Source organism: Theobroma cacao, chromosome 6, assembly GCF_000208745.1.
Source record: "Theobroma cacao cultivar B97-61/B2 chromosome 6, Criollo_cocoa_genome_V2, whole genome shotgun sequence".
Taxonomy (NCBI): Eukaryota; Viridiplantae; Streptophyta; class Magnoliopsida; order Malvales; family Malvaceae; genus Theobroma; species Theobroma cacao.
In genome coordinates, this window is record NC_030855.1 from 12,875,205 (window position 1) to 12,930,568 (window position 55,364).

General features: G+C 32.7%; 2 protein-coding genes and 2 pseudogenes across 3 annotated transcripts; 2 read left to right on the forward strand and 2 right to left on the reverse strand.

Annotated features, from left to right (window-relative positions):
* LOC18595758 lies at window positions 30,311-32,076 on the reverse strand (annotated as a pseudogene).
* LOC18595759 (serine-threonine kinase receptor-associated protein) lies at window positions 34,073-35,061 on the forward strand. Its single transcript, XM_018123781.1, has 3 exons — window positions 34,073-34,255; window positions 34,337-34,476; window positions 34,621-35,061. The coding sequence occupies exons 1-3, from the start codon at window positions 34,116-34,118 to the stop codon at window positions 34,701-34,703; spliced, it is 363 nt and encodes a 120-aa protein (XP_017979270.1). The 5' UTR covers window positions 34,073-34,115; the 3' UTR covers window positions 34,704-35,061.
* LOC18595761 lies at window positions 36,281-40,728 on the forward strand (annotated as a pseudogene).
* LOC18595762 (lys-63-specific deubiquitinase BRCC36) lies at window positions 42,135-48,606 on the reverse strand. 2 transcript variants are annotated; one of them, XR_001928563.1, is made up of 11 exons: window positions 48,306-48,606; window positions 46,913-47,038; window positions 46,363-46,450; window positions 45,551-45,636; window positions 45,238-45,456; window positions 44,210-44,394; window positions 43,794-43,952; window positions 43,612-43,692; window positions 43,443-43,531; window positions 42,858-43,094; window positions 42,135-42,496 (listed from the first exon to the last, which is right to left on the reverse strand). XR_001928563.1 is itself a non-coding variant. In XM_007023851.2 (11 exons), exons 1-10 carry the CDS (start codon window positions 48,414-48,416, stop codon window positions 42,894-42,896), a joined length of 1,311 nt encoding a protein of 436 aa, XP_007023913.2. In that variant the 5' UTR covers window positions 48,417-48,606; the 3' UTR covers window positions 42,135-42,496; window positions 42,858-42,893. The 2 variants fall into 2 exon arrangements, 1 of the variants encoding a protein (XP_007023913.2); XM_007023851.2 differs by having other exon boundaries at window positions 43,477-43,531.

The window sequence follows — 55,364 nt, forward strand, 5'->3', positions numbered from 1 at the left end:
GCAAGAAAACAAAAGAATTTGAGAGAGAATTGAGATTGTAAAGCTTTTATAATTAGTTTCTTTCTCTATTTTTGTGTTTTTCTTATTTTCTTTGACTTGGATTCATGGCAAAATTTCTTTGGATATTGTTTTTATTAGATATTATGAGCTAAACTATTTTTCTAGGATTATGGTGGATTTCAACATGTACTTTGAATATTAGTTTCCTTTTTATTTACTATGAATGTGTATGATTTTGCTTATTAAAATTTGTTCCTAATGCTTTTGATTGTCTGGCCAATAGTTAACTGATTTGTGAATCTAATTGAGACTCGACAAAGAGATTTTAAATTTAGATTAAGGTTTGAATAATGTATGTTCACGTCATTTAGGTGATTTGATCTGTGATTCAGGTAGACATACACCAATTGCCATACATAGCGAAATTAGAACATTAGCTTAATAAACCTTTATTAATTGATTACTAAAGACATATAATGACCCAATTAAGTTAGGTATTTGTGCAAGCATCTCAATGGAGACTTGTACATAGCTTTGGATTCTAGGTTAGTAGACTCACCCATGAATGTAAATAATACGAGACGCTATTATCATATGAAGTGTTGAATGAACCCATAATCCTAGGCTTTAGTCTATTGCTTTTTTTTTTAAGTAATTTTGATTTCTGTTGATTAATTTAGTGTTTATTTTAATTTCATTTTAATTGTTTTTCCTCAATTTTCAAATTACTTAAAAAAGATTAATTTGTTATAAAATTTTAGTATTTAGCAAAAATTTAGAAACAAATTCCTGTGGGAACGATACTTTACTTTTACTATATTATTAGTTTGCAATAACATGCACTTGCGTGAAAATTCAACAACATCTATCGATACATGATGAACATATATCGATAAATACACTTTATAATACAGTTTTAAGTTCAAAAATCAATCTTTTTAACTCTAAAAGGATTCCAACTTCAAAGTAAATTTATATGCTCAATAATGTCAAACCCTGTTCTATAAAATAATTACGACATCATTTACATGCTCAATAGAATGTTTACATGTTTAGGAAGTTCGAGGAATCGTTAAAAGACGATATTGCCCCTAATGGTACCATTAAGTCGATTAAGCCTCGAACTAGTTCAAATAGGAATTTTGAGGTGAAATTAAGAGTCTCACAGTTCAGGGATGACTCAAAATGGTAATTCGGAGTTCGAGGATCAATTTGGAGTCAAACCGAAATTTTCACTATCTAGGGGTAAAATGGTCATTTGCCACCTGGGGACAAAATGAGAATTTTGAGAAAAGATTTTTTTGGCCCCATTTAACTTATTGGAGTATGATTTGAGTATTGGAGTATAATTTGAGGGTTTGGCAGTAAAAAAGTTTAATTCCGGTGATTTCGGAGTGTAAGGGCAAAATCGTAATTTTTCCACCCGCGGACAAAATTTGAGATTTTGAGAGAATTTAGATCACATTTGACAAATTGGAGAATGGTATGAGTATAAGGGATGAAAAATATGTCTATGGGCAATTTTTCAGTTTATGGGGCAAAAATGTACTTTTTCCAGCTCGGGGGCAAAACGATAATTTTGCACCTCCAGAGCATTTTTCCAGCACAAGGTCTTCACCCATCATCATTTTTGACCCTTGAATAATGTGTGGTGGAGAGAGAAAGCTTAATAGGTAAGAAATGACACATGGACCAATAATAAGGTGACATGTGTCAAGTTTATATTCATTAATTATTTAACTTTAAAATAAACATAAAATCAACCAATTCTCTTTCATATGGCCGGCCAAACAAACAAAAAGGAAGAACAAAAGGAGGAAAGGAAAAAACAAGAAACCTAGGTGGGAAAATTAAAGGAAAATTGGAGGATTTCAAGGAATCAAGCAATCAAAGGTAAAATTTCTTGATTTTGACTTGTGATCTACCTTTCCCATGCATTTCTCCTTATTTTTCATGGTTAGATTTCATGTTTTCATGGTGAATTCATGGCTGCCCAAATGGGCATGGAGAGAGAATGAAGTTAGATTAATTTGATCTTAAGTTATGTTAGTATTTTTAGTTAGTTTAGCATATTTAGAAACAAAACAACAAGAAAAAAATTAATTTTCCTTAATTACCATTATTGGCCAAATTTTCTAGGGGAATATTGGCTGCTGATCTTGATGTTTATTTGAGGAATTATGATGAATAATGATGAATTATGAGCCTAGAAAAATAATGGGAATTTTTGGAGCAAAAATACAAATTTTTACCCACTAGGGGTATTTTTGTAATTTGCTATCGAGACTGATAATATGCACTACACTGAGGAACATTAAGTCAATTTGGGTGCAATTGAGGTATAGAAACGAAAAAAAATTAATTTGGAGTTTAAACGGACGCGTATATCGATTTATCGGGTAAAAGACCGAAATAGGCTAACATCTCGTTTAGGCAAAATTTAGACATTTTGCACTTCATATCATGCATTAGTAGTATAAATTAGTTTATTTTGATTTAGTACCAAAGTAGTAAACCTCTTAATTGTGCAATTTGTCAAGGTGGCGAATCCTCTGACAAGGGCAAAGAAATCGCACCCAATGAGTAATAGTTGGAGTACTCGAATTTAGTTTTCAAAAACTGTGAGTAAACTTATTATCGTTGGTCCAAGTGTCCCCGAGTACAGGATTTGGCATGAGCCAAGTTTTGAGTAATTCACGAGCCATATTGATTATTTGGTTGAAATGAATATTCGTGATGTGAAAAATTTGCTGAAGTTAATTATTTTTAATTATCTCCATTTACTCGCCTTTAGATAGTTTAGATAGTGTCTGTTTACTCACTGAGATTTTATAATCTCACCACCCTCAATTCCCCACATTTCAAGTTCGAGATAGCAGGTAGATAGTCAATTGCATCAAGGACTTCAGTTAGCCTTGCATTGTCAAAATTATAGGTTCACAGACTCGCATCTTATTGGTTAGTTGGGGGCCCACGTGTCATTGTAAAAGTAATTTTATACTTTAGTTATCTGATTTAAAATATGTATGAACATATTTAGCTTTTACACCATGTTTTTGGCGAGTTTCGGTATTATCGAAAAAAATGACGAAAATGCCCATATGAGCCAAAAAATAATATTTTATTGTTTTGATTTGGAAACGACTTATGATTTCTTGAAATGCAAGATTTAATAACTGTCGCTCACCGGGGAGATGCGAAAGCTGATGCTAGGCCTTGTGGGGTTTCGATCGACATTCGGGGTAATGAGTGCCTATTGGGACGTCGCAGCGGTTGTCATGAGCCCGATGGGAGTTTCGGGTCGTGACAAATAAATTATGAATTTCCCAAGCTAAAATGCTTCTATAAAAACGTTTAGAAATGTTAAATCACTAGCTCACCAAGTTAAGTTACAGTTCAAATCTTTATCTAAGGATGGGGTTTCATACCCTAGCATTGGGTCACTTTGTTTTGATAATTTAGATTGAGTTGTTGACATCGAATGATTCATGTCTCAACATTCTGATTGTATAGGCAAATGATTTAACTTGATGAATTTTGTTATAATAGTTTGAAATGACTCTGATTTGAAAATGTTTTAGTGAAGCATATTAAGATAAAGACATGTAGTTAATGATAGTAGACACTAGCTATTGTGCACAATGATCTGTATTGTTTAAGGTCGGTGGCTTTACGCACTAAACCACATAGGTGTGACAATACCCGTTGTATGTTCCAGACAGTGGGGATGAAACCTCGTGTGGAAAGCAATTTGGGGTATGTCTCCATCTCTAATCCTCATCTGGTGGTAACCTGATCGTAGGTCAATCTTAAAGAAACAATTACCCCTTTGCAACTGATCAAATAAATCATCTATACGCGGGAGGGGGTACTTGTTCTTTATAGTTGTTTTGTTCAACTGCTTGTAGTCGATACAAAGTCTCATCAAACCATCATTCTTCTTCCTAATTCATTTATGGTGTCAGATTGTTATCAAGCAATTCATTTATGTTGTTAGCTTATTTAGATGCCAATTAGGCAAGTTGTCCGTTAACCAAAAGATCCATAATAGGATATTGCACATTCCTTGGTGATAGTTGCATCTCTTGAAGCCCAAAAACAATCTACTATAGCCAGATTAAGTGCAGAGGCAAAATACAAGGCATTAGCCTCCACAACTATTGAACTTACATGGATATCTTACATTCTCCAAGGCCTTGGCCTATATACATCACAACCAACTCTCTTTCTATGTGAAAACCCTTTTGCCTTTTAAATGACTATCTGATAATTCTATGAAATAGAATTATTTTAGTCTTATTTTATTCTTAAATGCTAGCTAAGTGCTTAATTTTAATTAAAAATTAGTTATTTTCAGTGTTTTTTCTAATTAGTTTATTTTTATTAAGTTATTTTAATTTTATGTTTATTTACTTTAATTTGGCTATTATTTATTAGTTTTATGCTTTTGTAGGATTTAAAAGAATAAGGCTTAATTTTTGAAAGAAAGGTGTTTGAAAAACCCAAAATCTTGCGTGTATATGCTTTAGTATTTCGACCATTACTCTTACTCCAGGTGTCCAAATGATACAATTCTTAAGTCATTGGAAAGGTAAGACATAGAGATACAATTTTCATGAAGACCCATTTTCCCAATTCTACTTTTAAGAGAGAGAAAACCATGTTGGAAGATGACTGAATGTAATATTGCAGAAATGGCAATTTGAAGGGTGATGTTTGATGTTTGAGCCTCATAACACTTCTCAGCCCACAAGTTGAGTCATTGGAATAAAATAAATTTAATTTAGGGAATTTTAGGTTATAATTATTAGTATTTAAAGAATGTTTTAGTAGAAGTAAAAAGAGGAGAAGAACCCTAAAAGAGATTCAAGAAGAAGCTTAGAGAACAAAGTTTCAAGCATATGTTTTGTCTTCTTCCTTAGCTTTTATTTTACTTGTTATTCTTAATGGTTGAACTTCACGTATTTTTATTTATCTTCGTAATTACTAGTCGCTAATTTTATTTTCTAGGATTACAATTGAATTCACATATAATTTGAATTTTTAATATCTTTCTTGCTTATTTAAATGGAATTGAATTGTTTATTCCAATTTATTCTTAATATTTTTAATTGCTTAACTACCAATTAAATTGATTAAAAAACCTAAACAAACTCGAGAAAGGAAATTTATGGGTAGACTAAAATTGGAATAGCATATGATCATATTAATTGATTTGTGTATCGGATAGGGATATACCTATATACCATGTGTAGCCAGAATTAGAGTCTGAACTTCATGAATCTATTTTAATTTCAATTCACATAAGGATATAGTGTTTTGGTTAAAATAGATAATTTTATAAGACGAGTTGGGAAACCCTTATAAATAATTGAGGACTTTAGGTTAGCAATTCAACCCATTAAAATAAATTAAGAAAGAGAGGTAAGATTTAAATGAAGTGTGAGGGCTATTGTAATCCTTAGTTTATTTCTATTGAGTTTTATCATATTTCATTTTTGCTTTGATTTTTATTCTTGTTAATTAGTTTTGTTAATTTTATTTTAAATAGTTATTTGCTTTTAGACCATTTGAATAAAATTAAATTGTATTCATTTTAATACTTGGTAAAATTTTTAGAACAATTCTCTATGGGATCATACTTTATTTGCCATTATACTATCCTTATGATACATATACTTGCGTGAGTAGAAAGTTAAACAATACTATCAATCCAGTTTTCATGCTAGAATCAAACATATCAAAATTAACTATCATTTTGTGAAAGAAAAAGTAGCCTTAGGATCCATTGTCTCAAAGTTTGTTCCATCCACTATCTAGATAGCTGACACTCTTACCAAACCTTTATCTAGATCTACATTTGAAAACTTATGAAGCAAACTTGATCTATGGAAGCTTCCCTTGGCCAATTTGAGGAGTGTAGGAGTAATATAGCCCTCACCTAGATTATAGAAGTAAGAACACTAGAACAACAATTGCAGCAGCGAGAACACCAACACAATAGCATTGAATCAAAGACAGCAGAACATTCCATTAGCAAATAAAATACATGGACAAAATCTCAGCAAGAAACTTAGCACAGGATTGTCGGCAATTCATAAGCAACAATTAATGAAATATCAAATCCTTGATCTCATTTCCTCATTTTGTTGTTGTTGCTGAAAGAACTTACAAAGCCTTCTCAACTTTGTTTATATTAATACTTTTCAATATTGATGTAAAAAACACTAAAAGCAACACAGTAAAAATTAGCCAATTCATTTTTTTTCCTTCTCTTACTCTTTAATTCCATCTTGAGAAAAAGTCTTAGGTAAAGAGATCTAATTGTAGTCTCTGTGGCATAATTGAGCTATTTCCCTCCTTTCATTGGTCTAGTTGGAGTAGGAGAAACTAGTCTTGAAAAATATATAACAGTAAGAGAAATAAAAATTGATTAACATTAGCTAAATTTACTATAGTTTTAAAAATCCAGAAGTGGATTTTATACAATAAGGACAGAACTTTAGGCTACTTGTTGTGTTCAAACCCACTTAATTTAGGTTATCAAGAGGATTACTTAGGCTTGTTGCACTTGACAATAATATTGGGCCATAACTAGGTTAACATACCTTCACTTAAACCCCATTTATTTCCTTGCATTTTCCACATATATAATAATGGTCAAAAGACTTATCTAGTTCCTATACTCTTCAATTTAGCCCTTGTACTTAAAATCGAAGCAATTTAGTCTCTTGATTTTGGAAATTGCTCCAATTTAGTCCTTTTCCCTAACGACATCCACTTTAATCGTTAAAAGAGATTACGTCAGTATTGAAGTGGCGCTGACATGGTAAACTTTGATGATGTGACAATGTATGTGTGAATGGCATGATGACATGGCAATGCCATGTCACTTTTGAATGATGATGTGGCATGGCAGTGCCATGTAGTAGACAAAGGAAAAAAAATTTCTTGCCTAAAAAAAATCAAAAAGACTAAATTGAAGAACAATTTAAAGTATTGGGACTAATTTGGGTAAAAATTCAATGTATGGGGACTAAATTGAACAAAAAAATATATTATGCTAATAAAAGAAATGCCACATGGCATTTCTGGTCAGATGCTGCTAGGGGGGTTATTTGGCTTTTAAGGTTCATTTCTCATTAACCTCGATAATTATCCTTAAACAGTGGCCAAACCCTAAACCCACTGTTATCGTCGCTGGAACCTTTAACCCTTGAAATTCTAACCACTTGAAATTGAGAGATAACGGTAAATCGAGAGTGAAACCCAACCTAAACATTAAACTAATAATGAAACGCCACCTAAATACTAAATCGAGATTGAAATCTAGCCTGAACACTAAATTGAGAGTAACGAATTGAGAAATTTTGAAACTGACAAACCCACCTAAAAGCTTGAAACTCAACCTGAAATTGACAAACGTTGAAAGCTTTTAAGCCCGAAAACAACAAACCTTGGAAGCTTTCAAGCTTGAATTCAGGGATGCTTGAAAACTGAAATCGAGACAATTGATAGGTGAGAGGTCGAAAGAAGGAAAAAAATCAAGAAAAGGAAGGGGAAAGAAAAAAAGAAAAGGTTACTAGTATAGAAGAACGAGGTACCAATTCATTTTGTTGCTAATGAACAGTATTAGTTTCTTTTTTAAAACGATGATCGATATTGGGTTTTGTTTTTTTCATTTTTTATTGTTGCTGATGTATATGTTTATAATATTAGGTTGTGTTTTTAATGAATGCCGATTTGGCTTTGTTTTTTAAATTTGTTATTGTTATTGATGTATTATATAAGGCAAACAAAATATAGAAAAATAGTAATGCACCAAGATTCTCCTTGATTCAATTTCCAACTTTGGCAGATTAGATGACTGTATGTGGGTACTTTAAGGTGGTTAGGGCACGTAAAGAGAAGTATGATGTTAATAATAAATTATCCATTTTGAACATATATCTAACAAAAACATCTCAAAGTGTGTAAAGAAAATTAAATATGACCCTCTAAACATACTGGTAAATGAAATTGACATGTGAGGATATGATTGGAACAAAATTAATTGAACTCATTAAATCAACTAGTTTATAACTCAATTTAACTAAGTTATGTTCAATCGAAAAGAGTACAAAAACAATATAATATGGAGCCTCAATCATTTAGCTAATATTTAGATATTTCTCAATAACATATTTAAATTCTCATGGACCTTTGTTGATATGTGACAATACTTTCTATGCCAAATATTAAACAAGATTTTTTAGTTTTAGAGTTGTGTTTTCTAGATTCATAGCTTGCATGCCAAGTTAGTTCTCATCTTTGCATTTTCTTGTAAGATGATGCTTTTAGTTAGTGTTACTGATATGATGAATTAAGAGGACTTTTAGTTAATGTGATGTTTGCAACACATAAGTTTTTTTTCTAGAATTCATGGCACTTAAATGTGTAGTATTTGTTTAGATCTATTTACCTGTAGCTTTTAATTGGCCATGCCTAAGTCTAGATATTGTTGAGTTGTAGTATATTCATGCTTCTATTATTTTGATTAATTTTTTTTCTGCATTCTTACTTAGCATTCTATTCTCCACACAGTTAACGACAAATTCAATTTTAATGTTCAATTCATGGTCAAATATTAGATTTGTATTTGTTTTAACGTATGCTAATTAAGTCTTTAAATTTTATCATGCAGATAACAATTGCTCTTAAATATGCTTTCATCATGGAGGGATCTTAATTCATGAACCCAAGTTTGCATATAAAAGTGGGAAGAGGAAGATGGTAGATATATCGGATATCGATACCATTTGTTATTGGACTTTATTACAGATGGTAAAGGCTTTAAAATATGATATAGGATTGATTAAAGGCTTATATTATCAAGATGGGAATGGTTTGAGAGTAATTTTAGATGATAAAAGTGTCATTGATTTGTGTAGATTACTTAAGGAGAAAGGTCTTCTTTCTATTTATGTTGACCATGGGGAAAATACTCAACAGGGTACTCCAATCCTAAAGCAATCAATGAAGATGTGGAGTTTTTATTATTAGCTAATGAACTTGGAAATGGTGATAGTCAAACAAATGATAATGAAGTAGAAGGTTTAAATGAAGATGAAAAGGGTTTAAATGAAGATGAAAAAGGTTTAAATGAAGATTATTTTGATAAAGCATGATTAAGTGATGAAGGGGAGAATGAGTTGGCAATGGCTAGGGAAAAGTAAAAGAATTTAAGGCAAGTAGAGATAAGTTGCTAGTTGTTGCATCAAAAGAATTAGATGAGGAAGGGCCATCTAAATCATTTGAATCAATAGCTGCAGGCCCATCTAAAGTTATTGTCAATCATTTGAAGTGACTGGAAATGATAGAGGCCCAACTATTGGACTATCAAGGGTAGAACAACATAGTGATTATATTGACTCTAGTGACTCAAGGAGTTATTGTCATGAATTGCATCAACATCTCTTCCATAGTAAGCTTTTTCTTAGGGATAGGAGATTTTACTTGTGGTGGAAAGTTAGGAAGATTGTTAGGCCTTGGATTTAAAGGTCTTAGATTATTATTCCATGAGAAGTTTGGATGATTCATCCAACTAAGATTAAATGCATTGGAATATGGGTTATTCTGCTATTTGTTGAAGTTCCCAACAAACTGATTAGATGGACATTAATCACTTGAATGGTTATCTCCACACAAATCACAAGTTATAAAGGATTTTTGAAAAGCATTAACTCCTATTGAGTCAAATCTCTTTGTCAAAGCAGCTACTTGTGCAATCAAAGCATTCAATGCATCACTCTGATAAACACCAGCATTTGTTCTATAACCAAATCTTTTTGAAGGCCATTGGTAATTATTGGATCCCATCTCTTCCAACAAATTATAAGCTTCATCAGGATTTTTACCCATTAATGCCCCATTAGCAGCGACATCAATTATAGATCTGATTAAACTGACCAACCCATTATAGAATGTCTCAACTTGAAGCCATTAAGGAAGCCCATGGTGTGGACATCTTCTAAGAAATCTCTAAATCATTCCCAAGCCTCATATAAGGATTCACCATCAAATTGTGTGAAAGAAGTTATATCATTCCTCAACTTCACAGTCTTTGCAAGTGGAAAGAATTTTGCCAAGAAGTTTTTAGCCAAGTCCTCCCATGCAGTAATAAATCCAGTGGGCAGTGAATTTAATCAACTTTTTGCCTTATCTCTTAGTGAAAAGGAAAGAGTCTTAATTTAATAGCATCATCAATCACCCCGTTATCCTTGAAAGTATCGCAAATTTTCAAGAAATTAATCAGATGGGAATTAGGATCATCACTGGGTAACCCACCAAACTGAACGGAAGATTGAATCATCTGAATGTAAGCAGGCTTGATCTCAAAATTGTTTGCATTGATAGGAGGTCTCCTAATGCTTTGGTGCAAGTCTTATAAAAAAAAGTAACTACATAATCTAGCAGAGCTTTGTTCTTTTCAAGAATATAAATGCCAACATTATTACTATGATTATTATTATTATTATTATCTTCAGCCATTGTGTGATTTAGAGTTTGAACTTGCAAATTTTCCTTCTGAAATCTTCTAGAAGTTCTTTCTATCTCTAGATCAAAAGGAACAAGATTCAAGTTTCTCTTTCGCATACAACAACCAAAGATGCCTGAAAGCAAGCAAAAAAAATAAAAATTAAAACATAAGGTTTGAATTAAAATTAAATTTGTTTGGTATTAGTATTAGTAAGAATTCTAGAAAAAGAATTCCTCAGCAACGGCACCAAAAACTTATCAATTACAATTCTACTTACGCAAGTATACGTATCGAAAGGATAGTATAATGAAAAATAGAGAATCAATCCCATAGAGAATTGATCTAGAATATTACTAAGTACTAAAATTAAAACAATTTAGTTTTATTCAAACAATCAAAAATTTAATAACTAATTAAACTAAAAACTACTCAACTAAAACTAAACTAATTAACATTAATAATCAAAGAAAAAATATAATGGATTAAAAATCAAATTGAAAAAGCTTAGGATTACAATATCCCTCACACTGCATTTTAATCTTACTTCTCTCTTAACTCAAACCAATGGGTTGAATTGCTAACCTAAAGTTCTCAATTATTTATAATGTTCTCTTAAGTTTCTTACAAAAATATCTACTTAAAGCAAAACATTATATTCTTAGTGAATTGAAATTAAAATAAACTTATTAAGTTCAGGCTCTAATCTAGCTACATACGATATATAGGTATGTTTCTATCCTATACACAAATCAATTAATATGATCATATGCTATTCCAATTCTAGTTTACACTAAAGTCCCATTCCCAAGTTTGTTTAGGTTCCTCCATTAATTAAATTGATGATTGGGCAATTAAATGCATTAAGAACAAATTGGAATAAACAATTCAATCCCATCAATAATAAGCTAGAAAGAGATTAAAAATTTAAACTACATGTGAATTCAATTGCAAACTTAGAAAAATAAATCTAACTACTCATAATTGCAAAAATGAATAAAAACTTATGAAGTTTAGCTATCAAGAGTAACAAGAATAATAAAAGCTAAGGAGGAAGAAAATAAATATTTTTACAGCCTTGATCTTCAATCTTTAGACTCAGCTTTTAGCTTCTTGAATCTTTCTCAAGATTTCTCTTCAATGTGTGTATACTATGTATATAGATGTGTGGCTATATGTGTATATCTAAGTGGCTAACTTCTCCGTAAGCCAACTATTTATAACCTTATGTAACTAATTCTACCTAAACTAAACTATTTTGGTCTAAAAACTCATAATTTGGGCTTAGAATAAGTGTAGAGCCCAATAAGAACTTAACCAGCCCGTAGCCTAATTACTGCACTTTATTAACTTTGACTTTAATTTTCCTCATCTTCGATGCAGAACTAGGTGACGTTATCTCATAAAACTTGTATCTCTGTCTCTTATCTTTCCAATGGTCTAAGAATCGCATCATTTGGAGTTTTAAAATGAGAGTTATGCTCAAAATGCCGCGACATATACAAATAAGATCTAAACTCCTTAAACACCTTTCTTCACCCAATTAAGCTTTAGTCTTCTAGAATCCTATAGAAACATAAAAAGTAATAAATAAAAACTAAAATACAATAAATAAACATAAAATAAAATTAACTTAATAAAAATAAAGTAAATAGAAAAATAACTAAAAAATAACTAAATTTTAACCTCAACTTAAGAACTTAACTAGCTTTTAAGAACAATTAATATAAAAATAATTCTATTTCATACAATTATGAGTTATATTTCTACAAGCTCTAGGTCTGAAGTTGATGTGGCACAAAGGGTCAGGTCGAGTAGGAGGTTTCGCACTTCGGATCAACTGATATCGAACTTCTTTGTGGGTCAATCTTTCAAAGATCCAAGACACTTCAAAGCTATTTTGTGTGAGTATAGTATGGCTAAGTAGTTTTCTTTCATCTTCAAGAAAAATGACAAGGTTAAAGTTGAGCTAAATATATTGTAACTGGTTGTGAGTGAGAGATATTAGCTTTGAAGCATGGGAATGATAACTCGTTCAGAGTGAAAACCTATCTCGGAATCCATAATTGTTTACCCATAATTAAGAATAAGTGAGTGAAAGCAAGGGTTTTGGCTAGGAAGTTGAAAGACGATATCATCAAGATGCCATTCCTAAGGGAAAGACAAATTAGAGTGTTTGTGAAAAATAGCTAGGTGAGGCAACTAGTCTAACAAAGGCTAGAAGAGCCAAGTTGAGAGTGATGGAGGAAGTGAGAGATAATTATGTAAAGAAGTTCAGAAGATTAAGACAATATGTTGATGAGCTTTTATAGATAAACGAAGTCTCAACCATTAAAATAGAGGTGGATAAGTCTACACCAGATGAGATAGCAGTTTTCCATTGAATGTATATCTGCTTTAGGACATTGAAGAATAATTTTTTAAAAGGTTGCAAATTTATATTTGGATTGGATGGTTGTTTCTTGAAGGGTTTAATGAAAGGATAGCTTTTGGTTGCTGTTACCTTCTTGCATGGGTAGTGGTTAGTGATGTTGAGAACAAAGACCATTTGAAATGGTTTTTGGAGCTATTATGTGCTGATCTGGGTATTGAAAATGGAATGGACCATCATGAGCGACATGCAAAAGGTATTTTTAAATATAAAACAGTAAATAAGACTATTAGAATTTTTTAAATATAATTTGATGTTATGTACTGTATGTATGTTTTGTATCTTTTTATGAATCTTTTAATAATCACATGCTGGAAATTATGATATGAATTTAGTGTTTAGCTTTTACATTGAAATAAATAAACACATGCTGTAAATTATCTAAGCATTCTTTTTGTGAAACCTCGACCTTCATAGACGTGTAACGGAGGTAGACATGATGACACAAATTAGGGGTAATTTTATCATTTTTCTTAGTGAGCCCCTAGAAGTGAGTTTTTCTAATATTATTAAGGTCTAAGTAGACCTAAGGAATAAATGAATGATGCATATAATAATAAAATAAATGTAAAAAATAAAAATAATGATAATTTTCATGGTAGGGGTAAAATGGTCATTTTGGGTCTTGAGTCTAAATTTTTAACTTTTCTTAAATCTGAGTACCTCTAATCTCTTGTGGACCTTTTATCAGTGTTAAAGAGTAAAAAGTCTTAGCCAAAAGGAAAGAAGAAGGCAAAGTCAACTATACAATGGCATTTTTGTAAATAGGTGGAACTTAGTCAACTATAGGTTAAATATCTCATTTTTTCCAGCACTTTCTCCTCACTTCCAGCAGCTTTTTCTTCTTCTTCCCATTTCTTTTCTCCATTTCACGTTTCCATCTTCCATGGAAGTCATCCCTTGATACCTCAATAACTTTCTCAAAGCAATTTCAATTCTCATGCTTTGGCACACTTTTTCGTAGGATTTTTTGTGCTCTTTCACTTCTACACCTCAAGAACCCTCAAAAGTCTTTCCTCAATACTTTCTCTCACTAGCTAGACATTTTAGAAAGAGAGAGAGACTTTCCATAATAGCTTGACAAAATCTTGGAAAGGAATTCAACTACAAAACCACTAAGGTGAGTAATGAGTTAGGTTTGATTTTAAGTTGTTGATGATGACCAATAAATAGAGTTATGGGTTGTTTTATTGTTGAGGGTTGTTTATTTATTCTTAGTGTGACTAGAGTAGTGTAAACTAATGACTACTCAAATGGTAATTGGAAGCTAGTAAGGAATAACTAGCAAAACTTGATTTAGGAAAATAGCTTTTGGAATAGTATTCATGTAAATTGAGTTGGTGTAATGCTATATGTGTGATAGGTTCTAACAAGGCCCCACATCTTCACTTGGAGCATTAGTGAAAGTCGGAATCAATTAAAGAATCAACAAAGACAAGTGAGTGAACTTGTATTAAAATGTTTTGGGATAAATGCATATGTATTTGGTTGAATAACTTGAAATATTTTTATTGAACTTTTCTCTAAATATGCATGGGAACAAGACCTTGATGAAAAGTTTTTATGTTGTGAAATATGAATGTGATGAACTCATATGGTTCTACATTATGTTGATGTGTATGTTAAGCATTGAATGGCACTATTGGGTGATAATTGTAACCGTGCGTGTGCGGTGTAGGAGTGCACATGACGGTGATAATGGTGTGCTATGTGAGTGCACACACTGATGATATATGCCATGTGCGATGTGGGAGTGCACATGATGATATTGCCTTGTGCGGTGTGGGAGTGCACAGGATGATTCTAGCTATGTGCGGTGTGGAGGTGCACATAAGCTGGTGAGACGAGAGTTGTATACATGTATACACATACATAGAGAGGTTAAGGAAAGTATTATGTGTTTGCATTGAGTATTGAATGTTAATATTTGACAAATGCTTTCCAATGGATTTTCACTGCAGCAAAAATGAATTTCATTATGACCAAAATTCTTTTAATTTTATTGACCTGTTTCTCGCTATAGGGAGAAACTCTCAAGTGTTGGGGGCCTGACTAGCCCAGAATTTCACTGCAGCGAAAATGCATTCTCACTGTAGCAAGAAACTCTCGGGTTGTTGGTTCAAAAATTTGCCCTGAAGTTCGCTGCAACAAAAATTTGTAGCTGCAGCGAGAATGCCTTTCCGTTGTAGCGAGATTCACTCTACTATGCTTGCCTTGTTTGAACTCTACTGTACTTTCACTTTTTAACTTCTTTATTGATCATGGATCTTTCAACACTAAGGCACTCAATAATCAAGAGTTGAATTAAGAGGTTTTAACAAGAAATTGAGCTAAATTGCATTGTTTTCAACATAAATGCACCATGTTTTCTAAAATTTCTCGTATTAATGCTTGTTCCCTTCCTATGTTCACTCACTGGATTTATACTCACTCTTTTTAACTTCATGTTTTTCAAATTTAGAGGTAGTTGGGACCTAGACTAATGCGTCCACTAACAGTCACCTTTCGGTAGGTACCATGGCATTTGGTAGCTGTACCTTCACCCAAGGTCACTCCGTTGGAAGTCAATGAGTCTTTTTGCCAGTGTATCTGTACATGTGATGTAAATCACTAAGATACATGTCGTAAACAATAAATGTTTATTTTGATTAACGTTGCCACTATGAGTTGGCTATAGATGACATTATTTTAGATTATATAAATGTAAGTAGTTGACTGCCATTGTAAATTGTTGAAATAATCATACTTGAGAATCACGAAATATGACATTTAAAGTGATGGATAGAATGATGAACAGGATCATACGAAAAGGCTTGCTTGGGCTTAGTGGGCTATGCCCTTTGGGCCCATGCGCCAGTCATGGCCCGGGAATTGGGTTATGACACTTTTCCACCATCAAGATCATAAATTTCAACTCCTAAACTCATGCATAAGTTGCCATCTATACATGATCTTTCAAAACATTCCCAATTGTGCATAGATTTAAAGGAGGAAAAGTAGGATTACAAAGCAATATAGCAGTTCATGAATAACTCAAACTCTTTTTATTTTCTATTTAAAAGAGTCACTCCTTCCAATATTTTGTTTACTCAAAACTTTGTCTACTATAATATGATATATGATATATGTCTAAAATTTCCTAAATATTTAAGATTTACAAGAAAAACTTCTTTTCTGCTAGACTTGTATAGTTATTAATACTATTAATAGGGTGTTTGATATTGCCAAAAGTAAGTTTGAATCTTTTAATTGTCTTAACTTTTAAGGTCACCAAAAATATCTTACTTAGTGTTTGAGCAAAACAAAACTAAATTGCTTCAATTAGTTATAAAGACTAGGATTTAGAATGTGGGCTCGAAATTACATAGCATGGGTCATGCCATTTAATCCCACCCTCGCTTGACAAAAAACCACATCAACTGTTTTCATTGAGATGCATCAACCCCTAGAATATTTTTATATTCCAACAATAGCTTGCTTTTTCCTTTCATTTTTGAACTTATTTTAAATGAGCTCTTGTTATCATTTTGACTATTATTGTAACTTCATGTTGATATTGCCATATCTAATTGGTAAAGCTTCTACAGTATGATATATGCACTTTTCTTCTATAGTATGATATCTAAGATTGGAAACTTGTAAATAAGGCAAGTAATAAATTTATCTTTAATATATATCTTCTCATTATTTACTTATTTATTTTGTTGTTAGAAGGGCTTTTAAGTGCTATTAGTGAGCTTCTTCTTTTCGTTGAACAACAAAGGTGTGCACGACACATCTACGCAAGGTGGGGGAAGAAGTTCTAAAATGAAGACTTAAAGTTCCAATTTTGTCGTTGTGTTAGATCCCCAAAGTAGCCAGAGTTCAAGAAGCAAATGAAACTTTTATGCTCCATGAATGAGACTACATACAATCACTTGATTGAAAACTAGGATGCTATGTATTGTTGTCAAGCATTCTTTTCCAATTTCTCCAAGTGTGATGTCATTGACAACAACATGTGTGAGACATTTAATGGATTAATAATAGAAATAAGATGCAAAGCTATCATCAGCATGCTTGAGGATATTAGGCTTTATGTCTTGAGGCAATTGGTTCAAAATAGGGAATACGACATGAAGTGGAAAACTGAGTATAGCCCTTGTATACTCACCAAATTAAAGAAGTCTAGATTGCTGGCAGTTAAATGGGAGGTGGATTAGAATGGGGTCCATTTGTATGAAGTCTTTTGGGAAAATCCTAAAAATCTGGTAAAGGAGAGCTACATGGTATCTTTGGAGCATGCAACTTGTTGTTGTTGGGCTTGGGACATTAGTGGAGTGCCATGGCAACAGGCCATCAGCGCTATTTATTATAAGGGAGAGGACTTACAAAGTATTTAGCATATTATTTTAAAAAGACTGAATACCTTAAGGCCTATGAACAACATCTCCATCTTGTTAGAAGGCCAATGTTATAACCTCAATGAAATGTGGAGGTTGTCTTACCTCCATATGTGAAGAGATCTGCTGGACAACCAAAGAAAGAGAGGAGAAGAGAAAAAGGTGAAGGGCTAAAGAAAAGGATGTCAAAGGTCAAAAAGAAAATAAAATGCTTTATTTGCTATCAAGAAGGACATGATAGGTCAAATTGTCCTATGCGAAATGTAAGTGTTATCTATTATGTATCTTGTTGCTTGATTCAGTTATTATTTATATTGCTAGTTACTTACCTTTTCTAAGTCTTATGTCTAGGTTCAAACAAGCACATAAAAAATTCATAGTCGAAAGAGGAAATCTTATACTAGTAAAGCGAGTGAAGTTGCTACTGGTGCACTAAGTGAAGCTGCTACTATTGCACCAAGTGAACTTGCTACTAGTGCAAGTCAACTTGCTGTTGATGCAAGTGAAGGTGTTGTTAAGTCCACCGCATTTATTGCTGTTAAAAGGAAAAAAATGGGGGTTGCTAAAAGAAACCAATCTACCGCTACAACTACTAAGGGCTTTGATAACTTTATGATATAGAGTTATTTGGGTTTAATTTTGATAGTAATCTAACGTAGTTCTTATAGTAATACATAGAAATTAGTGAGTTTTATTTAATTATTTTAAATTTTAATTTAGGTGAGTCAATCTAATCTTAGTTAATTTTATACTTAATTTGGTGTTAATGTAGTTAAGAGAGATTGTTATTGATTTATTTATGCTTTTGTAAGTATGTGATGAAAAAAGAATTTTAATGAAAGAAGGAGAGCAATTTCAAGGTGTAGACTTGCACTGCACATGTTTCGGTATTTTGACCATAACTCTCTCTACAGAGCTTAAAATGAAGTGATTCTTAGACCATTGGAAAGATAAGAGAAAAAGATACAATTTTATGTTTACCACTTTGTCCATTTTGGCTTAAAAGGTGGTCAAAACTCTTATCGAAATTAATACATTGTAGCAGTCCTAAAACAATTATAATTTCTATTAATTAATTGGGCAAGGCTGCGACCCACATAGTTTGATGTGGACATCCCAACTGGAATAGACTTCCTTCTTCACCCAACTTGGCCTAACTTCAAAAACCTATAAAAATAACCTTTTGAAAGACTTTAAGGAGAGAAGAACGAAACATCATATTGACATCTAAGAGTCAAGCCACAAAGTCATTGAAGCTAAGAAGAATTTGAAAGATGCAAGGAGATTTGGAGATCAAGAATACAATTCTTGAATTTTTCTATCTTTTTTTTATTCTCTTATTCTCTTGGTTTTATTTTTAATGTTTAAACTTTATTCAATGATGATGTGTGACTTGATGGGGAACTAATTCATTAATCTAAGGTTATGATTGAACTCAATATGTAGTCTAAATTATTTATCTATCATTTACTTATGTTTGATAGATTTACGTTGTTTATTTTATTTTGATCTTAATGCTTCTGATTGACTGGCCACCAATTAGATTGAATTGGAAACCTACATTAGACTTTGATGAAGGAGATTTGGATAGACCTTGAATAAAATAGCGTATGATCGAATGCACTTAGTTGATTAGGTGGTTTGATTTGCATATAAGATAGACATATACTTATTAGCCATACGTAGCTAGAATTAGAGCACAAACCTAATGAATCTTTCTTCAATTTAATTTACATAGACATATAGTAAATTAATTGGGAGAGGTATTTTTATGAAAAACTCAATAGAGAGTTATAAATAATTTAGGACTCTAGGTTATCAACTTAATCCATTAAACTAAGTTAAGAGAGAAAACTAATAATCAAATGAAATATTAAAGGATATCATAATCTTGGTCTGATAGTTGATTGAAGTTTTAATTTAATAGTTTTAATTTTTTTAATAAATTTAATTATTTGGATAAGCTTAGGGTGTTATAATTTTAGTAGTTAATAATTAGGAATTAATTCAATTCTCTATGGGATTGATACTCTACTTATCATCATATTATCTTTGCAATATGTATACTTGCATGAGTAGAAAATTGAACAACAGGCTTCATTTTAGAAGATGTTGTTGTCCCAAGATTGAAATTGAAGTATACAAGCCCTAAGAGAAAGGGGACAGTAGTCTACAAACACCAAACCTAATCTACCTTGGCACCTACAACTCCTCCACAACATATTTTTGGTATAAATGTGAGTAACAATTTAGTCCTTGTTCATGTCATGTTGTTTGATGATTTTGCTGGTTGGATATTTGATGATTTAGGGTCCATGCATCTTTCAATAAGTTGGAAGGCCAAATCAATTGGTTGTTGCAATTGGCCATGGGGATTCAAGGTCATTGATATCTAGTAGGCAGTTATTGGTGAGAAAAATTATGACTTGCAACATGATCATATTGCTTTAGCATTATTTTTGTGATTCAAACATTGAATTTGTTCATATTGCCATAGGTAATCACACGCTAGAAGCAATCCAGTAAATCGGATTCGGTTACTGATTTGCCCACTCAAGAAAGCATTGAAAATGCTTAAGAATTTGTTGTGGTTTGTTGTGTGGTTTATATGCTGTCTTGGTATAATTTGTTGGTATATTTGTTTTTGTTGCTAGGTACTTAAATGTTGTGTAAATATTGTTGCCATGATTTTGTCTATAATAGCTAGTTTTTTTTTTTATGCTGGAAGTTCTCGCAAGGCCCAACTACTCTGTAATTATTTTATTAATAATCGAAAAGTTAAGTACAAAGGGGAGGGGGACCGAAACCTTAACTCTAGAATTACATGAGCATATGACAAAATCGAAAAAAACATTAAAAGTAGGAAAATCTTATTTACCTGCATAACTAGTGATGCTACAGTAAAATAGAGATCACCCACTATTACAAAGAAATAAGGAATTAAAATAAGAAAAATAAATAAGGAGTACTACTCCTTTACAACTATCTAAATCGAACATAAGGTAAATTTAGTCTATCTAACTTAAGCATACCATGTAGTTCACCTTGTGCTTCAGTAATTAGACAAAGATTCTGATGTGTGTATCCTTGGTTTGACAGGAAATATGCAGCTTGATTACCTTCTCGAAAAATGTGCAAGATTCTATAAGAAATACTACTCAGGCCCTTTCTAATGGACGTCAACAAATATCGTATATCGTGGGACCCTTTCTGATATTGATGGATCATCTGAATCACCACCAACGCATCCATTTCTATCCATAGCCTCTCAATATGTTGTTCTTTACATAGGAGTAATCTTCTGAGCAATGCACGTAGTTCTGCATGCAAAGAATTACAACGACCTATATTCTCTGAGAAACCAAATACAAGCTTACCTGTATGATCTCGGAGCAATCCCCCACTTGTTGCACTCTGACAATTGCGGGAACTACCATCTACATTCAATTTATATTCACCTGTAAATGGTTTAACCCAATGAATAATTTGAGGAGTTGTACCATGTTTAGGGGGAAATAGGAAACTCCACATAGCTGCTATATCTTTGTCTACTTTCCACTGCCACTGTTTCAAAGGGGAACCGTCATGTAACTGCCTTAACAATTTCATAGTCTCCCACACCACTCTGTCCGGATACATGCCCAAATGCCTGTGCTTAGCATCATTTCTTTCCAACCATAAAAACCAGCATATGAATAAGGGAATTAAGATGCGGATATGACCCTTTTTTACATAATCACCAGAATAATACCATGCCCATATAATCTGAGAAATATGTTGAGGAGTTGAAACATAGATTTGAAAAAATTTTGCAAAAAAATTCCAAACTTGTTTCGCTACCGAATTATCCCAAAGAACATGAATTAGTGATTCCTCAGAATTACAACATACGCATTTAGAAGCCAAATGAAAACCTTTTTTCCTTCATTCGAAGTTCAACCAAGATCCAATTGTTTAATGCTCTCCATAGGAAAAAGGAAATAGATAGTGGAATGCTTCTGTGCCAAATTAAGGATCCCACCACATTAGGGGATTTGCGCTACCTTACTTCCTCCCAAGCACTCCAAGTAGAGAGTTCTCCATTCGCAGTAAGAGCCCAGTAAGCAACATCCTCATGTGATCTATCGAATGGAATCTGTAAAATCTTATCAACTAAATTCATAGGCAGGTATAATTTCAATTTATCCATGTCCCAAGTATCACCCATATAAAATTTATTAACATAGGACATATCATTTTGGAATGAAGGGAAAGATGTTACCAAGGGATGGTGTCCCATCCAACAATCGTGCCAAAAAAAAAAAGCTCCTCTTTTCCTAACCTCCATCAAATCTTCTACAATGTCATAGCTCGACCCCCGACCATCCGTTTCCACACTTGAGAGTCACATAACTTCGATTGTACATAGTGAGGTATTCGGCCCTTATAGTATTTTGTTCTCAGAAACTGTGTCCATAGGTTATTACCAGTTTGGAATCTCCACCATAATTTTAATGTAAAAGCCTAACATACATCATTCAGATATCAGATATCAAGTCCTCTTTCAGAACATGGAAAAGTACTTTTAGACCAAGCCGCCTAATGCATTTTCTTACTCTTAGTAGAATCACCCCATAAGAAGCTATTGAAATGCCACTCTATTTTCTCTATCACTGTTGCCGATGGTTTGGGGACTTGCAATAAATACATCGAAAGCGAAGAAAGAACGCTTCTAAGCAATGTGATACAGCCTCCTGATGATAGAACCTTATTCTCCCAACTTGAAACACGATCTCGAATCTTAGTAATTAAAGAATAAAAAAGAATTACCTTTTTCAATCCTTTGTACAAAGGAGCTCCGAGATAAGTAACAGCGAGTATTTTATTCTGAAAACCGGTCGTATGAGATATGATTTGCCTCTTAGAGAGTGGACAACTATTAGCTGTTATAAAACAGCTTTTCTGATGATTAATCTGCTGCCCAGATACCTGTTCATATTCTTGTAAGAAACTCAAAACTTTCTGCAAGGCTGAACGATTATTCATATAATAGCTAGCTTTCTTTTGTAATTGGCATATATTGTACAGGGGCTCTATTTGATTTGTGTCAAACTATTGTTAGCTTACAAGCCTCTTATAAGGGTTTTGTAAATTGTTTTTCATATGTATGTGTGTGTGCCTTTCTTTCCTAAGTAGATAGATGTTCTTTTCATATTATAATTATAATTACATAATTTCCTTAAGAATGTGCTATTTATGAGAGTGATTTCTTTTATTCTAGGCTTGTTTGTAGATGTTATTCTTGTTATGGTTATTGGTCTTTGAAGCTCTTATGAGCTAGAGCAATTTGTTTTGATGAAAGCTTTTTGTGATTTGTAATGTAACCTAGGCTTGAGATTGTTGGAAATATTGGATCCTTGCTTTTGCATGATGGTTCCTTTTGGTTTACATTTTGTTGAAGTTCACTTTTTCTTGGGGTTGAGTTACAAATGTTTTGTTAGTCTCCACTAGTTTTGTATAGTTTATTGTGTGCAAGGGAGTTGGTTTTTGTGTAAATGCTAGGCTTATCGAGTATTCTAAAGAGCCCTATGGTTGATTTTGATTTTTAGGGTGTGGTTGTGATTGACAAGGTGTTTTTGTGCTAAAAGTCTAACCATCTTAGTGTAAACTTGAAGCAGCATCGTAATCTTTGCTTAATGGAATTTAGATTTTTAACTTTCAACAAAAAAATTAATTGTCAAAGTACCTTTGAAAGAAATGATCATAAAGCTAATATATGACTCCATTTACTTTTATTTTTAGTCCAATATATTTATTATTGAAATGATACCAACAAGAAAAGAAAATAATTTGAAAAGTGAGTTAACTATATTTTTTTGGGTTCAATTTAATCCCCATACATTGAATTAATATTCAAATTAGTCCCTATACCTTAAATTTTTCTTGAATTTAGTCTTTTTGATTTTTAAGGTGGGAAATTTTTTTTTCTTTGTCTGCCATGTGGCTGTGCCACATTACCATGTCAATGTTGCATGGCACTACCATGATCAGACTGATATGATGTTGTGGCAATGCTACGTCATCATGTTTGGGTGACGTGGCACTACCACGTCATCGTGTCATTCACTCATACGTAGCTATTGTAACGACCGCTTCTCGATCACTACCGACGTTCGAGTCTTGTGGGAGGACCCACCAAGTCTCGAGCAAGTCTTATTTGAAACCTTTGTATAACAATGAACCCATTCCATTGATTTATTTAATTACTTGAACCATACATCCTTTATGTAACATAACTTAACATACATTTACATTAATACTATTTACAATCAAATTATGCCACGAATGACTCGACCTTTAGTAGCGAAGTGACTCAAAATGAAATGCCATGAGACGCCTTTACCTATCCGTGGTGAACCATAAGTGCTAATGATTGCACGTTAGGCCAATCACTATCTGCAAAAGGGAAATAAGGGGGTGAGTCTCATAAACTCAGTGATCATCGACTCCGTGAGTAGGGCATAGATGGGAAACAAGCATAAAGCAGAAAAGATTTGAATATATAAAAACATAAGAACATGTAAACCATTTAAAAGCAAATGGGACATTGTGCCTTAGGCATGGAACCAAGGATTTTTATGCACAAAATATTTAACCATCATTGTGTCAAAACCAGTGTGAGTGAAAGATTTCTATCATCGAAATTATTTCACATCTTTACTCAAATCAAATCAGTATAATCTCGCACGCTCTGGTGAAATCAAATATTATCAAAGCTTATACACAAATTTGCAAATCACCTCATATGCGAGGAGCTAAATCCAACATCATAGTAGAAATAAGGGAGCTGTGGAAAAGCTTATAGTTTTCACCATGCAAAAGCATACAAGTTTGAAAACCCAAAGAGATATCACTCTCGAGTAGGTAATAGAAATAAAAACTCGTCGACCCGCTTCCACGTAATAACATCTAGGAGCCTCACACCACTGGATCCCACAGCCATGGCAGTCTCAACGATGTTGGTCGACATCGAAGAATCAAGGGGTCGCAACCACGTAAATCACTTGTGGCCTAGCCACATATATATCACAGACCATGGCCCTATCCATTTCTAACAGCCCGTCGACGACCCAAAGGTTCTCTAGCTAGAGCTCACTTGTGCACAAGGGTCACACTTTTTCGATGTGACATCCGACTTACTCTCGAATCTCCCGGTTTAATAAAACCATTTAAAAATCAAGTTGGTTTCTCAAAAGCTTATTTTAAAACTATTTCCAAAGTACCGATCACAGTAACATGGTAAAACCCCCTTTTTGTAAGGCTTTACATTATAAACCTTTGCATGAGATTTTAATATCAAAACGACATGGTGAATATGTGATTTAATTCATGAATGTACATCACATAAACAATAAGGCACATTTTGATAGAAATAGTGGTAAAAAGCTTGTTTCTCGATTTTAAAATCCTTTATGTATATAACTTGTATATATATATATATGGTCAAGACAAGTTCAAATACTTTGACATTCACAAATTCTTAGGATATCTACTAGCTCATGCTGTCCACAAATGACATTTAAAATAAATCAGCACGTCTATCAATTGTATAGCAATATATATAGTATGGAAATTTGGAAATCAACACCCCCTACTCACCTCATAATAGCGGGATATTACTTCGCTATCGACTCGGATGTGTATCTAGCTAATTTTACTTGCCGGTCACCCGTTACTTCCTCCGGCACGCCACCACAGCAACTTCTCTACTTATACACTTCCTAGCAAAAATTTGAACTCAATACACTTAATTATTCTCGAGTACGGTTAACACATCAATCATTAAATCCTTAACCTAATTTCATATTTTTCATCAATTTCAATAACAAGCATTTAACAAGCATTCCACATACTATCAACCGATCATAATCAACATAAAACATTTTAGACATATTACATGCTTACCTTTCGGTTTCAGCTTGAATTTCACACATATAGCTCACAATTTTCTCATACCCATTGTCACCATTGCTACCACAAACATAAACAATTAATACACATCTCATTTCTTTAGTTTACTTGTGATTTCAAGACCAAAATACTTACCCATAGCTTATCTAGCGTAAAATCACCATGGATTCCAAGATTGACCCATAAGCATGCATCTATTTCTTTCAATTCTTGAAGGACCTTTGCTGCCACAAACATCTTCACACAATTACCAACTCATTTCCTCAAGAAATTGTTGGTCCCTATAATATGTGCTAGAGAGAGGGGTGAATAGAACAATTTGGCTCTTAACAATATTGAAAACTAATTTCTAGAACTTAAGAAAATAAAAACAGAGTATAAGATGCACAGTAATTTAGAGTGGTTCGGTCCAAGACCTACGTCCACTACCTTGATTATCCACCCAAGGATTTTCTCACAAATTCACTAAACACTAGTGAAATTCACAAGCTTTCACCAAGCTTTACAATGGCTTTTACCAAGCTCAGCCAAAACCTTTTACACTAGTTTTTCACAGGCTCAACTAAAACCTAAAGTGGTTTTCCAAGGCTTAACCACAACCTTCAACAATCAAGCTATCCCAAGCTTGAACAATCCCTTAGAGTGACTCCCTCACTCTAAGAATACAAGAAAAGTAATAAAATAAGGTACATATGATCACTGGTTGATCTGAGTGGTACAAGATTGAGTACTAAATACAAATGCAAGGAGTAGGCGTTTAAGTGTAGACAAGTGCAGTGAAGCTTTTCTGGTTTTTCAACTTTCTATAGCTCAAATCTCTTTCAAGGCTTCTAAAAAACTTGATTCTAATTGTTGGAAGACCCTTTTATACTTGGAGATGCAACTTTGGTGGCAGTTTGACAATTTATGGCTATTGGAAACAGTTGAGGATGAGTTCTAGCCGTTAATCTGTCTTGTAGTGCTTTGGTTCAAATTACAGACAGAGAGCTCTTAATCGACTAACTTGATTGACTATGTTGGTTTTGTTTTAGGTTGCAGATTCTGGCAGAGAGCAGTTACGACTGACTTAGTCGACTAAGTTGATTCTATTTCTCAAACTCTTCAGCCCACCATTTCTTCAATTTGAAGTTTGGTCAACCAATATTCTTCCTTGTTTCACCAATAGGCTTCCTCCTTGTTAGATAGTTACATCTTGTTGTTTTTATTCCTCCTTTTCTTTTGATATACTCTTTGAGGAGTTAAATGATTAATTTCATATATTAATTTTCTTGCACACTCAAGTAAAGATATTAGACACAAATAAATGAAAATATTTTATTATCATCAAAAACTAATGGAGCCAACAGAAATCACAACTAAATTCAAAGCTCTACTTACCTTCCTTAGCTTGGAACTACTAGGCCGAACCTTGTCTTTTTCTTTTTTCTCCTTTCTTTCTTTCTTTCTTCCTTTTTTTCCTTTCTCTCTTTGCTTCCAAGCTAATTCTCTCTCTTTTTCTTTCCATGGTGCGGGTTTTCTCAAGGTAAAGATATTTTGCCATTCCTTGGTGTGGGTGGATTCTCCCAAGTTCCCCACTACTCAAATTTTCTTTCTTTTCTTCTCTCATGGGTAGATTGCCCAAAGCTTGGTTATTTTGGCATTTCCTTATTCTTTTATGTAGTTAAAATTACAAGCCAAAAAGGCTTTTGGACTTTTCCACCCACCACCTTCATTGACCATTCTTTTTCCATTATTTTCTTTTCTTTTCTCTTTACATGTCATGCCAATCAATTCTTCTCTTTGACCCATTCAAGTCACATGCAACTCAATTTCTTTTTTCTTCATTTGACCACCATTGCACCAATCACATTACATGCAAATAAATTTTAGTCTCATTCTTTTTTTTACTTCACATGGTGGGGGTCCCCTATGTCCCCCACTAACTATTCCTTTTTGTACACTATAGTTTGCATGTAATAGTAAATTTCACATGTATATCTCATATTCTACATAATCTAACCTTCTTTGGTTAGTAATTTCCCTTTTAAATTCAAATATTAAAATTTACACATAAGTCCTCAAACTTTTCTTTATTTACCGTGTGAGCCTCCAAACTTTCATCCTTTACAATTTGGTCCTTCCTTTGCACTTGTACAAATAGGATATAAAATTTGCACTTCACCAAGATGTCACCATAATATTTAAATATTTACTTATCCGTTCTAACTCTATTTAATAATGACACGCGAGTCCCACTATCGTCATTTTTTTTTTGAAATTCTTTCCTATTTTTTCTCTCCCACTTAGATTAATCATATAATCCTCCTTCATGACTAATTTCGACAACAGATAAACTATTAATATTTTAATATTATTTTATTCCAAAATTCTCCACTTGTCTCCTCAAGACCCAAAATATCTCACTTTGTCCTGGTTCACTTTCGAATCACCTTTTAACTCGCTAATTCATCCTCGATAAAAATATTATTATTTAATTATTATTTTGTTATGTGCAAAATATTTTACTTCAAACTATTCTTTTCACACGTCACTGCTCTTTGACACTTAAATTTACGTCAATTGCCTCTTCGTCTTATCGATACGGTTATATTGACTACTATACGAGGGTATGGGGTGTTACAGCTATGTCATCAAAGTTTGCGACATCAGCGCTGATGTCATCTCTTTGAATGGTTAAATGGATGCTATTAGAAGGAATGACTAAATTGGAGCAATTCTCAAAATCAAAGTACTAAATTGCTTCGATTTGAGTATAAGAACTAAATTGGACAAAATTGGAGAATACAAGGACTAGATAGGTCTTTTGACCATATAATAATTATAAAAATTGTTCATGTAGTTTCTCATTTTCCTTTTTTCCTCTCCTAGTGAATTATGAGGTTTAATGCAATCTGATCATATAAGCTAGAAAAATTAAGAATAGAAACAACGGGGGAAAGAGATTGTTATATTAATTATTTTTCTGATGATCTACCTAGTTATTGGAGTTTTTTTCCAGCAAAAATTAATTTTTATTTGAGGTGTCATAGCAACAAAAGTAAATGATGATTTTCCTTTTTATCTCACTTTTTGGGCTCATATTTCATATTTACATTATAGTCATCCTCCCAAATCCATAATAAGTAAAAATCTCTAACTTTTAATTTTATTTTAGCATAATATCTAAAAAATCTCTAATCTATTTAAAAAAATTTAAATAAGTTCTTATTTTTTATTGTCTTCAATTAAACCTTTACAATTTTTATTTCGAGTAAAATAAATCCTTATGATCAATGATTTACTACTTTTTTAGTAAAATTTTACTTATTATTCTATGTCATGTAATATTGACGTGACATGTTGATATGTCATAATAGATGATGATATAACCATATAGCATTTTCACTTTCCACGTCAATGTTGCATTGATGTTGTGTTATCGTTACATGGGTATAAAATGATAAATAATATTTTAACAACAAATTTTTATTGACTAATGACAATTATTCAATCGTTAACCATAGAGTCTATTTAGTCAAAAATAATAAGAGTTTGATTAAATACAATAGAAGAATAAGCATTTATTTAATTTTAAAAAAAATAAAGATTTTTTCATAAATTATGTTATTTATTTTTATAAAAAAGTAAATGAAGAAAAGGAAAACAATTTGGGGTTTGGAGATCAATTTGGGTGAGTGTTAGGATTCTTCCTTGTCATTACAAGCTTCCAACCTAAATTTGGGGCAGGTACATTTTCAATTTAATGCATCATCTCCAGGGTGTGGTTAGTAGTTGAGATAATGTAGGGCCTGGGTGGAAATAAAACAAAAGGCACACATTCAAGGTTATTGTCGTTTCTAGGCTATGGACAATATATTTTTATTGTCAAATAATTTGTGATAAGGAGTTTTTATCGTGTAAGAACTTCTCACTTTCTTCATGTGGCCAAACTCACAACAGCTTGTGTATTCATGCATATGTAGCACCTCATTAGATCGTTGCTACCATTTTCATCGCCGTCCCTTTCATAGAGAATTAATACATGAATCAAAAGCCAATGATGTTGATATTGTTAAAGTCATTAATAAGTGTGGGGGACATTCGAATTTGAATTTAATTTTTTAAGTAAAGAATATAAATCATACACCTATCATTAAATTAAATATCCCAATATAATTGCATGTAACAATTCCAATTATGATGCATGTTAACATGTTGGTTCTTTAAGCCATTAATTTGTTAAATCTTGAGCATATAATTTCCTAAAGCCTAAAAGAGTGGAAGCTATGCTATCATTTTTTAATTTTGTGGTATAAGAGAGTTAAAGAGAAAATTTTGCACAACCCATTCCCAAAGCCTGCAAGACAAAGCACACAACAGAAAAGAAGAGTTAAAAAATTCTTTTATGATTTATAGGCAAACTGTTCAACCTAATTCTTCAATACTTTTTAGGGATCCATGTAACTTGAAATATTTCAAAAGATCAAACATCATTGATTCGAGAATGAGGAGAAGCTAGGGAAAATATATTGGTTTCAATAAACATAGATAAGTAATTATAACTTATAAGTACTGTCAGAACATTCCCCCTTATCTGTTATATATGTAGAAGTTAATATTGGAATAAATTATTGGTAATGTTAAGGAAAACCCTTTCTTCCAAGTTGCCTCAGGACATTGTGAGAAGATGAGACAGAGAAAGAAGGGAGGTAAGAAGGGAAGAGATGGAGGTAATTAGTAATTAATATACATGTCTACAATTAGTTTGCAAGTTTTCATGCACATAAGAATACTACTACTTCAGTTTGGTGTAGTTAAGTATAATTACTAATTGACTTCTACTTGTTAAAGAAAGCTGTGCAAGCAAAATTGAAAGCATAAAGGATTGCATAATATTTTTGACACATGGATACATTTCTTAGTTTCCATTATTGATGGATACTAGTGAAACCACCAGTACTTCACAACAATTATACATTTGAAGATAGGATGGTGAGAGACCTTATATGCAGCATTTGTCTTTTTGTTGCGCATTTGATTTGGAAATTAGACTTAACCATCTCTTAGATGTTTGTATTTTGGAGGCTTGAGTGATCTAATTAGAGTCCAATGCATACCTTTGCAAAAAAATTATGCTTCTTTATTTCAACAGAACCCACAAATTGCCCATTCTCTTCTTCTGGATTTTTCACCAGAAGCTTTCTTATCAAGTCATTTGCCTTTTCCATGTCTTGGCACTCTCTAGCATTACTTGAACAAGTCCTAGGAAAAGTTATTGGTGTTTAAGGATGTTTCTTAATGTTGGCTCCTCTCTATCACCCTCAAAAGGGGCCTTCCCATACAAGAGCTCATACAAGATTACCCCAAATGCCCACCAATCTACAGCACTTCCATGGCCTAATCCCAGTATCACCTCTGGAGCCAAATACTCTCGAGTGCCAACAAATGAATTTGATCGAGCATCAGTCGGTTCAGCCCCATATTTCAACATCAGATTTATGCATTTCCACTTGTAGTATTATTTCAACATTTGAAGCTGTCTTCTTCTTTTTCATGCTAGACAATATTGGTAAATGAGAATTGCAATTGCAGTTCTTGTCCATGGTATTGGTTTTAAATTTTATAAGCTTTGGTGAAACATTGCACGTCAGGGAGAGATCAACGTCAGAGAGCATTATATGGCCGTCTTCTTGAACAAACACATTTTCTGGCTTGAGATCACGATAAATTACACCCATCATGTGAAGATAATCCAAAGCTACAAGGACTTCAGCTGCATAGAATCTGTTGAAGCAACTTTAGCTATAGTGATTTTATATATATCTCCAACAATAACTATATAAGATAAAGAATGATTGAATACCATTAAAATGGGACTCTGCTTGCTTGGACTACACCAAAAAGATATGACTATTTGTAGTTTCTTTAATAGCCATCAAGAAAGAAAAGAATTCAGATTTGAAACAAAATCAATAAATATTTTAGGCACAAACGAGTCTGGAGGAAAATCAAACGGCTTGCCCCTGTTCAATACAAGGTGAAACATTTGTGAGCCGCAAATTTATCAAAATCTTTGTAGCTTATATCATGTCTAACGTGTCATGTCACTACGCATGCATAAAGGTATCAGTGATGCACGAAACGAGAGCTTCTTTCCTCTAGTTTCTCAAGAAAATATCAATTCAACAGATATGGGCATAGCTACCTCAAAAGTTTTAGCAATATGAAGACTTTCTTTGCTGTTGGGATACTAAATCTCATATTGGACTCGCGCTGCAGAAAAGTGAGCAAGTCACCACCAGGACAATATTCCATGACCAAACACGAGTACTGACAACAATCAAACTCTGCATGCAATGTTGGAAGGAAAAGATGATCAAACATTCCTAAAATCTTCCTCTCAATTGCAGCTTTATGTAATTTGTTGCTAACTCTTAATGCATCTGTATCTAACACCTACATAGCATAAAGGCAGTGAGCATCAAACCTGATGGGGGTGTTCTTAATCTAGCAAAGATATACATTTCTCGTACTTCCACTGCCTACTCGATGAAAGAGCCGGAAGTGTTCAAGCAAAGATATACATTTCTCATACTTCCACTGCCTACTCGATGAAAGAGCCGAAAGTGTTCAAGTTCCACATGACCATGTTCCAATAAAAGGCGGTTAATGGCAACCCAAGCAGGATGGTTTCCTTTGTGAGGTTTGTGACTACAAGAGAAAGTGTGTCTGATGTGGGAACCGAAAGAAGATGAGGTTTGGTTTCTACTAGAGCTTAAGATTGCATTGTGAGATAGAATCAGAATTTGGCATAGCATGTGAACTGACCATTGTTCGAAAAGTAACTTTCGTGTGCATTCTTTGCTTTAGGAGGATTCTCAATTTATAGAAACTTGGACTCCTTGGATAGAAGCATGATAAAAAAAGGGGCATTAAATACAAAAATATTAATGCGCGCACGCACACACACATATATATAGCATTTCTAGTTTCACATAATATCTAATATTGTGCAAATTCAAACAAACTTTTTCTATTGTGTTTAATTAAATTATAATATTTTTATTTTAAACCAAACAGGACATAATGACTAATTATTGACTAATTATTATTAGTCAAAATGCCGCTTATATTGTTCAATACCGTATGAAGTTGATATGTCATAATGGATGATAGCGTAGTATCCTGATGTGGCTAGATGATATGATAATGTGAAATTTTCATCCTCAACATCACCACTACATTAGTATAAAATGATAAGTGACATTTTAATTAATTACAATTAGAAGTGCAAATGCTTGATTAAGCGCAATAGAAGAATAGAAAAATAAGAGTTTATTTGAATTTTTTTAAAATAGTTCAGAGGTATTTTAAAGTATTATGTCATTTAATTTTTAACTAATTTTATCTAAATGATTTAATACATAAATATCATATTTATAATGATAAAGATAATATTTCATGGATCAAGTTTTGATTCATCCACAATAATTAACTTTTTTAAGGTAAATATTTTCATAAGAGAAAATTAAAATTAAATAAAATTTATGTGTAAGATAAAATTTTCTTTGTCAAAAACAATATACTATAACTAATCAAAATTTAGTTAACAAATTTTGAAATTATAAAGGTACAAGGGAAAAAGCAAATGAATTCTCAAAAATATATATATTAAAGTAAAATTTTAAAATTAACTTTTTAATTAGTAACTATTTAAAAATTATTTATTAACTTATTAAAAATTAAATAATAATTGAGTAAAATTTTATAAATTATAAATAATTATAAAATGACATATAATTCATAATAAACAACAAAATAAAAAGGGTAAAATACACTTACTTCCCTAAGGATTAGTCATAATTACATGCAAATTTATTAGTATTCAAAATGTAGAGTTCACCCCAAAAGAATATTTTCTTTTGACACAAAAATCTTACCGTTAGTCAACTATCAATGTTTCTATGAATTTAATTACGTGATAATATTTATTAAATAATTTTATCTTTCATTAATTTTAAAAATTACCATTATATAATTTTTAATTTTTAATTTTTAAAATTTTTTCTCTCTTATTCAAAAACATAATAATTCTCTCTACCTTACCTCTTGTCGACAAGCCACCTCATGGCTAGATCTAGTTGGAGTGCTCCAAATTTGGCTAGATCGTGCTCCCCCAAGGGAGCGCCGATCTGGTGCACCCTAGGGGAGTGCAAGATCTAAGGTGTGCGGCCAGATCTTGTGCTCCCCTAAGGAGATCCAGCTGAATATAACATTTCACAGCCAGATTTAGATGCAGGATGGCCAGTTAGTATAAGGGAGTGCTATCTACCCGCCCGAAAGAAAAGAAAATAGTGGAGAAAGAAGAATGGTATTTTAAATATTTCACATTTATCTATTAATATTATTTACATGTTTAAAGTGAACTGTCAATTTTGAATATTAATAGGTCCACGAGTAATTATAGTCAAGACTTAGAGAGATTAGTGTATTACATCCAAATAAAAATTATGAGTCATAATTTTTATCCTAAATAATAATTATTCATAGGTATACATATTTTTAAATTATAAAATTTGAAGCATGGTTGCATTTGCATAGTAAAACATACTCTCTCAATTTTGCTTTCTATTTCAACAATTTGATTTCAATGTTATATGGGCTATTTGGAACGAGAGAAATGAAATTGTTTTCAAAAGTAAAGAATGAGATGGCATACCGATACTTGAGCTTATCAAAGTCAAAAATGCATGGTGGATGAAAGCTAAATGCTCTGACTATAATTTCTCTATTCGTGATCTTGCCAGATTTCCAAATCAGGGAGTTGTTCCAAAAAAAAGTCGAATGCCTAAGGAAAATGTTGTGGGATCTAAGAAGTGGCAAAATTGTTCAGACACTTGAGACCAAATCCCCTGTCACCAGTGCTGAAGTGAGTCAGGATGGCCGCCATATAACCACTGCTGATGGATCTCATGTTAAGTTTTGGGATGCAAATCAGTAAGTTTTGAGCAGGACTACTCTTGTAGACTCTGTTCTTTTGCCACCATGGCTGCTGACATTTGTAATTGCTGTTATTAGTTTTGCATTGGTTAAAAGCTACTACATGCCATGCAGTGTAGAATCAGCTTCATTGGAACCAAAGCATGGCAATAAGTTCATTGCTGGAGGTGAAGACATGTGGGTCCATTTGTTTGATTTCCATACTGGAGAAGAGATTGTTAGGTGCCTCTTTGATTTTGTGAGATGAGCAGCAATATTGATGATGACTTCAATAATGGCTGATGCGATCGTATTTTTAATGGCGTTTTGTCATAGTGGTAACAGATGTAATCATGTTGTGCTTTAACTATATATTCGTGTAGGTTGCAACAAGGGTCACCATGCATGGTCCTGTCCACTGTGTATGTTCCTCACCTGGAGGGGAATCCTACGCTTCAGGATCTGAAGATGGTACCATTAGAATATGGCAGACAGGCTCGGGGAATCATGAAAAGAATGATTCAGTACCTCCAAATGGACCTAGTGGGAGAGTGAAGGCTAGCTGTGGCTGCTGAGGTCACTGGTAAGATTAAGAGTGGCTTTCATATCGGCAGGGAAGGGGAGAGGGTAACGCTATATATGCATGACATTCATATATTTATGACTTAATTCCTTCCAACTTGTTGACTAATAAGAATGTTATTCATCACCTTGTTAAAAATTTAAGAAGGAAAAAGTATCTAAGACCCTACTATAAAGCTTTATTCCACCACCTTGTCTTAGACTGCATTTATCAAAAACTTTGCCCGAACTCTCTGACATTCATCATACATCATCATTGCAATCTGAGTGAAACAACAAATCATTATTGGTCTTATATCCTTATACTGGCATGAATAAGAATGAAATTAAGGTTTAGTTCAAGTTAAGTTGGAACACTTATTAACAGCCAAATAACAAGTTCGGCTCAAATATGCACGAGCAACACCCTTACTGACTGAAAAGAAGTGTCAGATTTCATGCATTTAGTACTTTTACAACTAATGTGCATCATGAGGGCCTTTTGACCCCTTCCAATCCATAAAGTGCATATTTTAAATTAAGTCTAAACATCCACAAAACAAACAAAAACAATAGCAAGCTACATAAATTGGTTCCAAATTTCAAAAGTTTAACAGTAGTTTCAGGATCGATTGGCTAACTTGTTTAAAAACTATTTGAACAAGATTTCATCTGTAATCTCTAAACCAATGAAATTACAAGACATAGCATTCAACCTCACGTCTTTTTACATTAATTCAGAACGATGATCTCCCCAACTAAACTACTAAAGAAAAATTCAGTAACAGTTCCAAAAGTTTAACAATGAATTCTAATACAAGCCACTCCCTCCGTGCTTGTCCTTCATCTAGTCTTGTCTTGCCCTACAAAATGAGAAAAGAATTTACATTCTTTCATTTATTTATGAGACAGAGGAGCAATGATTACCTATCAAAAAAAGAGGTGACACAGGGAGCACAAATATGCAACATTTGGCTACTGTTTTGAGTGGTTGATGCTCATCTACAACAATTCTTATGGGCCGCTCATACTTCACAGAGACAGCCTGCTTTCCATCATTAATTCTAGTTTCTAATACATGTTTTCGGAGTAATCTTTCTCCAAACTTAGCTTCATTAAGTGTTATCAAGCAAATGACTATTTACCAGTCAAGACTTTCACTTTACCTTGTTTCTACTTGGTATTTTGTCTCCAACATTTTTTCTGCATTCTGATATGTAATAAAGAATGAAAATGATATGAAAAACTTAAGCCTCTCATTTGGTACACTGCAAAGTTTAGGTTCAGGAACCCTTAAAAAATTTGAATTTTATCATTTTGCTTCTGTAACTAAGGAGCAAATACTTCCCAGTAGGAACTATGACTCGAAGAAGCATTACATCTCACTTCATTCAACTTTCATTGAATCATAAGAAGAAGCAAACTTTCTATGTAGTTAAAAGTTAGAATGCCTTGAAAACCCAAAAAAAGAAACAGATCAACATGAAAAAAGAGTGGATAGAGCTACCTTCGGGGGTCCAACCGGAGCTCCGTCGAGAGACGGACAGCATCGAAGTCAACAAAGCTGAAGCAGTGGCTGTGGGATACGGCAAAATGGTTTCCACACAGCAGCTCATCTCCAGCGCCGATCTTTTTAAAATTTATTCAAAACTCGAGATTAATTCCCTCAAACGATGCCGTATTTTTAATGCTAATGTGTACGTGTGTGTTATATATAGAGATATTAATACCCAAGCTTAGCTCCTCTCCTTTTCTTCTTGTCCTTCTGTTTAGTATCTCTTCAACTCCCTTCCCGTGTCGCCGGCCGTTGTTCACCGGTGCCGCTCAAGAAACGGCTCCTATTCTCGGTATCCCTTCTTTTCCGTTTAACATGTTTTATTTTGTTTTTCTTCCATTTTCTTTTATTTTTTCTGGAGAACGCATTGGGCATTATTTTCCTTTCATTTTCAAGTTCATGTTTTCTTGTTTTTTCTGTTTTATTTTTTTTATTTCATTTTCTTTTATTTTTACCAGAGAACCCATTTCGCATTTTCCGTTCATTTTCCAGTTCATGTTTTCTTGTTTTTCTGTTTTACTTTCCTTTGGAGAACCCATTTTGCATTTCCCTTTCCTTTTCCAGTTCATATATTTTCTTGTTTTTCTGTTTTGTTTTCTTTTTCTTCCCTTTTCTTTTATTTTTTTCTGGAGAACCCATTTTGCGACTTAATAAGCCCTCTCAAAATTAAATGATCATATAAAAATGGGCTCTCTCGCAATGTCCTTCCCTTGTTTCGCTTTCTGAGTCGCCGGACCGCCGCCTTTGTCGCCGGCACGCCGCCCTCTTTGTCGCCGGCCGTTGTTCACTGCCACAGGACCTTCTCAAGCCGCTCTTCCGATTCTCGGTATCCCTTTTTTTTCTGTTTAATAAGTTTTCTTGTTTTTCTGTTTTATTTTCTTTTATTTGTTTTCATGTATTTCCATTTTGGCTCCGATTCTTGGTATCCGTTCTATTGGAGATAAAATTATTTATAATATCAAGTATGATACCTACTTTTTATAAATAGAATTTCTTAGTGGTTGCAAGGGCATTAATATTCCTGTCATCATTACCTCTGGAAATTTTGGGTGATTCAATCTTGGTTTAGGTTAGCTTCTACCCAGGAAACCAAAACTTGGGGAAGCAGTTTTGAGTAGGAAAGAAAGTAGGACCGGTCTACTATGCCTGAGGAAGAAGAAATGATACTGCCTTAGCAAATGCTTAGCCTACAAAATTTGATTTTTAAACTCTCCATAGAAACTCACCTTGCCACAGCTAGATAATTGATACTGTAAAAGCCAAAATCAATCAAAAGCTGCTTTGTCATTAATATAGACTCTATAAAAGAACAAAGGCACAACGTCTTGAATTTACAGTGAAAAGAAATTTCTTCGTTGGAATCTATAGGAACCATCTCTCCATCTTTGTAAACAAATTTTAAATAAAACACGAATTCGATGTTTGGAGAGGTGGTGCCTACAGAGTGACAGCTACATTCCGTTGGAATAACTAAACTATTTTCTGAGCTTTTACAACGACATTTGTGCCACTCTTGACACTTGGATAACTTTCCATGTTTTTCAGTTCTCAGGTTTTCATCAAATTTATTGCTGCTATATCCAGCAGCATAAACTTTCCTAACTGTTGAAAGAAGATCCACAGACATTGATGCAAACATCAGCTACTGTCCGCTGGCTTCCATCTGATTTCAATTCTTGAAGCAGGAATTTTTGCATCAAACTAAGGACGTATCTAGAGTGTTTGGATCATTATCTTTTGTATCTACCATTTCAAGTGATAGAAAGAAATTTGATAAAAGAGCTACTAAGTGTATTTTCATAGGTTATCTTATAGGAATAAAAGGCTAAAAGCTATACGATTTGGAGATGCATAATGTCTTTGTATCTAGGGACATCATTTTTCATGAATCTATGTTTCCTTTTAAACATTTGCAACAAACAGCTGATTCTTATACTTCATTTCCCATTCTGCTTGACACAGCTTCATCACCATTTGATTTGCTTCATTCTTTTAATTCACCTGATGTCACTTTACATTCACATATTCATCCATTACATACCCATCAAGAGCATGAAGTTGACACAAGCAATTATAATTCTCAAAATACCATTTCCCCAGAAAACAATGTTTCTGAAAATAACCTAATTACCGATTCTATAAATTCTCAGCTTCTTAGAAAGAGTAACAGAGCTGGAAATCCACCAAAGTACCTTTTGCCTACCAATGTGATCTACCTTCTTCTCATTCCAATTCTGTTACTCATTATCCAATAACTAAGTACCTGTCTACATCACAGTTATCTACTTCTCATAAAGCCTTTACTTCTATCCTTTCTAATGTACCCGAACCAAGTCATTATCATCAAGCTGTGAAGTATGCACAATGGAGAGATGTCATGAATTCTGAAATCTGTCATATAATTTCCTTCATTAAATAAATAAATTTATCTCTAATACCTTCTTTTCCGTGTAACATGTTTTCTTGTTTTTCTGTTTTATTTTCTTTTATTTTCTCTGTTTCCTCCATGTCTCTTAATCAACTAAGGCATTTTTGCAGTGTCGACCATCCACCTGTCTCGTATTCCAGCCGATCTCATCCCCGACATACTTTGTCGACTTCCCGTGGAGACACTACTCTGCTTCAAATGTGTGTCCAAGCTGTGGGCTTCCCTAATAGATAGTTTAGATTTCGCCCAACTTCATCTGCATCAGTCCTTGAAAACCAACACCAATCTCAAGCTTGTTCTTGATAACTCTACGACAAAGGATGAGAAGGCTTGTTCAGTGGACTTCGACTCGTTATGCAACTCGGTGCAAATCCCTCGCCCGTTTTAAGAATATTTGGTTCTTGCAATGGTTTACTTGCTGTATGCCATAGTGAACAAGGCGTCATTGCTTTGTGGAATCCATCAACCAGAAAATGCCATTATCTGCCAACACCAGGTGATGATATAATGGATCATGATATAGTACCTAGATATTGGTATTCTGACAATACAGTACTTGGATTTGGGTATGATGTCTGTAACAGTGACTACAAGGTGGTTAAAATGCTCAGATCCAAGACCCAAAATTGCTTCAAAGTTATGGTTTATAGTCTGAAAGCTAAATCTTGGCGGATAAAGGATTGCCCTTACGGCAATCCTCGGGATTTTATTGATGGTGCTTATGTAAATGGTGCCTTGTATTGGGTAGGGGATGAAATAGGCACAATTTCTAGAGGTAAACTGATCTTTACTTTTGATCTTGGTACTGAGGAGTATTATGTGATATTTGAAGGTGACATAAGATTCAGAAAGGAAAAATGTGGCTATGATGGTACAATTTTTATTAAATGAATGTGAGGGTGTTGGGAGAATGTTTATATGTTTTTCGTTGGTACGCAACTTGTACACCCGATCATGTAAATTTATGGGTGATGAAGGAATATGGAGCCAAAGAGACTTGGACTAAACTACTTTATCTGTCACAATACATATGACCGATGAATATAATCAATGTTAGAGTTGTAGCATATTTCAAGAATGGTGAAAAAATATTGGTAGATGATAATAGAGATATATGGTTTGCTTGTTTCAATGTGAAGAATGAAACAGCGAAGTGTCTCCTTATTGGCTCCATTCTCCAGATTGAACCAAGCAGACCATGTATCTCCATTATTATCTACTAATATTTTTCATCATTCCTATAATATACTACAGTTCTAACATTAATTATATTTATCGGTCATATGTATCGTGATAGATGAAGTAGTTCAGTCCAAGTCTCTCTGGCTCCATATTCTTTCATCACCCATAAATTTACATGATCGGATGTACAAGTTGCGTGCCAACGAAAAACACATAAACATCCTCCCAACACCCCACATTCATGTAACATAAAATTGTACCATCATAGTCACATTTTTCCTTTTTGAATCTTATGTCACTTTCAAGAATTATATAATATTCCTCAGTACCAAGATCAAGAGCAAAGATCAATTTACCTTCAAAAATTTTACTTATTTGATCCCCTATCCAATGCAGGGCACCATTTACATAAGCACCATCAATAAAATCCCTAAGATTGCTTTTCTACAATGATATATGTGGAAAGCCTTGTTTCTTTCTATTAAAAAATTGATTCAACAAACCTTGTTGAGCTTGTCATGCTTGGCGTTTCACCTTGAACGGTAGCGTCTCAATGGAAGTCTTTTTTTTGAATCTTAAAAGTCTTACCTTGCCTTTGTTTGTCCATTCTAAATTCTCCACAAGTTAAGACTCAGATCCTTTTTCCTGTTACTATGTCCTCTACAATTATCCAATTGCAATTTGGTTGTTCAGTTGATATGTAGTCTAGTAGAGATGGTTGTTATGATCTTGTGTGTATTGTGTATACAGAATATCTTTTGTACAGGCCTTTCCCTCAGGTTGCTATGTGATGATCTCTGTTGATTTGTGTGGTCTTGTATGATCCCATAATAAGCAACCTGGTGTTTTGGCAGAGACATCTTGCATTGCAGCCACGCTGGATGTATTTTGTGACCATTGAAGTGCTGTCTGACTGCCTGAAGGTAATATTTTTTCTTGTACTAATTTGATGATTAATTATAGCTAATCGCATTCCAAAAAATATTTTGAAAACATAAAACATGTTTGGCAAAGATAATGTTGCTTCATGTTGGAATTGTTGTAGATATAACAATTTCGTATGCAAAATGAAAGTTTTAAGGATAAAAAATAACAATATATTAAGTAAATTAAATTAAAAATTTTTAAATGTGGATGTTAAACAAATATTATTTAATCATATCTAATAATACTATTAAATTAGAATTATTTAATCATATTATAGTTTAATATAATTTAAATAGCATAATAATCATATAAAATATTAAATTATATATAATTATAAAATGTTAATTAATTAATTATTGAAGACTACAATTCTATACCACATTAATTGATCTGATTTAATATTAATTTATTACATGATATCATAATAATTAATCTTATTACGAAGTTATGTTATTTAATATTAATAATTTCATAATATCAAATTATTTAATATAACATAAAATAATTTCATAATAATTGTAACTATTATAGTATTAATATTCTATTAATGAATATTATTTCAATTATATAATATTATTATTTTAAGTAGTACTAAATAACCAAATAATTTTATTAACTTACTTATACTAAATAACATTATATAATCTTAAATCGTTTAATATTAGATTTAACTATTCATTAATAATAATAAATAATATAAATTTAAAATTTATATCAATTATTAAATTATTTAATTGAACAATATTATTTCATAATATATGACTTAATATTTTTTTCAAATATATCTAATATTTTCAATAATTTCGTATAATCTTAAAATTGATTGAAAATGTTATACTATTATTTTATTGGTACTCATTATGTAATATGTTTAAAAACTTTATATATAACAATTTGTCTTAAAATTATTGAATATTTAAGTAAATTATTTTATATTAAATTTAATATTGTTTTATTTAATTAATTTAGTTCATAATTTTTATAACCAATTTTAATTTATAGATACTATTCACTTACGAAAAATGTCCAAAACGGGAAACATTGTTTCTGACAACCATCAAAGCCAAAAAAGTATATATTTCAATAAAGATTATTCCAATACAATTAGAAATTTTATATATAAATGAATAATACATTTAATAAACAGTATTTAAAAACATAATAAAAAATATATCCCTTTCTATAAAAAAAAATTTTACCAGCATAGATAAATAATGCACCATTCCAGTAAGAATACCAGCTGCTAAAGAGTAGAGATCCATGAATAATTACTTACATTTAACGCGAGAAAAATGTGCATACAAAGGGGTTCACCGTTACTTAATGCAAAATGCCCCAATCAACAAAAGTACTGCAGGGCCCCAAGGAAACATGATGGAAATGGAAACAAGATTATGTACACCAGCATTGTTTCTTCCATGACCCATCTCGTCCCCAATCATTCTAGTTTCACTTCGGGGATCTCCTTTCGGAAATACCAGGAAGACAACAACAATCACTAAGAAGCTCTCTTAACAAGCTGCCTCTAGACTAGACCTGCTTTAACTCGGATGCCGAGAACCAAGTTGCAGAAGTTCCTCCGATAAACCCAAAAACACATTCAAACCTACAGGAAATGGACTCAAATAAATAGCAGTGATCAACATGTAAATTTTGAGATCGAATTCAGAAACATAATTCAATTTATGATCTATCTAAAAATGGTTACGCAACTTCTTCATCTTTTTTTAATAAGGAACATAATTTCCCAAAGAGAAATTCTTATCATTATCGGTAACAACATTTGGGGTATTCTAATCTTAAAACCTAATAGACAAGTGAAACAAAGTCTACAACACCAGAAAACAACATGCCAGTCTGACACTTGACAATCTCTACACATAACTCATACCTATGCAATGTAAAGAGCAATGAAGAAATAAAAAAAGGGGAAAATTAATGGAACAGGCACAGTTACAATTACTCACAAATGCATGGAGAAGAAGTTTGGTCTGGAAATTTTGTCATGATCGTTTTCTGCTTCGGCTCCCAGGACCAGCATATGTCCTCATACTGATGGACTCAGCTGAATTGTGCAACTCTCTCTGACCAACCAAAGCACTTCCTCGGAATCCATGAGATGAAGCATGATGAGGAGAACTTGGCCCACTCCCCCTGACGGCTTCAGTCTCCAAAGTCTTAGCTTCGTCAGTCAGCATTGCTAACTGTTTTAACAGAAGTTGTTAAGTCTCCAAAATAAATTTCATATCAGAAAGAACTTGATGATATCATGAACCAGCAAAGAGAAATATAGTATTGATTGGGTCTATATCCAAGGACCAATCAAATAGAATATGATCATGTTCCACCAAGCATGTCTTGTCCAAAGAAAAAATGGAAAGCAATACTCCTATCCAAAGTGCATAAATCAGAGAACTAACAGGACAATTCTCTGACAAAGTTGGTACATGGAGTTTGCAACTCGTAGTATGGGAATGTCCAAAAATATCACAGGTAGGCCAGTCTAACAGAAAATGTAACTTTTATCTGAGCTATGTTAAAATTAGGAGAACCTGCTATACCAAACAACTCAGTTTCATTCTGTACCCGAATTTCATTCTCTTTTAATCGATCCTGAAGTGCATTGATGGCAGGACTTAAACTGCAAATTATAAGAAAGAACATAAGTACAAACATAAAAGCAATCACAAATGATTAAAGAGATCTGCATCTGTTTCGAACCAGTATTCAATTAACTTGCACATGGACGCCTGATATGTTGAGGTGTGATGGATAAAAGAAAGAGGATGCACTTTGCCGTCTCTAAGTCAAATGAAGCAAGTTAGAATTGGTGATAAATGATAAGTTAAAGTTAGAAAGTAAAAATACTTATGAATGGTATATTAAATTCATATTAATAAAACCTCATATTTTGCAAGATGGCTTGGTTATATGCTGCCCGCTCCTCTTCATATAGTACACGTTGCAAATCCGTAAATGACATTAATGGTGAGTCAAGATTAACAAGAGATGATGTTGGCAAAACATGAAGAGGAATTTCTTTCCTGACATACTCTGCACCACTGTCAGCAAAAAAAAAAAAAAAACAAGATGAGGATTGCTCTGTACAAACTCCAGATAGAATAAGACAAAATTGATTAGCAGATGAAAATGCACCAGAAAAATATATGCAAGTGTAGGCACATGCCAAAGCACACATGGATGCATTTGTGTGTTTTTGTGTATATGCTAGCCAAATGATCTCCTTTGCACAAATTCAAGATCTCTGAGTGACAATTCCAAAAAGGTATCATGAGATCAAGGACATACTCATTTATACCTCATGTCCATGTTTGAGCGGTGCATGGCTTCTTGCATGCTTTCTGACATATCCATGGGGTCAATATCAACAACAGCATTCTGTATATTACTAGCATTATAGTTTCCTTCGCTTTGCTCTCTCCCTAAATAGTTGGCATCAGCATTAGCGAAGAAACCTCCCAAGTCAACAGACCGTCCCCCACCCTGGTCCAATTCCATATGCAGCAACATTGAAAGAGAATCATAAGGAAGAACAAGCATAAAATATGACACAGAGCATAAAAGCATGGAACAAATAATAAGTACAACAACAAACTTAAGAGTGGTCACCACTCTTGTAAAACACATCGTCTAGATACCCAGCCATTTTCACCACATTAGTACAATGAAAAATAAATACCATATCTTACCTTAGGATAGTTCTCCAAAAGAAGCAAAAACCTCAATTATAATTTAAAAGCTAAATGTATCGCATTGCATTCATAATGTTCTATTCCCAGCAAACATGCAGACAAGACATTACAATATAGTTTTCAAGCAACTAAGTATACTTCAATTAGGCTTTCTCCTACATAGAAGATAGAAATGGACCTTGGTTTATTGATCTTATGGAGTATATGATCTTAAATACAGCACAATGGTGCAATATTATCTATACAGCTGATCCGGCATGGTAAAAAAGGTTCAGTTTGTTGTTTTCTGTTGTAAGCTTTCTTCTCTGCAGACATAGACAGCAGGAATAGCCCAGTGCTTGCCTTGAAGTAAAAACCTTTTTCATTTTTTCCAAAAACATAATTCCTTAGTGAGGAATTTAGAGAGACCACTATGAGATACCATATACTAGAGACAAGTTAAACAAAGTAATAGCAAATCTAAACCATAACCACCTCTTTTATGCCAAGCTAAAATCAACTGCAGCATAATATCAAATATGTTCCATTCCATTACCTAAAACATTCCTTATTCCCTCTTCGTTTTGCTGGTTTAAGAGTCCTAATATTTAATAAGATATATGACATATTTTAACTTCGTAATCAGAAATGGTACCTTACTGGATACCAGAGTCAATCTGGAATCACCAGTGTCTTGCAGAGGACTATCTACTTTTGCAGATCCCAATGTCACCAATGGATTTTCAGAAGAACTTAAAGATGACTCAAGATCGATGACTGAACTTCTATTCACTGGAGATAAAGCAACAGGTCCTGATGCATGACTCTGCTTCCCATCTGATGACTGAAAAGCAATGACTTGGATTCTTCCCACCTGAAATTAACAAAATTTTATTTTGACCTTTGCAGGGTTAAAAATACTTTTATAAGATAAGTTTTAATTTATCTACCATCCATGAAGCACTAACCTTGTTTGTATCTTCACTAAAACAAGAAAATATTAGTCCAATAAATCCAGAATCTAGAAGTTGATACATTGCCTGAGTCCGCACATCTGCAGAAAGTAGGGAATGGGAGACACTTTTAAGTGTCCAGCAACCAATCATAAATATGCAGCTATCTAAAAAGAAATAACTATAAGTAGTCTTCAGTAAAAATAAATAACCAATAAGGTCAGTTCAATACTTCAGAATTCCAATTGTGCTTATAGCAGAGATTGATCAGAACAAATGAAGAATCCTCTTCTTTAGAGCCTTGTTTCACAACAAGCAAGCACTCTAAAGCTCAGCTACACAGGTTCAAATTTAGGGAGTGTGATTCCACACTTGCTAGGTTTAAACTTCCAGCTAACAAAAATAAATAAAGCATCCGAATTTGGCATTTAATGGGTTAAATTTAAAACACAGCCAATTAAAAAGGAGAGTGTACCAGAAAATTGTATAACTTAGACATGCAAAATGGCTAATCATTCTTCCATTCAATAATTCATGATACAAAATAGTAATAAATTCACTGAAGAGAATAGTGAATGCTACTTAGGATTTTAAAAAGTAATAGAAAGTGAAGTGAAAATTTTCACTTAAAACTCGAAGAAAACAGCACAGAAAGCTGAAGCACTTTAATAAACATTGATTTCAATTCATAAAAAAGGTAAAACAAATCACATCAGTCTCCTAGCTATTTCGATGTAGAGCTTCAAACAGACAAATATATTTCTCTTGGAAAAAAGATGGAGCAACAAATTAATTTTACAAAAAGAAAACTAAAGTTCAAAGCTTACCAACATGAGAAGGAAGAACTGTTATATGAGGATGTGAATGGTACCACCCAATCACTCTTGTTGTTCTGCCAGTTGATGCCGTCATTCTGTGCCTTGAAGTTAATTTCACAACAAAACTAACAACCTCGAACATATCACTATGCATCAGAACATGCAAAAGATATTTATATTCAAAGTTACAGTAGCTCTACATTTTCATACCAAAGGGGTTAGAAGAGCATTGATTTTATGTTAGCACTTCAATGGCTTTCGGTGAAAGCCGGTAAGCAGAAAAACTATCATGCCACATTAAACATCACAAGCAGATTTATAACTATAGCTTCACATAATTACATAAATTATTAACTTGATACCAGAAATATGTCATATTGCACAAAACAAATAAACCATTTCTTTTTGACACATATTAACAAATTACAAGGTTTGAATCATTACTAAAGAACCACAGTAAATGCCGAAGCAAGCATCTTGAAAATTAACTTCTATATTGTAATGAAGACCAAATAATTTTAAAACCAAGATGGAATAATTGCACAAAGACTAAGGATATATCAGCTTGAGCTGATGCAGCTGCCAATTGTTCAGGATTTGTCTCAACTCGGTCCTTCCGCCGATCTGATCGTGATTGTGGTGATGCTCCCCATATCAATGCAGTGACATTTCCATCTTTTGAGTACTAAAATTTGCAACATTTCAACATAGTATCATAAACAAAGTCATATGAGAAAAGCGAACAGAAAAAGACCAATGAGAAACCATCATATTAAAACTCTGTAATACTCCTTGGTAGGAAACCAAAGATTACTATGATCAGATTGTTCATCAGTTATTGCCTGTATACAAGAGTTTCAAGTTCCTAGTACAGTATTTGAGTAAAAATACTAATCAGATGCAAAGTTTCACAAAGTCAAAATGAACAAAAAGGTGGATACACTTCCAACATTATTTTTGTGAAATACATCAAACATACATTTGAAACCATGTTCAACAAGCCCCAATATAAAGAATGCCAGAACTGGAACGTCCGCATCAGTGTGAGGGAAAAAAACACAAGCATTCAAATAAGCTCGACACAAAGAGTAAGGTATTAACTTCTTTAGCTAATCTGCACTAGCCAAACTGAAGTAGAATTTGTTAAAATCACAGTTCAGTAAACAAACAAAATACCTAAGATGTAAACAACTTCTCAACATCTACAAAGCATTTGAGGCTCCAATAGCAACAAGACAACCTTGTTAATTTACATATATACAATATAAGTGGCATTAAAAAGGACATAAATTAATTGACTTCAAAACCCCAAATGACGTTGAATCGAAACAAGAAATTTTCAAAACTAATAACTTCTCTTTTTAGTGAAGAGGAATGAAGTAATAACTAAGAACACCAAAGTCTACACGAAATCAGGGAAAACCAACAAAGCCAGAACCCCAAAATCCCACTCCAGAAACCCACCAGAAAAGCACAAAAAACACACCAATCAACTTCAATTTCACTCTCAGTAAAAGCACAGAATGTGATAAGGAAAAAGATAAAAATGAACTTTGAAATCAAATATAACCGACAACAAATAAATGAATGAATGAATAATAAAAGCTAGTATTTGCAACTTCAATTCTGCTCTTACTAAAAGCACACAAGTTTATAAGGAAAAAGAAAAGGATAAAACTTGAATTCGAATATAACCCACAGCAGATAACCAAATAGAATAGAATTTGGAAGAATACAATCAAATTTTGACTAAAATTTTAAAAACCCCTATCAGCTAACAATTTAAAAAATCCAAGGTATTTCAAAGCTAATCCCCATATTAACATCAGCACCATATACGAATTACATTACGAAATAATCCCACAATTAAAAGTCAAGAATAAAAAAGCTTGGATTTTGGGACAGGCGATTTATGTAAAACCAATTACTAAAAAAAAAAAAATCAAACAAACCTCAATATCACCGAGAAGAAGACCCATGATCTCTTCAGTTTCAGTAGACAATGCATGCGTGAGACAAGTTAACCAAACATCCTCAGACATTTTCACACATGTTAAAGACATTTCTGTTTATGAGTACACCACCAAAAATTATATAGATAAGTTTTCTTCTCTAAAAAAAAAAAACTGTCTTCTTCTTTCTTTTTTTCTTGGCTCTGCTTCTGCCTCTTTAAGAAGATCTTTGGAAGATTTTCACTTCTTCTCCGAAGAGACTTCTTTTTCCTTTGGGGCGAAGGATCTTACGGGACAGGAAAGTATAAAGGGGAATAGAGTAGAGTCAGTTGTAATTTATTTGTTTACAACCATAAAATCTAGACCGTTGGATTTCTTACATTAAATCCATTCCTTCGAATTCCTGCGACCCCATCATTGTTTTCAGCGTTTTTCTTTTTGCATTTGATGATGATGCTATTCACATTTCTTTTTCTAAATTAAAATCTTTATTCTTAAATAACGGTGATTTTTTAAACCTATTTTTTGAAAATTAAAAATTTTAATCCCGTAAATTCAAAAAAACTCTCAAAATACTTTAAAAGATACTTTGGTCCATTTTATTTCAAAATAATGTTTTTAGTCCATTAATTATTAACACCATTAATCAACAGTTAAAAACAATTATAACTAATACTACATAAATATTTTAGGATACAAATGCCTTTTTAAAAACACCTACTTATGTTCCTTTCTAAAACTTAATAAAATTTATTTTGATATTAATAAAATTCAATATTTGACAAAAAAGAAAAAAACTTCATGTTTTATAAAATTTTAAAACGAGATTTGTGAATGTGGTAATTTGTCGCACTTTAATACTTAATAAAATTCAATATTTGACAGAGAAGAAATAAACTTAAAATTTTTTGTATATAATAATCAAGTCAAAATCTTTTTATGTCACCCTACAAACCCTAGTGTCAAAGAACAAATTTTGGGCCAAATTATTTTAATAAAATTAGTAATCACAAGTAAAAAATTAATCTCTTGACTTGATACTATCAAATTTGAAATATCTATCATTGGATAAAAGATTTACTTTTTAATATATTTTTTTCAATAAAAAAATTTCTCAAACTGTTGGAAAAATAAAGAGTTTAATGATAATAGATTTTACTTCAAGAAAGAAGTTTATAGTTTTAATGCAAATATGACTTCAAATTTTCAAGCCTTTAAATAAAAATGTTTTATGTTTTTTTTTTCTTATTAAGGTTTTTAAGGGATTGATGAGTAGTTTCTTTCAAAAGAAAATATGTTTAAATTAAAAAATAAATATAAAGGGTATTTATGTTTTTAAACATTTATGTAATATTGGGTTTAATTGTTTTAACTATTGACTAACGGTGTTAAGCATAAAAATATCATTTTGAAATAAAAGGAGTTAAAGTGTCTTTTTAAAATGTTTTGAGGGGGCTTTTTGAATTTTATCCAATTTTAATACATGTCAATGCAATGTCGATGTCTACATGGTCTCACATCACGATCGAATTTCATTTTTTTAAATATAATGTTTTAAAAAGTTCTTTAACTATTTAAAAAAGGGTTAAATAAATCTTTATTCTTTTATTGAGTCCATTCAAAATTTTATAATTTTATTTTGAATTAAATAAGTTTTTATAATTAAACCTTAACTAGTTGTAACTAATTAAAATATTACTTATCATTTTATACTTATGTGTCTTAACATAGCATTGACATGATGTAAAGGGTGAAAAATATTTAATAATCATGTCATCTTGTAATATTAGTATATGACATCATCATCCATTATGACAAATTAACCATCATGTTAAGGTTATATGATATAAAATGACAAGTATAATTTTAATTATAAAAATTTATTTAATTTAAAATAAAAATATAAAAACTTAATTAAATAAAATAAAAAAAAACTTATTTAAAATTTTTAAAACAATTTAACAACATTATTTTTTAAGTTGGGTATACATTGTTTTAGTATTTCATGTTTTTATCCTTGTTTCTTGGCTTCTCACAATTACTATCTATCTAGCAAAACTAATCAAGTTTCGAACAAAGCATCAATTATGACGCAAGGCAACCAAGCCATAACATAAATATTTTTTCATTGGTTACCACTCAGAGATTAGATTCTCTAGAACACACTTAACTTTCTTCAACAAATACAACAATATTGAAACCTACTCTTTTAATCACTGTTCCATTCCCTCACTTCAAAAAGAAACCCTATTCCCTTTTTCAAGATCTCTTATCCAAGAATTGATCAAAGTATTTTTTCTCTAACTAGGAGTTGCAAGATCTCTTGCTTTGTATTATTTTGAGATTTTTTAAAATTTCTCATAGTTGTACAGTATTGTGATTGTGTTTGTTCATTTTTGCTAAAAGATTAGAGCTATCCTATTAATACAAAATTAGAATCCTTGTGTAATTTATTTGTCTATTAGATTTCAACGGATTTGTACCTTGTTATTAGAGACAAATATTACATCACCTTTTTCAAAGCATAATGTCATGAGCCAACCTTATATAGAGCTATGACAGGGTAGAATTGCCAAGAAAATTAAGTCTTTTGTATCTTAAAGGGAGATGTCCCCTTTTAAACATTGTAATGGTATTTGGTGACATCTCTTGAAATGCTTGTTAAGTCTTTAAGGGAAGACCTTTTAGAAAAGAAATTGTCCTTATCTCACGCATTGTAACAACTCTTAGTGAAATACTTGTAAAACCTCGTAAACTCTTTATAGGGGGTGAGCAATTGGTAAATTGTTGGGTTGCCTCTTTAGTAAAGGTATGTGTCACGACCTGGTACTCCCTTCGAGCCCATGACAACCTCCGTGATGTCCCGATAGACATTCATTACCCGGAATGCCAACCGAAACCTCGCAAGGCTTAATATAAGTTTTCGCACCTCCCTTATGAGCAATAATTACTAAACATCATATTTTAAAAGATTATAAGCTATTTCCAAATCGAAACAATAAAAAAAATAAAAAAATATTTTCTGTCTCACAATGACATTTTGGTCATTTTTCTCAAAAATTTTGAAACCTGTTGAAAATATAACACATGGGGGAAAATACACATTTCATAACTAAAAACAAGTTTTTATGTTTAAAACATTCATTTAAAGTGAAATCGTAGCTAATAGAATAAAATAAAAATATTGAATAAAATATTACATTTTCTTACAAAACAATATTTATAAAACGCTACGTGAATAATTTTTTACAGCGTAAAAGCAAAATAAATTCATATATATGGTAACACAGATAACCAGAGTATGTAATTTAATTTACAATGACGTGTGGGTCCCTGAATGACCAAAGGTAACAAAGGCTGTGGACCTATAATTTCTGAGGGGGCGTGTAAAACCCGACCCTATAAACACATGTCATGACATACATGCACTGAGTAGCATGTTATTATGCTAGGAAAGCACCTAAGAATAGACGAAACCCGGTATCGTATCTAACGATATATTTGAGTTGATTTAACCTTGAACTAGTTCAAATAGGAATCGTAGGATAAAATTTAATATTTTATAGTCAAAGAATGACTAAAAATGATTGTTCGGAGTTCAAGGGTTCATTTGGGGTAAAATTAAAAATTTTGATGTTTAGGGGCAAAATCGTAATTTTGCCACCCGCAGACTAAATTTGAGATTTTGAGAGAATTTAGATCAAATTTGACAAATTGTAGAATGGTATGAGTATAAGGGATGAAAAATATGTCTTTGGGTAATTTTTCAGTTTTTAGGGCAAAAATGTAATTTTTCACTTTTACGGGAGCAAAAATGTAAATTTCAAAAATTACTCCACCGAGACTTTGGATAAGTCTGAGAATTTTATTTAAGCTATGGATATGTGGGACAAGTGTATGGTGAAAATTTGGAAACAAATGGATGAAATTTTAAAAATGGGCCAATGGGAAAGTGACACATGGCATTTTTTAATGAAATAATATTATTTTAATGAAAAGTCAGCCATTTAAACCCAAATTTTGAGTGCTGGCCGGCCATAAGGAAGAACAAGAGAGGAAATAGAGAGGAAAGGAAGAAAAAAAGAAAAACCAAAGAGAAACAAGAAAATTCAAAGGGAAATTCACGGTTTTCGACCGTTTACGCGTCTAACGGTAAGATTTTTCGATTTTAGCTTGATTTCTACCTTTCCTATGCCTTTATTTCCATTTAGCATGCTTGAGGAGAGAGATCAAAAAGTGATATCAAGGGCTGGACGAAATTCTAGGGGAGAGAAATTGAAATTTTTAGGTTTTGATTTTTAGTTAAATTGATAGTTTTAGTTAGTTAAATGTGTTTAGAAATTAAATTGGGCAAGAAATCATTAAATTTTCACAATACCCACTCTTGGCTGGATGCTCAATGCTGTACAATGATGATGAATTGATTTTATTCTAAGGAAAATGAAGAGAAAATGATGAAAAACGATTAAACGTGATAGAAAAACAAAGTAGAAAATTAACCGACTTAATGTCCCATTTTTGGCCGAATTTTCCAAGGAAGGGAGTGAGCTGATTTTGTTGTTTTTAGAAGGTTATTGGCTGATATTTAATGGTTAGAAATGTTGGAGAGAGAATGGGATGATTTAGAGCTAAAATGGAGCGCGTTAGCAATTTATCGGGCAAAGTGCCAAAAATAGGTTAATACCGCGTTTAAGCCGTTTTAGGCTATTGCATTTCATACCATGCATTAGTATAGGATTTAAGTTAATTATATAGTGATTTAGCATCAATGTGATGAATTGTGTAAATTTTTGTAATGTGTCTAGGAGGAGAGCCTTCCGGAAAAGGCAAAGAAGTCGTACCCGACGAGTAGTGATCGGGGCGCTTAGAAAGCTTTTAGTTTGTACAAACGGTGAGTAAACTTATTATTATTGTAAATTATCTAGAGTTTATTTTTAAATGCCCTTTATGTATTTTATGAAATGAGAACGAGATTAAAACGGGATTTTTGATGTTTTAGGAATAAATGTGACAAATAAAAATATATTGTATTGATTATGAAATTGAGTAATTGGAGGCTGCAAATTGACTTGAAAAATATATATTTTCCTAGGAATGGCTTATGAGAAATGAGTATATGTGGCTATATTTTGTGAATGCATTGGGAAATTTATGTAAGTTGTTTTACTATGCAGGCTGGATAAATAAATAAAAGCCACGTTATACTGTCGAAATTTTATTAAAATTGGTGGGTTAGTCACTACAGTGACGAGTTTTCGTGGACTGCCTATTAGAGGGGCACGGTAAACCCGGTTATATAGTTACTCCGGTTGTAGAGGCGAGGAGGGTAACTCCCGGGGTAGTATTAGAGCTCACTTCACGTCGAACCCCCACGTGAATGTGTAACTCGACCAACGCCAAGGAACGACTTGTTTTAAAAATAAAAATGTGTTTCACATGTAAATGTTATAACAACCTTGGCGGACTCGGTTAAATACCTCGGCCAAGGTATCTCCGAGGATTAGTTTTGGCTTGAACCTTATTTTCTTTTATAAAAGACATAAGTCTTAACAATTGTTTTGGTAAATTACAAATATTTTATGGTTTAAGAAATAAATTGAAAACATTATGAAATGGTTTGTGATTTGTTGTTTAAACTTGCCTCCCTGTTACTCGCCTTTAGATATTTATGATAATGTCTGTTTACTCATTGGGATTGCAAAATCTCACCTACCTCCTTTCCAAATATTTCAGGTCTGTGGTAGCTTGTAGATACCTTATTTTGTCGAGGATTCCAGTTGACATCTCTACCACACAGACATAGGTTTCTAGCACCAACACTGGGTGTATTTTGGGCCACTTGTCATTGTAACCATTATTGTACATTATAACTTAGTAAATTTTTGTATGTGTGAATTTATTTTACTTACACATTGCAAAAGATTTCTTACACGTGTTTTTATAAATATTGTTTTATATAAAAATGCTATTTTTTAATCAATATTTTGAATAGTGATATTTGTCTATAAATCCTTTAAAAAAAATTATCTTTGGATTTATTTGAGCCGAAAACGACCGGTAATTGTTTAAAATGGAATGTTTAACAACGATTACTCACAGGAAAGAAAAGAAACTGATATATAAGCCTTGCGGGGTTTCGGTTGGCATTCCTGGTAATGAGTGTTAATTGGGACGTTGCGGCAGTTGTCATGGGCCTGAGGGAGGTTCCGGGTCTTGATAGGGCGAGTCCAATAGTAACCCTCGACGTAATCAGCTATTTACTGACTGTCTTGAGCCTAGAATGAGTGGAAAGGAGGGTGGTGAGTTTATATAAACTCAATGAGTAAACAAACATCATCTAAAATATCTAAAGTCGAGTAAATTGAGACAACTTAAAATAGTTCATCGTACTATGATTCATAACGTTTCAAACTTATTTCAACTAAATAAAATAAATTCATTTCACTCAAATAATCAAGATGGCTTATGAATTTCTTAAAAACTTGGCTCGTGCCAAAACTCATTCTCGGGGATACCTTAATCAGAGGCATCCAACCGAGTCTGCCAAAGCTGTTAAAGAAAAGACATATATCCATAAATCATATTTGTACGTTTTAAAACATAGTCGTTCCTTGGCGTTGGCTGAGTTCACCCTCACGTGGTGGTTCGACGTGAAGTGAACTCTAAAGCTTTACCTCAGGAGATACCTTTCGCGCCTTTCGTACCGAGGTAACATATAACCGGGTTTACCGTGCCCTTCTCTAATAGGCTGGTCCACAGAAACCCGTCACTGTAGTGACTAATCAATATCCCACCAAATCAATAAAAGTTTCGATAGCATGACATGACAATTATATTACTACCCAGCCTGTTAAGGCAAAACAAACAGTTCATACAATTTCAACACAATTTCCAATTCAACCATTCATGCCAATATCACCATAAGCCATTCAATTCAAACCATAAATTTACAACACAATCAAACAGTCTCCAATTACTCAATTTCTAAAATCATCATTCAATTTCAAAATGATTTATAAAACTCATTTCATTTAATCACATTTTACTTATAAAACATAA

Excerpts from the sequence above, each read along its gene's own strand:
- LOC18595759 (XM_018123781.1), top strand. The coding sequence starts at position 34,116 with ATGTTGTGGGATCTAAGAAGTGGCAAAATTGTTCAGACACTTGAGACC. Across the intron at positions 34,256-34,336 it reads AAGTTTTGGGATGCAAATCA|TTTTGCATTGGTTAAAAGCT; the intron begins GTAAGTTTTGAG and ends TGCTGTTATTAG. Across the intron at positions 34,477-34,620 it reads CCATACTGGAGAAGAGATTG|GTTGCAACAAGGGTCACCAT; the intron begins TTAGGTGCCTCT and ends ATATTCGTGTAG.
- LOC18595762 (XM_007023851.2), bottom strand. The coding sequence starts at position 48,416 with ATGTCTTTAACATGTGTGAAAATGTCTGAGGATGTTTGGTTAACTTGT. Across the intron at positions 47,039-48,305 it reads TTCTTCTCGGTGATATTGAG|TACTCAAAAGATGGAAATGT; the intron begins GTTTGTTTGATT and ends TGCAAATTTTAG. Across the intron at positions 44,395-45,237 it reads TGACTCTGGTATCCAGTAAG|GGTGGGGGACGGTCTGTTGA; the intron begins GTACCATTTCTG and ends GAATTGGACCAG.